This window comes from Rhagoletis pomonella, unplaced genomic scaffold, assembly GCF_013731165.1.
Source record: "Rhagoletis pomonella isolate Grant_MI unplaced genomic scaffold, Rhpom_1.0 Rhpom_scaffold_00008, whole genome shotgun sequence".
NCBI lineage: Eukaryota > Metazoa > Arthropoda > Insecta > Diptera > Tephritidae > Rhagoletis > Rhagoletis pomonella.
The window spans coordinates 39,553,351-39,625,439 of NW_023458562.1; the positions used below are offsets into that span (position 1 = coordinate 39,553,351).

Here is a 72,089-nt window from a genome sequence, read left to right on the forward strand (position 1 = left end):
CACAAGCTTTTATTTATTGGGGTGGGAGTATTGAACATGAACCATTTCCTAAACATAAACTCCCTTGGTTTTAATTAGTTCATGTTGTCGCGAGTGCATTCTATCAGCCCTGTTCTGCATTTCGATTCCGTTCAAATTTTTAGGAATCGAAATGCATTGGTGTTCTTGATTTCGATTCCGACCAAATTTTTTCGATTTGAAAAGTTTGCACTTTGGCTAGTCGGAATGAAAAGTAATTGGCTAAGGAAACCCAAATATATATGCAGTTTGTCCGCCAAATATTTTCTATTGAATTTTCATGATATTGAGAGAATTTATAAGTCGTTATTGCTCTAATCTGTATTCAAATACTTTGATAAATCTGTATCTGAAAATTGCTCTTTAAAAACTACCTAGCCAAATAAAGCGAAAACGATCGTAATGAAACCGACCTGTTCTTGATTCCGCTTTAGCGCATGCGCAGTATTCATCGAAAATTTCCATATTGTGCTAATGGGCACAAAGACGTTGCATATGCCAAGGCGCTTGCATGAGCACAAAGTTCACAAGCGTTTTGTATGGAAGAAAATGCGCTAAAGCTTCGAAAAAAAAACAATCTAAAAAATCCACGTTAATCTTTGGGTACTTGAAACGTGCACTTCGTTATACTAAAATTGAATGGGCTACGAAACTGCATACTCGAAAATTTTTTAAAAACGCTAAATACAAAGTTTGAAGTTTTGATAAAAGTTTCATTAATTTTTCTGAATTTTGTACAAAGTTTGCAAGATTGATTTATATGGCTTTTTTTTATAGAATGAGCTATTTAAAACAAAAATAAACCATGATGGAAAATATTTTGAATATTGTAAAAAAAACTAAATTACGAACATTTCTGTGCGAGTGACTATTTATGTGTTTAAAAAATGCAAAAATTTTTATTTGTAAACTGCGGGGAACTTCATCCCTCATTTCCTCTCCATCTACAATCGCCTGATGATCGTTTTCGCTCTCCTCTGCAGCTCTCCGGCTCCTGTATTACAAAATGCAATGCCTTAGAAAAAGTGCTTCTGCCAATGTTATATCTTGGTCTTTAGCTACTCCCAACTGATAGGAGCCTGTTACTAAAAACCGGAGTGTGGCTGCCAGTTGCGTTTCGGTCAAATAAAACGATGCCTCTCCGTTAACCAATTTTGTTTTTGTTTTTGTCTAACAGCATTTTGAAAACATCTCTATTTATGCGATAAGATCCTATAAACCTAAAAGTTATCTACAGATCGAGTTAGATAAAGAAAATTACATTGAAGGGTAAACTTTCTTGGAGTCCAACTTTTGGAACATGTCCTTAGCTGAATTTTTTCGTTTTGGGCGTGCAATAGCAAGTCTTCTGGTTTGGGCACACCCAAAAATCATTGGCACTGGCATTTTTTCAGTTTTATACAGATTTGAATTAATTTTTACACAAATAACTGACAACAGCTGTTGCAACTTATTACCGAATCGAAATGAAAACGATTCGAAAACGATTTCGAACTTATTCGAACTCAATCGGAATTGAGAACACCACCACAAAAATTAGTCGGGATGTGTGTCGTTTTACTTTTCAAGTCGAGTCGAAATGCAGAACAGGTCTGTATATGTTTATTCACCGGAATACGAACGCAATTGTGAACATGTTTCCATATCTATTCCCCAATACGCTTATAAATAAAAGTATACACACTCGTTGAAATTAATAACTTTTTTACTAAGGAGCCCCATAACGGATAATAATTTTTATACCCGAGCGCAGTTATGCACAAGGGTATATTAACTTTGTTCGCATAACGGGTCAAACAGTCAAAACAAATCAAGATAGATATGGACAAATGTATACATAAATGATCCGAATGAAAAGAGAAGTCGATTGAGCCATGTCTGTATGTCCGTCCGTCTGTCCGTCTGCCCGTGTACACGATAACTCGAGCAAAAATTGAGATATCTCAACGAAATTTGGTATGTAGATTGCTCTTTCGTATCGCATTGCAGAGTAGCCACCTGAAGTATAATACTTTTATTACTCTGTTTAACAAATTCTAATTGACCATAGTTACCTTCTTCCATTTCGCAACACTTTTAGTCCGTGGCCCATCCGACTTGAATTCACTCCCTGTTCATCCTCGAGCGATGGCAACATTGCTTTACACTAAAGTTATTGAAATTTCAATTTGCTGCTTATTTCTTCTTTTTGGGTTAAAAACATATGTAGATTTTAAATTTTTTTTAAATAAAAAGGTGCACATTCTTATATGTTTGCTTAGCGCTCCCATGCTTTGGGAACATTTATTTGAGATTGCCATCACGTTCTCCCTTTTTCCTGCATTCGTGATAGATAAATCTTTCCCAAACAGGGTTTCCCCTTTTAGAATATTGTTCATGATAGGAGGAAAGAGAAGAAGGAAAAAAATCCCCGGAAAATTTTATTCAGAATAAGATGACAGGGAGTGAAGAAAAATTGTATTCAGAATTGGGCTGTTTATAATAGGCGACTTAGGGAAGGTTTCAAGACCAGGGCGAACTCCAGTAAGTACCACCAATTTTGGAGGGCACACTTATAAACCTTACTGAATGGTAGCTGCAATCAAAACAGTGGAGAAAACGAACCCAAACCCAAGTCATTGAGAAAGGACTGACCACCTGAATATGGAGAGGTACGAGTAGCAATTAAGGGGCTGAAAAACCATAAAACTGCTGGAGCTGTCGGCCTGTTAGCCGAGATATTCAAGTACGGCAGCGAAGAGTTGATAAGGTGCATGCATCATCTTTTATGCAGAATATGGTCAGATGAACGCATGCCCGACAACTGGATTCCACTTGCGCCATACGCACAAACTTCCGTGGGATCAGCATTCTAAAGATATGTTGCTGGGTCTTATCGAACGTATTGTATGAAAGACTGATGTACACCGTCAACGAACTGATTGGGCATTGTCTGTGTGAGTCTAGACCCAGAAATTTCACCATAGATTACGTAATCACAATATGCAAAATCTTAGAAAAGGCTCGCAAGAATAGAATCGATATCGATAGCACGTAACGATGTCTGAATTTGGTATACTTGGGAAACTATGACGGCTGTGTAAAATGACTCTGGGAAGGGTCTTTCTGAGCCATATGATGCAAAACGAGGGTTTAGAAAAGGTGACTCTGTCTCTCATGTAGTTTCTTTACGATAACAGTTAAAAGTGTGAAAAAGGATACTACTTGGTTTATTTTGGAACCAGCATTAATGTCAATAATAATCACCCTCCTTGCGAGAGTCGTTTCTCGAGAGTCGAATCGTATCGAAAATTTCGCGTCATTGCCTAAAATTTCCACTCGACTACTACATTAAAACGGAAAAACTTGGCAGCACGGTACAGTTTTCGACGATTTTAATCATTTAATTGTTTCAGCACGACAGTAGACAATGCCAATGTTGTCGAGTCGTAAAATATTACCTAATTTACGACTTGCGAATAACTCTTTCCAACAAGTGCTACTTTGGACTGAGTAGGCGATTGACAAGTAAAGTCCTCCCTCTTCGTACATTTATAAATCACACTCTATAAGTCACTCGTCATGCCAGTGCTGATGTATGTCGCCGGGGCATGGAGGATGAAAATATCTGATGGAAAGACCAGGTGGAGAAGAACTTGGCTTCTTTTCGCATTTCCAATTTGTGCCAGCAGGGGCAGATCAAAATCGGTTAAGCTCATACAGCGCTAATCAAGATGAAGAAGAGCAACCTTTTTTCGATAGACGGAGACGACGAATACCAGTCATTGATTTCATATAGTGATAAAAAAACTTGTGGATGTTGGTTGGATTCCTCCGAAAAGGTGATAAGATTATACATACAAACATTTATAGTTTGGAACTGATCTCTTCTCTGCCTTTTGATTTCGAGACAAACCGTCTCTCTCTCTCTCAACCCAATTCCAAAAGGGATAACTGAAAAATGTTTCAAGATTCGTCCTGCTAACAAAAAATTTAAGCAATCTTTGAAAATAAAAAAGTAGCTGTTATACGGTTTTAGTATTTTATAAAAAAAGTATTTAATAATTTATTTAGTCATCTTCTTAACTTACATTGTGACCTATTGTAACATAAAAAATATTTTCAGTTATCGGAGTATTAGAAAAAGGACATCCGAGTACTAATGGTACATGCATATAAGGTGCCAGTAATAATACATACGTTCAACAAAGCAATAGAGTATTTACTAACATCAAAGCACAAATAAGTCCAACATTAGCACGTCTATGATCTTGACATATTTTTCACCAAACGCAGCACCTATCTGTCCACTTCCACTCTCTGCTTCAGTGTATGTGGTAATTCATTGTAAATGAGACCCGGAACACGCGCTTTAAATGATATTAAAAAAATAATAATAATTTAAAGTGGTTGAAATCTGAGAGAAAATACACTACGTACTGTTGCATTTATATATCAAATCCGACCAAATAATCATCTCTTGTGAGAAACAGAAAACTCCGAGGCGTCCTCCTTTTAACGTGGAATCGTACACATTGTGTGAGTCCAAGACTAAATGTTCGCCTTCGTACATTCTGAAATTTTAATAATGTTTTGAGCTTTGGGAAACCATGGGACAGAGATAACTGTTTACCTCAAGCGAATCAAACCTATAGCCGGTCGATGCACCAGCGACCAGCGATAGGAAGTCTTCTCCTTCCAACCCACATTCAATGGATCCTTCCACAGCAGCTTGACTTGATCCGGTGTATCGCCCGAATGCCAAAGGCTATTACGCAACATTGAGCCAGGTCCAGTGATGCTGTCGACCAACTTGATTTGTATACCAGGTTCTGATGAAGCACGGAAAGGCGTTGATTCCCAATAAGTTTGTGCGGCTTTCTTCCACATCACTACATAGAACTTGCGGTTGCTTTGATAGCTAAATATGAAACCAACATAATCGTCATCTGTGTCATCGTTGACGTAGAATGTGCCTTCAAAATCCACACCACCAAAAGCATCGTGTCCAACCACCAAGCCTGGATCGCTGTTGAGAGTTTGAACAATCTCAGAGCCATTAGCATGCACTTCCCAATTGGGATCGCGCTGCGCATCACCCTCGGGATCGAGTATTACCGAACGGATTGTGCGGAAGTCAGTTGAATATATCATTGAGTTGTTCGGACAGTTATCAATGAAGTTGGGTGTGCCGTCCTCATCCTCATCGTACTCGCAAATGTCACCTTTTCCATTGCCTGGTTGTAAAAGTTAATTATAATACACTTAAAGCGATAAGTCCAGAAACATACGATTTAAATCTGTTTGATCGGGATTCCTGACCAGCGGGCAATTGTCGCGATGATTTGGAACCCCATCTCCATCCATGTCATCATCACAAGCGTCTCCTCTACAAAAAAGTTATTAAAAACAATTAAAAAAGAACTCGTTCGTGCAAAATCTCGGCAAAGACCTACATTCCATCTCCATCCGTATCCAATTGATCTGAATTGCTTATAGAGTTGCAGTTATCTTCGCTGTCCTGTATGCCATCGTCATCTCCATCAATATCCGAGTCACATGCATCTCCTACCAGATCGTTATCTCTGTCCTCCTGCGATGGATTTGGTATTGTCGGACAGTTATCGCAGGCGTCACCGATACCGTCGTTGTCCCCGTCGGACTGATTTGGGTTCGGCATAGTTGGGCAGTTGTCGTACATATTCGCAATATTATCGTTATCGATGTCGTCGTCGCAATCGTTGCCCATGCCATCGCGATCCGAATCCAATTGCTTCCGATTCGGCACAAACGGACAATTGTCGCAGGCATCTCCGACGCCATCATGGTCCGAGTCTGACTGATTGTCATTATAATCAAAAGGGCAGTTGTCTTGGTCATTCTTCTCGCCATCTCCATCAGCATCATCGTCACAACCATCTCCTATACCATCATTGTCTGCATCTTCCTGCCCGGAATTTGGCAAATCGGGACAATTGTCGCGTCTGCACCGTATATCAGCGCAATTTAAGTCAAAATCGACCCATCCGTCCAAATCTCGATCGCGGCCACAGATGAAGCCATTACCAGCCCAACCGACATTGCACTTGCAAGTGTACTTGAAGTTATCTGCGAGATGACAATAGGCATTGTGATCGCAAATAGTACCGTCTGGACACATGTCTGATGTAGGTAAGCAAATGCTGGTGCCATTGGAGAAATACCCATCAACACACTTGCACTGGTATGATCCCTACAAAAAATTATTTTATCAGATAAAGTCGTTAATATTTGCAGAAGAATCTTACAATCGTATTTACGCAAACCGAATACGCATGGCAATTAGCCAATCCTTTCGAACACTCGTCAATATCATTGCAGGTTTGCTTGCGAAAATCGGGTCCAATATATTCGGAGTAGAAGCCTGAAAAATGCGTCGACTAGAGATAAAAGTAGTGCTTAAAATAATTGTGACGGGTCACTCACCTCTACCATGAATTCCGTCGAAGCCTAGTGGGCAAGGTTCACATCGAAACCCAGGATTCAAATTGATACACTCTGTTTTCGGATCGCAAGGATGGTAAAGGTCGCATTCGTTGATGTCTCGACATTTGGTGCCGTTTAGATGAGTACCGGGTAGACAAGGTATGCAATGGAAGTAGGGAGGAAAGTCCATTTCAACGCACTCTACACCTACATACACACATGCGATAATAAAAGTAATGGAAAGCAAAGAGGGATTAAATTTTGTGGATTTCATTTCAATTACTTATTAGTAGGGCCCTGATTTCTATGCATTTACATAATTTTTTTGGTAAGTCGTATCAATCAAGAGTTTTGTGTTAAGGTGACATCGATTTGTTAGTCTATATTCTTACATATTTTGACCTAAATGCATATATGGGCATATTTTGGCAAAAATCATATTTAATTGCATGTTTTTATTAAACGCCGTTTGTCTAGAACGGACGAATCAGTCCACAATCGCAAGAGCATTTGATGATTCCAGGCAACTAAGAGGTACCGATTTCGTCGAAAATTAATTTAGGATTCTTCAATGTTGAAGGCGAAAAGAGCAATAGCTTCGAGTTGGATTGAAGCACGGTTTGCCTATAACAATGCAAACTACAGCTTCTTGTTAGAAGTATTATAATAAATAATAAATAAGGAAAGCTTTAACTTTCAACTATAATTTTAAAGAACTAAGCAAATTAAAAAAATATGGAAAAAATTTTATTTTTATATTATTGTTATTGAATTTTTTACTTTTTACTTTAAGTGCTTAATTTTTGAATCCTTATTTTAAAATTTTGAATATATATTTAATTAAATTTGTGTTTTTCGTGGCATTAAAAGTTAAAAGAACTAAGCAAATTAAAAAAAGTATGGAAAAAAATATGTATTCTTATATTATTATAAAAGAATTTTTTACATTTTACTTTAAGTGCTTAATTTTTTAATGCACATTTTAAAATTTTAGATATATATTTAATTAAATTTGATTATTTCGTGGCATTAGAAGTTAAAAGATGAAGAACAAATGCTAGAAGTCTTTATGCATATTTTGTTTGTTTTTAATGCATAATTAAGATTTTTAGTGCATAAAAATCCGGGCCTTACTTATCAGTAATCTGCTTCTTTAAGGTTTTAGAACACATATCTGGCGTGATCCCTTTTCCGAAACCGTAAAAATGTTTCGTTTTACTTCTCAACCCTAACCTAACCGTGCTCCTAAAATAGTAAATTGCAAAATTTTTTATCTGTTGCTGTGCCATTTTAACGTTGCTGTTTTTTTTCAATCGCAAAAGCCAAAGGTAAAATTATGAACAGTCAAAACGCTGAGTAAACTTCGTCGGAAGCAAAGGAAAAGCTTGTTGACGAAATTCGACGAGAATAAATTTATTTGTAATTTTGCCGGTCACAAGATCAGCTGCCAGCGAAAAATAGAATTAATTGTCTCTTCACTTTATTCGCAGATAGTTTTCAGAAAGAAGCTGAATGGAAAATTTTGGGGATTAATATGTTCGCTTCTTTATCTTCATAATTGTGTATTGAGTTTTTTCGCATAACGGTTGTTTGTAACAGCCCAGACGAATCCAGATAGATATAGACAAATGTAGACATAAACGATCTGAATGAAAACAGGAGTCGATTAAGCCATGTCTGTCTGTCCGTCCGTGTACATGATAACTCGAGCAAAAAATGAGATATCTCAACGAAATTTGGTGTGCAGGTTGCCCTTTATCTATGCTAGGTTGGTATTGAAAATGGGCGAAATCGGTCTGTAACCACGCCCACTTCCCACATAACGATATTTTCGAAAAATGCAAAAACTGCGATATTTCAGTAAAAATTCGATGCAAATTGTTCAAAAAAAATAGTATGTAGAGTAGAATTATGGTAAAAAATAATCTTATTATGAAATTTTTGGAAAATGGGCGTGGCAGCGCCCACTTATGATGAAATTCTGTATCTCAGCAGCGGCTTCACCAATCCCTAACAAACTCGGTACGACGCTTGGGTAGGGTCTAGCTAAGAAGTCTGTTCAAAATCTTTGAAATTAGGTAATAACCATGCCCACCTGCCATATAACGGTAATTTACACAAACACTATAAATCAGAACTACTGGAGCTAATTCACTTAAAATCGATGATTGCAATAATCAGCTAGCATAAAATTAGAATATTATAAATTTTTGAAAAATGGGCGTGGCCCACCCACTTATGACCACAACTGTGTATCTCGGTAACCGATTTATCAATTTCTACCAAACTCGGTGCACTTAATAACCTTGGTACGAAAAAGCAATTTGTTGAAAATTGTTCAAATCGGACTAAAATTACTCTTGCTTCGCGTATAACGGTAAATTTCAGATATACGAAAACTCCGATATTTCAATGAGGACGCTAATTTACTCCAAGTTAATAGTTACAACAATCTCCTAACATTAAATAAGACTGCTATAGACTTTTAGGAATTGGTCGTAGCACCGTCCACTTCATAACTACAAAGGTGTACCTCGGTAACCACTTAATCGATTTGAACCTAACTAGGTTCAATTATATCATTAAGTCTAACTCTGCATATTATCGGAAACGTTTGAAATCGGGTTAACATCCCTACTTATCATGCAACGGTAGTTCAGGGAAAGTTGAAACGACGATATTTGATACTTGCGCCGATACTTATACTTCTTTACTTGTATTTTTTTTTTTTGTTGGTCGGAAACTGGGCTTAAAACTAGGCACACCGCAGGTGGCCGTAAATTACGTCCTCAAATTCGAAGTTGCTTGAGTTGTATGAGGTGTGTTTCATTTAAAGCTGATGTGGCGCTTAGTCAATACTGAGTCGGGCAGGGGTCCCTCCTTCGAGATGAAGATATAAGTCTTGCATGCTTGGCAGACTCGTAAAATAACATCAAAAACGATTGACGATTACTTTACAATAGGGATTGAGATCGCGTTACAGTTTTGGTTTAGTTTTGCAAGAGAAAAAAATTTAATATCAAAAACGTTCCCATATAAGAGCCAAATAGGAAAAAAGCTTTGTGAGCAGTTTCAAAGTGAACAGAAAGGTTCGGGAACGTTTCCGCAAAGAACAAAATGGGAAAAAAGTTCTCGGGAACGTTCTCAGCATGAACAGAACGAGAGCAAAACTTCCGGGAGGTTTCCAATGAGGACAAAATAAGAAAGTATCGAGAACATTTTTAAGGAGGAATAAATAGGAACAAAACTCTGGGGAACGTTCTGCCAGAGAACAAAACGAAAAAAAAATTTGAATAAGAGGGGCGTCTGCGTGTTGGGATGAAAATCGTTTCCGTGTGAGATCGTTTTTCGTTAAGGGGAACGGTCCATTTATGGAACAATATTTCATTTTGTGCAAAAGGAGTTCGTGTTTTAAATCTTTCGTTTACTTTATTTGCAGAATTATTTTTCAGTTCTTTGTTGATTAATTTCAATATTTAAACATTTCAAGCTAGTGGAATGCTATGGGAAAAATTGTGTTCTTGCTTCCTTTCTCGGGAACGTTCTCAGCAATAACAGAATGAGAATAAAACTGCCGGAAGGTTTCCAATGAGAACAAAATAAGAAAGTATCGAGAACATTTTTAAGGAGGAATAAATAAGAACCAAATTATGGGGAACGTTCTGCTAGAGAACAAAAGGAGAAAAAAATTTGAATAAGAGGGGCGTCTTCGTATTGGGATGAAAAATCGTTTCAGTGTGATCATTTCAACTTACAGATCGTTTATCGTCCATTTATGGAACAATGTTTCATTTTTTGTGCAAGATAAGTTCATGTCTAAAATCTTTCGTTTACTTTATTTGCACAATTATCTTTCAGTTCTTTGTTGATTAGTTTTAATATTTAAACATTACAAACTAGTGGAATGCTATGCTTCTTTCCATTTGTTCCCATTTCGCTCTCTGTCTGAAATTTCCTGAGACTTAAGTTCCCAAATTGTTAATTGAAAGAAAGTTCTTAAGACTTTTGTTCCCGTTTTGCTCTTTGCAAAACATTCCAGAAGCTTGTTCTCTTAGAAATGTTCCCGAAAGTATCGTTCGTATTGTGTACTCTTTGGGAATGTTTCATAGCGTTTTATTTTAATATAATTCCCATTTTTCAACACTCAGCAGACATAACATCGATAGTATTTCCTCTATGCAGTAATCTCTAAGTTGTCTCAAAGTATCATTACCGGATTACATTTTTTTAATCTTTTTTTATTGATTCCTTTTACTAACACATAAATGAATAGCGTTCATTTGTAGATATTCTCCTCGAACCAATCAGATCTAACCTATCGTCGGTGATAAAATAATCTGTCACCTGTATCTGATCGTGTTTATAAAATTCTTTAATCAAACAAAAATTAACAAATTAAAAATTTATATGCATTTTTATTACCTTTTTCCTTTTTTTTAAATCATGTTCTAAGTAAATTTTTTAGGTGAGTTTAAAGTAGGTTGTATTGAAAGTGCTGTCAAATATTTTGCGATTCATGATTCAAGTGTTTGGTAGGAAAAATATATGGTAGAGCTCATCTGCTTTTAATACAATTGTGTTATATACTAATTTTGTGAGATCTTTATTTATATTATGAGTTATTATTAAGCAATATTGGTCTAGTTCCTTGGCAAAAAAAGTTATAAGTGGTTATATTTAATTACAGAATTTGAAGTTTTGTTTCGTGTTTGTTGCATAATGTTAGAAATTCATTGCAAATGTTTACCACAATTGAATTTTCGTTTCCACATAGTTAGATAAGAATAATTCAACACCGAAGCATGTCCCACCCGTGTACGTGTGGTACAGTTGACAGAGCTAGGTTTACAGCGCTGGTAAGCTTTATTTGTTTGTTGAGGAGAAGGGGGAAACGCGGACTCGCCCATTACCTATATACCCTTGTGGACAGTTTTTAAGTTAAAAAGTTAAAAGTCTAGCACATTACATACCATATAAATCGTACAAAATTTATAAAAATTCAACAAACTAACAATTACACCCAAAATATTGGAACTTTTTGTTCAAAGTGTTTAGAAAAATTCTAGGTATGTGCCTAGTTTTATAGCCCATTGAATTTATGTAGGTAAAAGTGAACATTTCAAGACGCTAGGAAATCACGTTGATTTTTATAAGCTTTTATTTTTAATATTTTTTTTGGCTGACGGTGCTAGGCATTTTCTTCTATATAAAAGGCACTATCCTAAGTCTAAGTTAAACTGTGACTGAATTGAACTCCTACTTGGCTTTTTATATTTTTTAATAACTAATCTTTAATATGTACCACACTAAAAGCCCCTTTTGATATAAAAATTCGTACGTGTCCTAACCGTGACGAACGTTGTCCCACCCGTGATAGAGGAATTTCATTTTTGTTTTTTATAATAAAGCCATAATTTTTGTTGTAGTTTTTGCTTTGTTTGTATTCGTGGTTCCTTGCGTTAATATAACTCATCAAGTTCACACAGAAAAGTGAAATAAATTCGCAAAGTTTTCGTAAAATATGTGTGCTCCAAAAAGCAGGTTCTTTTTTGTTTGTCCCACCCGTGACAGAAGAAATAACTCCAATTTTTTCCGTATAAAAGTAAGCTGGAATTTTTGTCGTAATTTGTAATAACTCATATAATAGTCAGTTAGGTGTAGCTTAGCTTTATCAAAACATGGAATTGTCGAATACTTTATACTTATATTTAAACAAGAAAGAACATTGTATCTGTACAAATGTCCCACCCGTGACAATGGAATCGCGAAAAAAAATGTTTTGAACTTTTAGATTGTTTTTTTATTTTTTTTTATCGCAGCCTGTTTAATAGTCCAGCTGCCGTGATGAGGATTTGACATACGCCTGCAGTAGTACTTCCAGAATACGATAGCATATATGCTCTTAAGACAATTGTTTCTTAAGTCGACTTAAGCGTTTATTGCTTTTGAACACAGAGTTTATGAGAGTGTAACGATTTGCAGGTGACATACCATTTAAGTTCCACGGGAACTGATTGTCGTAGACCGTTTTGCAGTATCACCGACGATATATATAATAGTCCAAAAATTTACCGAATTAACCTATACAAATAACACTGGTTTACAGCAAAAATGTTCTGTGAATGCCACTATCCAATTGCTTTGCAGAATTGCTCGGTGATTCCGAAAATCGAGTTAATTTTCTTTTTATGGATACGTTTTCCAGATATTTTCAATTCACCGTTATTCAGCTTAAAGCAAAATTGGTTCCTTTTAATCACGTATATTTTACGAACCAATTTAGCAATCTTAATATAAAATACGGCAAATTAAAGCTAATAAAATTCTCCATAAACCGTATATGCATCACATTCCGATAGGACTTATAATTTCTGACAAATTAATTAATCACTCCAGTTTTTTTTTTATTTTTTCGTTTCTGACAATATAATTATCATTCCATTTTTTTTTTATTTTTTTATGAAAAAATTACAAAATAAATAAAACTTTAACAGAATAAAAATTTAAAAAGTAACAGGTTCTGTGCCAAATTTTTGCATTTGTGCTAAAGCCTGTTCTTTTACAACAAAAAAATCAAGTTGCTAATGAAGGAAAGCGAGGGATAAATGAAGATGTAATGAGTGGTGAAATGAAAATACGAAAAGATTTTTGTAAAAAATTAACAGGAAAGAAAGTCACTCATACGCCACGTACACCTGAGTAACACGCTTTACTGCTCATATTTCATACAAAAAGTGTTTACGCATTTTAATTTGACCACTCTTACTTCTTTATTTATCCATCGATTTTCTTCATTAGTAATTTTTTTTTAACAGAACAGGCTTTAGCACAAATGCAAAAATTTGGCACAGAACCTGTTACTTTTTAAATTTTTCTTCTGTTAAAGCTTGATTTTTTTTTTTAATCTTTTCATTCAAAAATATACAAAAAATCATGATAAAAAAATAGGAAGGTAGAACCGCTGAGAGGTATTTTTCAAATTCTTGACGTTTGCAAGCAATTTAATTTTAAAATTTTACACACAAACTCACACACACATTCTCATTTTCAATCTCAAACAACAACAACTTTGAACAATTTTTCTTTTTTTACTCTCAAGTTTATATGATTTTAAAATTTTGGCAAACTTCAAAAAAAAAATCATGGCCGACGAGTTGAGCGAACGGTTTTACCTTACTATGTTTTTATTATGCAAAAAATGTAATGAATAATTATATTGTCAGAAACTATCATCAGTCCTATCGGAAAGTGATGTAATATAGTTTATGGAGAATTTTATTAGCAAGATATACGTGAAGAAGTGCAACCACTTTTTGTTTTGAGCTTAATAACGGTAGATTCAAAATATCTCAAACATATCAATAGAAAAAAAAAATTAACCCGATTTTCGGAATTAACGAGCAATTCTACACAGAAATTGGATAAGGGCGTCTTGAGAACAAAAACCAAACTAAAATTTGTGATGCAGTGTAATTTGAGTATTCAAGCAAATAGTGTTGAATTGCATGAGCCACTTTCCCGGCTTTAGTGTCAGTTCCCTGAAAATTGTATATCCCTTCAGGCGCACTCCCATTCTAACCAAACGTAAATTAGCAGTCTAAGCCATTTGATGTGAGGTGATTTAAAAAAAAAAAATTGTTTTCCGCATACCAAATCAATCCAGAAAATGGAAAATATAAAGATAGAGCAAATTGAATTAAAACACACAGCCTTTTTAATAAAAATGTAATGTAAAAATTTTATTAGCTTTATATAAATTATAACTTTAAATACTATTTTTAGAAACATTAAATGTTTAATATTATACTTTTTCAATACATAATTTCCATTTTCTGTGTTAATTTGGTGCAACATTTTCTGCATGTGTACAGAGCAAATTTTGTTCCACATTCCCAATGTTATTGAGTTAGAATTTGACCATCGACTTAAGTGGCCTGGGCTGAGTACTTTCGCGTGTATTTAGTTTCGCGCTGATATTGTTGAACACTTTGGACTGGCACTACAAAGTTTCCTGTATGACAACAACAAAAGAAGAGAAAACATAAATTAGTTTTAAGTCGGAAATGTCAGCCTACTAAAAAGTGAATCTGCCTCAACCCATGGGCATGGGCACTAGTTATATTAGCAGTTAGCCCCATAAAAAGCTGAGTATGTGGTAATTTTGAGAAAATAAAAAATCAATTAACACCCGTGTCGAAAAACTTCTCGCCTCAGGTGAAAAGTGAATGAGAGAATACTTGCTGACCCGCCACTTGAATGGCAATTCAAATTGTCCATTTTAAAGACTTTCGAGTATGAAATTTGCCAATACAATAAATCATAAATTGACAGTTGGTACAAGTAACGATGAGCAACAACAACCATGCGCAACAACAACAAGCTTGTGAATACCTTCATTATTTAACGCGTTGAAGTTTACTTACCAGAGGGACAAGGTCCATCCACACAGGGATTGTGTTTGGTGCAGCTACGTCCATCACCTTCATAGCCAATGGGACAGGCATCACACTGAGCTCCATTCAACGTATCGTGACACTGAACGCCTCTGCAATAATAAAAGAACAACGGAAAAAAAACATTAAAACTACAAAAATAAAAAGGAGAAGAGTTTTAATGAAATGTTGTGGTAGTGGACCATTTGGTTTTGCTACGCGACGTGCGTTATGGCTTAGCACGCTTGACAGCGAAAGCAGCAACAGTGTGTATGTTGGCGCAAGCAAATATAAATTATCTTGGCAGCAGCTCCGATCAGTTCGTTGTATAGTTTCGCGCCATTTGACAGACCAAATAAGCTGAAAGACGATTTTCACATGAACTTCGGATATTTCACACACCATGTGTGAATATGAGGTGGATGCGGCAAAGACAAAAAACAAGTGAAATATGGCAAGCAGGAAAAGAAATCAAGCATCGTAAATAGAAGAAAACCAGATCTTGGTTTCTATTGAAAACGCGATAATTTTTATAGAAGGTATCTTCGATTTAATTCTACAATAAATATTTTAATAGGCACTAAGCTCTTAAAGGCCGTTTCCTCAATGCCCTGTTAGCTCTCATCTGACCTTACGTTTAGGTGCTAACCCATGAATGAGAAGTTCTGGTACTAAAAATTCGGAACACAGAATTCTGCTTTTCAAAATACTGAATTACAAAATTCTGTTTTAAATATAATGTAAATAATGTAGAGTAGGACATGTCATTACTTTGAAAAGTGCGCAGATTTATTTCAATTGTAATTTTTATTAAATTTTACCCCAAGCAAATTAAACGTTTAAAATTTGGCGTGCACAAATACAAATGCCGAGGATCAACAAAAGGAGAAAAAGCAATAGATGTTCCGGGCCCCGGCGAAGTCGATCAGTCTCATCGTTATCGGACGTTTCGTCGTGGTTAAATTTTCTGACAGTGGGAGCAAATATCCCCTACTTGCCCACTCTGCCATTGAAATCGCCAAAAACAGTTTCTATATTGTAACGGTGGCAGGGCTCGTATGTGCGCTCCAGCACTCATAAAAGAGATCTTTGAATGTTTCGTTCTTATTTTCCGTCGCGACGTAGATGCAAAGAGAGCAAAAACAAAAAAACGAACAAATTCTTCTCAGCTTCAAACATACTATAGACTTTTTAGAATAAAATTGTATGAGCAATATACATACATAATTAATAAGAATAATAAGAAATTGGCGCTTACAAATATGTTAATGTTTGGCCGAGCTTCTCCTCCTATAATGTTGTCACACCACACAAAGTGGAGGGGCCTACAGTTTTACGCCGACTCCGAATGGTGATTGTATTTTTATGAGAAGCTGTTTTGCCAAGAGGCGACCGCTGTTAACAAAAAGCCTTTTTTCTACATTTTTTGCGATGTTGCTTTGACCACGGCTTGAGCCCAGGTGCTACGGAGTGGAAGCGCGCACTGCTTACCACTACACCGCAATTGATTTGCATACCCAAAAATATTGTAAAAATTCAATTCAAAAAGTCTGAAATTGGACGAACATTTTTTGAAACTTCCTACACTTTGCAGGATGTTTGAAACATTCATTAATATGGTTGTGTTTATACATAGCATGAACAATATTTTCTTAAAAAGATAACACAAAAATTTTCGCTTGAAAAGTATTGTGAAAATTAAAAAAAATACCAGTCTCTAGGTTTTGATCGCTAGTATACATATGTACGTATGAATGTAAATAAAAATTGTCTACTATTCCTATATTTCGTAATCTTCTATTCGAAAGTCTCTATTTGAAATTTTGCTTTGATTTTTTGGGTTTTATTTGAAAGCAAACTAAGGCTACGATTACTATGAATGCCATCTGACGAACTTTTGTTCAGAAGGTTGCGTACTGCTGCCATTGACGAATATTGTGCTTTATCTACCAATGATAATACGTAATTAATGTAACATCTATGTATGTATGTAACACCTTAGTTGGTGCTCAATAGTTTTTCTTCTGAGAATGATTTTTGGCGATAGTTTGTATCATTCGTACCCCAAAAAACTCGTGTTATCAAATTCAAGGGTAGGAATTGGTATCCATGAGACAAAGCCTAAGCAGCTTTAAATTCATCGACAGGACGCAAGAAAAAATCTAACTCATTTGAATGTTTAATTATTTTGACAGCATTTTGAGTGTTCTGACGAACAATTCGGATCCAAAGAAACCACTCACATTACAAGTATTTTTTTTTCGACGAACTCGTCAGAATAAAATTTGTCAGAATAGGCATCCATAGTAACCTTTGCAGCCTAACGGAATATGTTAAATATAAATTTTTAAAAAAGTGTCAGTCTTTACCCTGCAGGAAAAAATTATAAATTGATAAAAAGAAACCAACTTGTAGTTATAAAATAACTCAGCATTAAATTTTATTAAATGTATTGAAATGTAATACATAGACTCTCCGGCATCTAATAAGAAATATAGAATTTTGAATATTCACAAAGATTTTCGTGCTAAATATTTTTCGTAAATTTTCTAATTAAGGATGGCTCATAAGTATTATGACATAAGCAAGTAAATTAACGTTCTAACTTTGTTGGAAATTAAGTAGAATTCTAGAAACTGTTACAAAAACTTCAATATTTTAAATCAGAGTTTAAAAGTATGCGGTTCTATAGCCCATTACATTTTAGTATAATTAATCGCGCTGATTTTTTGTAACTCTTTTTACGCACGCTCTTGAAGGTATTCTCCTATTTAAATATTTTCGTTGAAGATGCAAGATTACACTTTACTGTACTAAAATTTGATGGGACACAAAGCAGAATACTCGAAATATTTATAAAAAATATCTCTGATTAAAAATTTTGAAATTTTGAAGACAGTTTTTAGAGTTCTACCAAGTTAGCAGCACAGTTAGGAATTCGAGTTTAAATGGTTCTTAAATAAAAACTTAAGGAAAAATATTTAAAATTAAAAACATTGGAAATTAAAAAAAAAAATCACTGCATAACTACACATTTCGGGTGCTCAGTGATATATTTACGTGTGTCCAGTATCGTTCATATTAATAGCACTCCCATTTCAAAGGGAGATTGTTTACCACTTTTGTTTATTGTTTTTTTTTTTTATCTGATTAAAAGGTCAAACATTTTGATGGAAAATCGTTAAATTTAACTTTGTTTTGTATAAAGTTTTAAAACACGGTTTATATGATTTTATTTTAAGCATGATCATTTAAATAATAAAAATTTTTAACTCTCAATATATTGTGAATATTTTCAAAAGAAATGGTGTACGTAGACCTTTGCATTAAAGTGTAGCTTAAATAAATTTTATATTTTGCATTCAATTTTATGCGTACGTAGATATGTATAAAAATAACAATAAGTTTACCAATAACGACTTTTTTGGAAATATTGTAGCAGTTGCCCATAAACTATGTAGAGAGTTACATATTAAATAAACGAAAATAGTTCGTTATTAGGTTTAGGGTCTAAGAAAAACAAAAAAATATATTATATTACATTTCTGCATCTTTTGTCAGCTTCCACATGACCAGTAATGAGTAACATTGATGACAGCGCAACTAGCAACATATGAGTTTTAAACGTCCAACTCCGCATCCCTTTTTCAGTAGTTCAGAGACAGTTCTGAAATTTGTAGGGCAGAACTAGTGCTTTGCCAGACTGTCCCTAAATTTTGTGCAGACTAGTTACAAGTTAGTTGACATCTAATGCAGAAGTAACCACCCTTGACTATTTCGGCCATCATCGTAGAAAATATAGTTAGCTTTACTCAAAGAAAATATATAGATCACAGTGACCTTTGGTTCCTTCCTAATCAACTTCAAGTTAACTTATAGTTAGAAACTTTTCCTGCAGGGTAGGGTATGTGGAATTGTTCATACTACTAACATTTTTATTTTAGAGCATGATCAATTTTGAAAATTACATAAATTCTTTTAAGATTGTATAAAATAAAATTTTGTAAATTTTACATGTTTATATTTTTCGCTCAATAAATAAAACTCACAGAATAATTTTAACAGTTGACTTTTTCAATATAACTTAAACAAAAAGTAGTTCGTCTAACTGGAATTATGTTGGTGTACTCCTAATGCTTGCTGAACTTTTTGGAGGATCAGCTTCTTGGGGGAATTGTTAAAAATAATGATTATTTGCGGAGCTTAATTTTTCACATATGTATCTATCTATGGATACATACATATATGTACATAATTCTTCCAGCATCAAACCTCTGCAATATCTGCCCGCAACTCAACGGTACGCGCGAAGTAGCGACTGCACAAACGGCTAAGTGCACAGCGTGCTGATTAAAAATGCAAGTGGGATGTGTGGAACCAAAACGCCTTGGGGCATACCAGAGATTTAAGGTTAAAAAGAGGACTATCTCAAACATATGTATGTATGTACATAAATATGCAAAAAATCTAAAAAGTGTTTGTATTAAGGATTTGAATATGCTACAAAGTGCATAGGTATCATGAGCCCAGTACATAGAAGACAATAATGCGTGGGTTGCAGGCGTTAGCGATAACCGCTTTTGATTTGCCGCAAAAACCAAGCAATAAGCCCAATGCCAAGTAGAAACATACAAAGCAAGGCAACGTGGGAAAATGTGTAAGAAAGTAAAATAAATAACTTGCATATTAAAAAATGCACATGAAGGCACTTGCGGCCATTAAAAGTCGAAGTTACTCTTTTGACCTTGAACAGATTTATACGTACTTACATAAGTTTATATATACATATGAACATAAAAACTAATGTTCAAGTTTTTAAAAATTCTGAAAATATTTTACAAGTGTTATCATACTAACAATAGAGTCATATTTTATTTTAAAGAAACTATTTGACTATGCATACATATCCATTGGGCAAGCAAACTACATACAGATTCATCAAACAGTGATAACAGTCAGCTGCAGAATTTTACAGGTCTTAATTAAGCAATTGAGCGGGTTGTACAAGCATACAAATGCTTATGAGTATAAATACATTCATATGTACATACATATCGCACGCCGTCTTCAAAAGAGTCACAACTCAAAATAATAAGTTTGTCAGAAATTGCGAAAAACTATTTCGTATCATATGGGCAAGGGCGACTTTACCTTAGGTTGGTTTTAACAAATTATAACAAAAATTTGCTCCAGCTTTTGCTCAAAGTTAAATAAAATATCTGTGTACATTTTTAGCGCATAATCTCAAAAATTCCGAATTTTGAGTTGTGACTCTTTTGAAGACGGTGTGCGATATGTTACCAGCTGGCGGGGAGATCACATAATATAAAACAGAAAATCAGTTTATGGCGTCCAGTGTTGGTGTTTTTGCTGATCAATATCAACTTTGCCTGTCTGTAAACAAGTTCACCTACGTAATGTTCGTAGTAATTTTATGTGCATGTTGAGCGATACAACAACAATAACGAAAACGTGAAGTGCGGAAAGAGAAAGATAATTGAAGATTAATCACTAATTATGAACCAACAAGCCTAGCCTTTTTAAATACGCATCGTTATGTGCAACGAAGCGAAGATCGCTTGTCGCTAAACAAAGTAAGGCTTGAAGAGATAATTTCAATAGTGATAGTGTATGTATGGAAAACTTGGGGGGGGTTTGCAATGAACAATGAAATGCAATGAAATAGTTTAAATACGATGTATGTATGTACATTGTACTTTTATAAATATAAAGATTCATTAAAGAAATACGTTCTGATTTCGCAGGCTTTTTGTGTCATTCAGATGTTCCTCTAATTTATTGAAAAAATAGAGTACACTCGATTCGTATATTGTACTTTCGATTTAAATGTCCTCGGTTCATCTTTCCTTGATTACAAATATTCATATTTAATTTCTCTCGAAAAAATTTTATATTAAAAATAAAAGCCTATAAAATAGTGGTGAGAAAAATTATTAAAATAGCAATGTAAGTAAGTTTAATTACTTTGGATATAATTCGAAAGCAGCAGGGCCTTTTATAAACCGATACACATAAGGACAAGGTGACTAATACGACAACAAAATATAAAAAACAATTATCTAAACCTTATCACACAGAACTTTAAAATAAATACTTTTTATAAATCAGTCTACAATTTAACATAGAAATTTTGACTTTCAACGCAACGCAGTAGCTTTAGCACCAGAGCAAAGTTGGCTCTTCTTTCGTTCGTCGAATTAAATAATTTTTTTTTACGTCGTGATTAAATATTGTCGCTTGTCATTTAATTCTTATTAGTAAGTAACAGTTTTGTCAGCGTGGATGGTGAGGCGTCAGGGAAACACTTTAAATACTTTTAACTTTGTAAATACTTTTGGGATTGTTTTTGATAATATCTGCGTTCGTATGGAATAGTAGCTTATGTCGAAAGACTGGCGTTAGTATAATGCAGCATTCGCAGATACGATTGCGAATGACTCACTGGCACCAAGCGGTTGAAGAACTTTTAGCAAATAGTAAACGTGCAAGAAAGAAATCCGATCCGACTAGTCTTATTAAGTCTCACCAAAAAGTTCCTTGTCGTCCAAAGAATAAAGGGAATGCCGCATTATATTAAAGCCAGCTTTTCGACATAAGCTACTATTCCATACGAACACAGATACACTTATTAATTTGTAGAATGGTTATAATAGGTATATATTTTTTAAATGCCTTTAAATTGAAAAAGTGTAGATTTTTTTTTAATTAGTTAGAATTATAACAAAAGCTCCAACGAGTAAAGAAATTTCTCTTCAATAGTTCGAAAATCCAGAAAAATATCCAACGTAAAAGTATCAAGAACTCGTCCCCCGGTTTCCCCTTCATTAAAAATAGCATTTTTGTCTTGAGCCGCATATTGGGAAGAATCATGTGTATTTGACTGATTGAAATGAAACTTTGTATGTAAGGGTTTTTTAAACGATTGACTACGAATATGATATTAAATTTTTAAAATTCAAAATGGCGCATTCAATTATAGAATGTTATGTTATAAAACTCGGTTTCCAGGTGTTTTCGAAGTCAGTGATTACGATATGGATGCAGTATGGCAGAGGATTTTTTTTTCGAATAACTGATTTCAATAAAAATTAATATCCAGAGGTTTTCGGTGTCACAAACTGAATAATTACGATGACAAAAATAGAAAAAACAAAATTCTTTAAACCACACATACCTTTAAAATATTCTTGACAAACCAGTCCAGAATGTAACATAGTAGTTTTGACTCTTAGCACAATACATTACCTTTAGCGCAGACGCAATGTGGGCTTTGCTTTCGTGCGTCGAAATAAATTATAATTTTTATTTTAAGTGGTGATTAAATAATTTCGCTTGCCATTTTATTCCTATCAAAAAATTAAATAGAAGTTGGGTCAATATGGATAGTAAGGTGACAAGTAAATACTTGTTTAATAAAATTTAAAAAGTGGTGACATTTGTATGTTAGCTTGAGTTCTGCAAAGTAAACCGAAATTTGAGTTCTGAAAATTTAATATCAATATCGAAATTCAGTGACGACGAGAACCCTTGGATAAAAATTTCATACCAATTTAATATCTTCTACCATATTGAATCGGCCGTTTTTGAATTTTTTAAAATTTAAATTTAAAAAATTTAATATCACATTCGTTATCAGTCACCCCGAGAATTGCTGGATACCAAGCTTCATTACAATCTATATTTTTTTAAGTCGTTCGCCATGTTAAAGCCGACTTTTCAAATTTTGGAAATTTAGTATCTATTTCGAAATCAGTGATAACGAAAACCTCTGGATACCAAGTTTCATAACAATCCATAACTTTTGTAAAAAAGTCGCCATTTTGAATTGTGGAAATATAATATTCGCAAGCGGTGATGAAGGAACACAAAATTTCATTGAAATCTGTCGAATACATATGGAGTAAACATTTTTGTCGTCCTATATTCTCGATTCGTCCCTATGTGCGGTGTTGGAAAATTTCAAAGCCGTGTTTTCACCCAGCGAAGCTTTGAGGCCTATAAGGGCGTTGATAAAGCAGCCAAGGGCGAGTACAATACCCTTATTCCTGAAGCTTTTAAAGTTTCCAACGTTTCGTATATAAATCGGGTCCCTCTTGTACGAGCTCAGGAGTGGGTAAAAATCTCGAATGGAGAATATACTAAGTAAAAGGTTCTATCAAAGAGCAAATTTTTCAAATGACGAAACCATTCCATTACTTCTAACAAAAAATATTACAAACGGCTTTTACTGTTTTTTCTATTCTGCTATTTTCTATTTTGTTCTTTTTATAGGTTTTAAGGCCTAAAAATCAGTTCACTGGTATAAGTGTTAGATATATTGCAATGTGATTGATTGAGTTTATAAAAATACTGTCTTTTTCGTTTGCCCAACGGTTAAAGTTAAATTCGATTTAATATATAAGGCTTTAAGGTGTTTTGTTATTCAGAAAAGGAAAGGTCAACAGAACACTATTACACCTATTAATCTCACCCTAGCATTTTAATAGATGAGCAATGAGGAGGACTGTCCGCCTATTTTTAGAGAGTGACTTTTTATTTAAAAGTGCCCCTTGTCTTCATTACAAATATATTTAGCAAATTTTCTGTTTTGTTTTCAAAATAGCTAGTAATAACAAATAGAAATTTACGCATAACTATAAATCCCATGTACAACGCCCTAATTTTATGTGGGTGCGGGAGTGTGTGCGTACTAGCGCAATTTTAGTGCCACTTTTTTGTGCTCATCATTTAACGATCAGTTCCAGAATGTATGCATGCCGCTTCGTTAACTAGTTGACCGGTTGTTTGGAAATCACAGATGGCAAATAAACTCAAGCAGGCATCAAATGCGAACTTTACACACTCTGTAATTTCCATTAGTGACCGCTACAGCACTTGGAAGCTTGAGACATTGACCAAAAGTCCAAACACCTACGCAACGCCGCAAATGCCACAGGGCAAACATAAATGCACATATGCGAACACAACCGTACATACAGGTAAAGGTGGTAATGCACAATGAGCCAGCGATACCCTGTGGGAAAAATCTCTAGTTCTGAACTGGTGCGCTTCTAGTAGATTTAAACCCAGTACTGGTTCGCGATAAGTCTTCTTTGCATGCAAACAACTGGCGCATTTAACATGACGATGTTCTATGAAGTGTCAATAGCCCCCCTCTGCATCCCTTCTTCGATAGTTCCGAACTAGTCATAAATTCTATAGTTCCGAACCAGTTCGCAAATCGATAGACGAAGGAAAAAAGTATCATGATTTTTCAATCTTTTCGGCTCTTCCGTGTGTTTGCGATTTTAGATTATTTTCAAAGAAATGTGTTTTAAATTTGACATTAAATTTATTTGAATGATAAATTTGCAGAAGTGCTTGCTGTTATTGGTCCAGAAGGTCGCAAGATATTAAAATGTTAACACCAATTTTTTTTTTTGTATTTCCAAACTATGAAAAAGCATCTGGGAAGTGCATAATGGAAGCATATTTGAAGGAAAAAGCCACCAAACATATATCTACATATGTAAAGTAAACAAGCCCCCCGTTGCATCTCTTTTACGATAGTTCCGAATCAGTGCTAAATTCGTCACCATAGATATAGATTTCTAATGAAAAAGTGAAATAAAATAGTTTTTTAAAAGTATCACATATCGCTAATTTTGAACTGATGGGGATCTACATAGTTACTATCGGACTGGTTCGTTTTTGGCGATAAAGATCTAGTACGGAACTAAAAATTGTATTCATTAGTTCGCGGTTTCCCTGCAGGGTATGTATACGAAGTGTACATATGCAACTACATACACATGAGTCAACAAATAAACACAATTGGATAAATACATATGTACATTAGACTGCATCACCAAAAAAAGTTGCGGTTTTTCCGCCGGGATTACAAATTTATTATATTTTAAGACGTCCACCAAAATGTTTCGGAAAAATATTGAGATTTAAGCAAGCTGAACCGATTTGAAAATACCTCTAAAAATTAAGTTTTTTATGAATAAAAATAGTTTCTTAAAGGACTTTTTGAAAAAAGTCCACTCAGATGACAAACTAGATTAAGCTTAAAAGATCTGCATACAAATATTTAAAAATCTTTTCAACGGAAACGTAAGAATAAGATTTTTGATGCTGTTTTTTTACTTTTTCAAAGATTAATTTACGAAAAACTTGAATAAATGTTCTGATTTTAACTTATGGGATCTCAGTATAAAAGTATTTTCACACTGTTTTTATTTCTGTCCAAAAAAACGTCATTCGTGTCCCATCTTTTTTCTTCGCGTACCAACACATCTTAATTCAACCTTGAATGACGTTCGTTCTTCCTATCATTCTCTTCCATCCTTTGAATGAGTTTATTAGCCAAGAAATAAAAAGGGTGAGAAAATACCTTTCCAATGACACCTCTCAAGTCTTAATCGGAAGAGTTTAGGTTCAGTTATGCAAGTTTTTCTTATACCAATCTTTGAAAAATGTTACAAAAACAGCATCAAAAATCTCATCATTACGATTCCGTTCAATTTTTTTTTAATATTTTTATGTTAATATTTTAAGCTTGAACCGTTTTGTGATTTGAGGGGATTTTTTCGAAAAAAAGTCTTTAAGAAAATATTTTTATTCATAAAAAACTCCATTTTTGGAGATATTTTCAAATCGGTCCAGCTCATTTAGATCTTAATATTTTTCCGAAATATTTTGGTGGACGTCTAAAAACATAATAGATTTTATAATTTCAGTGGAAAAATAGTACCGATTTTTTTTTTTTTTGTATGGGGAGTGATGCAGTCTAATATACATGCATAAGTGCTGCGGCCAATGTGGACGTACAACTGCGCAGAGTCATTCAGTCACTTAACACATTTGGCCATTTAGGACCATTTTCAGCCATGGGTCGACTGAACAGGGCAGTTGGTTAGAGCCGCAGTAGAAGTGGCAAATTGAAGAAGTTAAATCGGCGAAAAAAATGTTTCATCACTTAATGCCTTAAGATCTACGATACACATAGATATTTTTTTTATTAAAGTGAACTCCATTGTACAAAGAAATTATTTGTCTTAAAGAGACAAAGGTATCTGCAGTGCACTAAGCATACGCTAATATATTTAAAGTAACTAGTAGAAGTGGAATTCGCTCTTCCGTGTATTCGGATCACACAATTTGTACATTTTTACATTTGGCAATCACAGAGTGGCGTTGCTTAGAAATTTGTTTCGGAATTGAGTTCAGCTCCATAACACCTTTCCAAACAATACCACTCTGTAACGGTGAAAATGGACAAATCTGTACAAATGTACAAATAACGTGGTATATGCTTAATTGTATCTGAATGAGCGTGAGATTTGTTGTTGCTAGTGGTGCTATAAATACACCTGCAAAAACAATTCCACTAATAAAACATAATCGTGGTACAAAGCTCAGTAACAATATTGAAAGAAGTATTAATAAGCCACAATAATATTAACAAATAAATAGTTTTGTTAGAGAGTCGTTTCATATGAAATCGTCAAATAGATATCGGGGACCCATTTTAGATTTTGCTGTACATTTGAGGGACTCTTCTTTAGGGTCCCAAAGAACAAGATTTACGAAAAAATTAAATTCTTAGAAACGCTCGTTTCCGCCTGTCCGGATTAAAAGTTTTAAAAATCGCGATTTTTATGCTTTCACAAATTTAGCTCTAAAATGTTTCCTTTTTAAGATATCTACCCAATTGAGGCGGCATTTTGAAGGGAAACGATAATAGTTTTAATGTAAGCAAAGGAATTCGTATAAGTCAGTACCTCCGAATAATGGCGGCGTGATGAACGTGTTGCCTGCTAGTTATAAATACGAAACTTACGGATTCTATAGCTCATATCTTTAGCTTCAAGCGGCTGCACCGCTCGTTTTGTTATTTTTATGTTTAATACATATGCAAGTGGTTTTTGTGTATCCAAAATTAGCCTACTTTTTCTATTTTGTTGTCTTACAAATTTTCGAAAATTCTCATAGCCACGGCGTTCGATACATCAATTGTATGTAGAATTTTCCGCTATATCCAAATACGATTGTCTCAAATTTCTTAGCTAGACCCTACCCAAGCATCGTACCGAGTTTGGTAAGGATTGGTGAAGCGGCTACTGAGATACAGCATTTCATCAAAAGTGGGCGGGGTCACGCCCATTTTCCAAAAATTTCATAATAATATTAAATATATATAGTTTTTGCAACTTTCGAAAATACCGTTATATGGGAAGTGGGCCTTGGATAAAGAGCACCCTACATACCGTTGAGATATCTCAATTTTTGCTCGAGTTATCGTGTACATGGACAGACGGACGGACAGACAGACATGGCTTAATCCACTTCTCTTTTCATTCTGATCATTTATTTACATATTTGTCCATGTCTATCTCGATTCGTTTTGGCTGTTACAAACCCGTTATGCGAACAAAGTTAATATACCCTTGTGCACAAGTGCGCTCGGGTATAAAAATGTTCTTTATTAAATGTTATTTTTAATTAAGTACATATTGCACATTTTCGTCATGATCTTTTGACATTTTTCGGATAGCTCAAAAATACCATCGATGTAGACTTCTGTGGTTTATGGGAGAAAAACTTGGTCAAGTGATTTTCAGCGGCTCTTCGGTCGGACAATTTTTTACTAGCAATAGAGTTTTATAAGCTATACCTTGGATGTATTAAAACTCCCCAATATAGCTTCGCCAATTTGTTCCGAGTCATATGTGTAGCCTGGCATTCTCATTTTCCAACACAACTTCTTTTCTGTTGGGTAGAGAGCCGAATTGATCGCTTTGCCACGTTGTAGCAGTTCATAATGGACAATTCCCTTCATATCCCACCAAACACTCAACTTAGCCCTGTTTGCCGCCAGTTCAGACTTTGAAGTCTTTTACGGAGTGTCATCGCCCTTGAGCGTGATCGCTTCGGTTGCCTTTTCCCGCAATAAATCAATTAACGATTCGCTTAAAAATGGTTCGCTTTGGTTGCGTTTCAGTGGTGTTTCACTGCTGCTCAATCAAATTTCTGTGCGCTAACTTTAATGGCACCCAAGCGTCGAGGTTTTTTAACCGATTTCCAAAAAAGAAGGAGGTTATCAGTTGGTGGGAATACTTTTTTTTTATGTATGTTACCGCATAACTTGGGACCACGTCAACCGATTTCGATAATTCTTACATCGAAAAGATTGTGTCTCAGAGGTGATCCCATACTAATCTAGTTTAGATCCGATCAGTGGATCATGAAATATATATATAGTATACATATATATATATATACTTTTGTAAAGTCTTTTTTTTGCTAAAAATTACTTGTTTGAGTAGCCTGTTCTTTTAGATGATTCGGGTCTTTCTCAACCATTTTCATTATTTCATCGACTTTTTCAGTATCTGAGCGTCCACAGCGAGGTTTACCTTTTACATCAAAATTTCTGTACGGAATTGAGCAAACCACTCCTGACTCCAACACACACATAGCATTCTCTCCGTATACTTCACAAATACTTCGTCATGGTTTTTATCTTTTTTATATTAAAAAAGCATCACATGGGGATTTCTTTAGATATTTCACTCATACTCAAATCAACAAATCGTTACCCAAATTCGCAGAGTCCCTAACCAACAAATTTTTAATTTAAAAAAATGGAATGTAACTCCGTTGGTTTTGGTTCTAAAGCATACAATTTTTTATTTGAGGGAATACACCTACATATATAGTATATCCTACCAAAATCTGTAAACACGCAGTTTCGAAAGAAGTGTGGTTAGGGCCTTTGTGAATAAAGATATGTAATATTTTGCAATAGCGACGAATCATTGAACTGTCGTCACTAGAAACGTGGCATTAAATGTCACTTATCACACGCACGACGCAATCGTATTAGTGTTGCCAAATATACAAACATAAACTCCAAATAGTGACAAAAATCCGCAGAGACTTTTCATGTGCTCCAATATCTATACAAATTTTTTTTGTTCAGGATAAAAGATCTGCACCGTTCGCTCGATTTTCCAAAATTAAAAGGCTTGGACTGTATGTGCGTTTTAAAAATATTTGCCACGTTTTACAAAACGGGTATCAACCAAAATGATTCTGAAAAGCTTTGTTTCTTAGCTGAAAAATCATATTAGGTAAGAAATATATGTATCACCATATGGGTACCAAATGAAAGGGGTTTCAGAAAGTAGTAGTTTGAAAATATTTTGAAGAGGGTTGCCACCTGCTAAAAATGTCGAATTTAATTTACTTATACACAAGTTATACGAAATATCAAAATATGGATGTCAAACAAAGGAGTGATAAGAAATTTTTAGTTTGAATGCTAAACATATTTCTGAGGTATTGGAAGAGGGTTGCCACCTGTTCAAAATGTTAAATTGAAACTATTATATTAGTTAAGTTAATTAGTATCAATCGAAGGGGCGTTGAAAATTTTTTATTTCTGAACGGTATTTAGCGGGGTTGCCACATGTTTGAAAAATCAAATTCCACTAATTCATCAGTTAATAAAAATATGTATCGCGATGTCAGTCGAAAAAGAGTTAGTAAGGATTAAGCTTGAAAATACTTTTGAAGAGGGCTGCAACCTATTTGAAAGGTCTAACTCAATTAACTAATACAAGAAGTATATGGAATATAAAAATACCGCATTCAAACGAAAGAATATTAAGAAATCTTTACTTTGATCACTGGAAGGTTTGAAGAGGGTTGTCACGTGTTTAAAAAGATACATTCAAACTATTCATTTACTTAGGAGGGCCGCCATTTGTTCGAAAAATTAAATTGAAATTAATTCATCAGTTTATTGAAGTACATGTGTATCATAACGTCAGACGAAAGAGATTTAAGAAGATTTTAGTTTGGTAATACTTCTGAAAGGAAATTTCAAAAATGAGAGGTCAAATTTAAAACCTTACCTGTATTATTTTTTTAAGTAAGAACTTTTTTCATCGGTATAGGATGATTTGAAATTTGATGAAATCAAAAACATGCACTTAGCCAGACCGCTCTTCACTGGCACTCGAATCTCTTATAATTCTGACTAACATTTGGAATATTTTTTTTTAAGTTTTTGAAATTAAGTTTTGGGCGTTTTAACGGCAAGAGTGTCATTATTAATCTAATCTATGTACAAATTTTATATTTAAGCAACTTTGTATGGTTGTCTGATAGAGCCCTTTGCCTTTATATTGATACTGAGAGATATTGAGAGATTTATGGCACAAGGAAAATTATCTCAAGAGATTACGAATATTGCTTCCTTGTTAAGTGGATATCGCGCGAAACCATTTGTTATATGTAGATACCAAAGTCTATAAGATACGAAAAATTTAAAAACAAGATCTATATAAATTAGGATTGTTGTTTGAATTGTCAAAAAAAACATATATGTAGAAATCAATTGACCTTTTGGCACTACATACTTTGTCGGATTGGGACGTGCTAAGCAACTAGTGCATTTCCTATATTTATGTAGTACACCGAGTAAAAAGTGCATTTTTTAGCAATATTCAAATATTTTCTCTCTGAACTTATTCAAGTAATAAGTTGATGGCATTGTTTTTGTCCGACACCACCATGTACTCGATGCCTGCACTTATTAAAACTAGTGAAGAGAACTCTGCTGCTGAAAGTACAGCTGGAGACTACTGGAATCTGCTTGTACTCAAAAGTAAGTTTTAGTTCAATGACAATTTTCAATAGAGCGCCCGTATGGTCGCCGGGAACCAACAGTACGCAGTGGACGAAGCTACAGAATTACCAAATCACGGAAGTCCAGGCAGCCACCGTATGCTTTCTGCTGTCGCCACAACACCATCTACATGAGAGGCTCAAATGCTCCCCCGGGAGATTAACACAATGCCTCTTAAGCAATTTCTAGAAGAGTGTTAAAGACATGGGCACGCGAACAACACTTGCTTGCAGCAGAAGGAATTTAAAAGGTATATATTCGAACTGACGAAGTGTAGAGGTTCAAAAAACAACTTCTGGACCCGACAACCCTAACACCCTTGTCCATGTGGACTAATCTAGTTGGAGTTGCACACTTCCTTGGTCTCCCGTTAGTTGAACTTGACAACAACGACTGAGGGTCAAGCCGATCTAGGCTGGGCTGAGTAGCCGCTATAACAACAATAACAGAAAAGCTTTGTGTTGGCAATTTATATGTTTATATTAAGAACATAGTACTATTTTAAGCAGGGATCACACGATTTGTACATTTGCACATTTGGCAGACACATAGTGGTGTTGTCTAGAAACTTTTGCCAAGAATGAGTTCTGCTCAATAGCAACAAATAGTACAAATCGTGTGATCCAGTGCCAGTTTGCTTGTATGAGTGTATGCTAACAATAAGTTTTTTTAATTAAAATTTGGTTTTTAGAGGTATTTTCAACTAGTATAAATCTGATTACTTGTACCGAAATTCTCAAATTTACACCAAGTAATACACCAGTGTGCTACTTTAGCCGGTTCAGTTAACGGAAAACATAGACCCAAGACAAAATATTTTTTTCGTGAATCGGTTTATTTTTCCATATTACCAACTATTCCCAGCTTAGAGGATTTTGCTTTCTAAAATCTTTAATTTTGAAAAGTTTGTTACATATTCAGGTCGACCCAATGACATCGTTTTCTAAGTTGCAATGGCAGTTCCTCCTCCAGCTGTAAGCCAAACCCAGAAGGAAATCAGCAGGCATCACCCGGCAACACTTTTCTATTGTAATTTTACGATGCCACAGTTTGAAAATTTGAGGGCGTTTTGGCTGTACAGTTAGTTGCAAGATTTATAAGCCACTTGGATACTACGGGGCTAAGTAACAGCACTGCCTTCGTTTCGTATTTACGCATAAATTACGTGGAGCGCAATAAAAGTCAACAAATTCGTAGGCACTCAGTCAGCCAAGCAGTTGAACTTTAAGAATTGTATCTTTGTGGTACTTTTTTTTTCTGGTCGCGTACGTTGAAGTTGCAGGGAAATGTAATCTGAAACCCTAACCGAAGGCGTGAACCGGAAAAAATTTCATCAATTCATAGCAAATGCATACAATTTTAAGTGACGTGTGGAATGTGGCCTAACGCCGGTTGTGAGAGAAAGAAGGCGAGTTGGAAGAAGTAAAAGATGCACAGTAACGAAACTGCTTTCTGGTTAGTGAAAAAGCATCGTACCATTTGCCGGCGAAACGCGCTAGCAACAAGTGCATCAAGTGGCATGCCGCGTTACACACACACACGCACGCATAAATTTGAAGTTAAGTGTTATCAGTTAGCTGCGGCCGACAGTGTTGGTACTTAATGAAGATGCAACCAATTGATATCGCCTACTAGAAAACAACAACAAAAACACACAGAGCAATTTCCAATTCCTCTAAAAGCGCACTTCAGTTCAAGACTGACCGCCACAGTGTAGCAGCAATAGCGGCTTGTAGGTGTTCAGGTGCGCCCGTTTGATCGTTAACTGGCCGGCTCTTTAGTTGGCTGATGGGTGTAAGTGTGTATGTGGAAGTCGATCGCTAAGATCGTGTCCAAGTTGAGTCAGCTGTGTGCATAGCGGCTGGAGCAAACGCTTCATATCGCTTACCCAACCTCAATTGATTTGCATAAAAAGTTGGCTTGTTGTTGTAAGTGACCACCAACAATTTATTTCAGCCGCTGCACTGTTTATTGTATGTACGCGAAGATGCAGATAACGCTTTTGGCTGTTGGAAATGCACTGTTGGCCCAACAAAGTCGTAAATGTCAACAAGCATTAACGGTGATATGTGACCGGACGCCACCAACCAACCGACCAGTCAACGCCAACAAGCCGCTGATCATTTCGTTTGTAAACAAAAGCAAAACAAAAAATACAATAAAATTAAATAAATAAATATAATAAAAGCTTTTGGGCGTCACACTGCCTTCGATCAGCGCTGTAAATCACTTAAATGAGTCGCGTGCACACAAGCCATATAAAACAACAAGAACTACGAGAGGTAAACAACCAAAACCGCCGCGACGTTATCTCGACCGCAGTGTGGCTCAAATAAGTTGTTGCATCTTATATGGCAAGTGCATTCAGTATGCAAATTCTCTCATCGTGTACTCTCTCATTCTCACTGATTGCTCAATTCAAGGCAATTGAATACAAGCGCAAGCGCAAAAAGGTTGTTTGGTTTGCTGTTGCTCTGCCTTGTTGGGCGATTGCCTGTTTGTGTGCAGACATCAAAAACACCTTCACCTGGAAAGTAAATTAATTTCGTGGCAATTTACAACCTGCTTACAGCGTCGTTCACCAGTCAACACTCTCGGGGCTTATCGGACCTTTTCATTAGGGATGCATTAAGCTGGTAAGAGCATTTCGCACATACTCGTGCATACATATATACATACGCAAGTACAAATGTGTAGCTCTGTAATCCGCTAAAGCGAATTGAAGGCTCCGCTGATGCCATCCCAGTGATTCATTTGAAGGCTGGCGATAAAAAGTTTTATACGCGTGAAAAGTTGATCGGCAAAAACAATTAAAACTGGTTTTTGGTAGCACTTTGATACGAATCATTTCCTCAGGTAAATCCAAGAAGAGAAGAGCAAATAAAGTTATTACCTGTGCATTAACCAGTGAATGGCCCAAAGGCCATTTCTTACAGAATTAAGAAGCTTGTTTGATATCTTTTGTCATTATGAGTTTACATTGTTAAGTTTGTTTTTCTGCAATTTGATGTTAGTTTAACTTTTTATCCGCCAAATCTCTTATGATCTCTTCTGTGTTTACTTTCTAGAATCAAGGTGGGGAAGCTTTCATGTCAAACATTAAAGTGACAGTTGTTCCCAATAAAATTATTATTATAACCGGGGATGGTTTTTGCCAACAATGTTTGGTTAAAGAAAAGAACTTTTCAAAAATCGAAGGTGAAAGGTTAGTCGAATAGTTGCTTGTGAGCAGCTAGTTGGAAAAGTCATAAGGAAACAATTATTCGATCAATTGAAGTCGACTATGCCTTTTTAATAACTTTTGTTAACCTATATGTTAAGCTATAACTTGGAAGTCCAACACATTATTAAAACAAAACCACATAGAAACAGAAGCAATAAAAAGCATTTTTTATATAGAAACTCTAAAAGTACTACGACTATATTCAAGACTTATTTGCCAAACAAAATCATAGTTAAAATTACACAATTGCAATCTTCGTAACACACAAATATCTTTAAATATATACACAATTTAGACATATAGTTTAGCTTTAGGGGATGTGTAGCGCTCAAAACATTTCAAAATGGCGTCTTTCCAAACTGTTTGCTGACCTCTGAAACGTAGCCGTTTTCGGATTAGGTATTTGTTTTGAAAACACATTAAAATGAGGTGTTAAAAGCCGCATGGTCCAAGAAAAGATTACAAACACTTTGGGAGCTAAATACAAAATCTCTATATATGTAAAACAATTTTGGTTTTAGGGCATATTAGGAACACATTTCCGAGCCCTATAGAGCCTTTTATTGTAAAATCTTTTATCAAATTAGTCAGGAAATTAGCTTTATATAACCATATGGTCCAGAAAAGTTGCTGGGAAGCTAGCAAAATTTTACTACTGTTTTTGATCATCTATTTCACAGCTGGGCAGCGTCTGCCCCGTCGGCGACTGCGCGCCGTATTCGCGTATACATACATACACGCTCTGCTTGGGAAGACAGCGAAAGCTTCATTTGACCGCACGACTTGTTCCCACGCACTCAGTGACATCAATTGCAAAAATGCTCTGCCGAAGCTGCCCACCTCTGATCTATTTAGTAAACTGCGACTGCAAAGTGAAATGCGAAAACTACTACTAATGAAGTATCATACACCACATAGTGCACTGGATTTACGCTGCACTGGTACGTCCTATGATATTCTACGGCGTTGCAGTCTGCTGGACATCACTGGATAAGTCGCTCACTAATTCTAAGGTGCCATCCACATCCAACAAATCCGTGGCAACACTCCTAAACTTTCTGCTCGTAGAGGTTTTTGGTAAGCTACAGGCGAGCTGGAATGCAGTAGGAATGAATGAACTGTTAAAATGGAAAGACACCAGATTCGGTCACATCAATATTCTACCCAACTACTCCGATACGTATAGATCCCCAGATTACACAACAATATCGCTAGAGCACGAAAACAAGTTCTCCACTCGTATCCCTTCGGTCTGGGTCCTCCAGGATAACTCCACAGCCATCTACACAGATGGCGCTAAATATCAGAGCAGGGAATGGAATTCATTCGACGAATGCAGTGTCTGCCCTCAGTAACTATATACTTCGACAGCCAAGCAGCTATCAAGTCAATTGGTTGCTGTGAGACCTACTACTGAGTCTACTGCTCACACATGGGTGCCAGGCCACAGAGATATTCGAGGTAAGAGCTTGCGAACAAGGTAACCAACCTGTCTGACCTCAACTCTTCTCATGAGGCGGGAATATCGCTATCTACAGCAAGATATGGCTCAACACATACTTCGTCGAGAAGGAAAATAAAACATGATCGGAAAAACCCACGTGTGGTACGACTCGACAAATCTGGCACAACATCAACAGGAACAGATCCGATGCACTCATTCGGCTAGAACGCCCTCTACTTAGGCTGATGACAGGTATTATTACGGTTTTACTTCTAGGTAAAACGGACAGGTTCGAAATTGAGCTCTCAGTTTGAGTTAGCCTCTCTCCTACGTTGGATGAAGGCAGCCGCTTCAATTAAACCTGACATAACCTACCCCCCTACTTCTGTAGCTTGTAAAAAAATTTGTTTTAATACGCATTTGCAATAATTTCAAAAAATACTTTCTTTTCCTACAAAAAAAAGTTTCCCAACAAGCATTGTTAGTGAATAAACAATCTTTTAAAATCCACAGTTAAATCACATTTTTTTAATTTTGTTGCTGAAATTGGCATGACCATTTCTAAAAATGCTTCCATTAGAAAAAAAAAAAATATGGAAAATGCGTTGTTAACGAAGAGATATTTTGGCGAAATCCTCTTAAAATATCTCAGAAAATCTTTTCGAATTGGACTATTTTCGTCAGAGGCTGGTTCACCACGCTCAATTGCAAATCAGCATTACACCAGATAATTGTAATTAAAAGTAAAAAAAGTCTAAGTTCGTGTGGAGCTGTATTATCTAAATATAGCTTTTTTCACCTTTCCGAAAACTAGCGCTACGTGGTAAGCAGGGGTAGTTTTATCCCTATTTCATACATCTTCTTTAAACTATATAGTTACATGTGGGCGATATTTCGCCCATTTTCTGAAAGTTTATAATAATGTTATTTCCTTTCAAGGGATTATTGTCAGTATAAATTTTGAGTACATTATCGTCCTGAAATTTCGAAATATCGAAGTTTCAAGACTTTCTGAAATTTACCGTTATATGAAAAGTGGGAGTATTTTTAGTCCGTTCTCAATAATTTTTAAAGTTTTGCTATTATGTGCTAAGCGAAATAATCGTACCCAGTTTGGTACAAATTAATCGAACGGATACCGAGATATACATACATATCTACTTGGTCATAAGCGGGTTATTTTCCAAAATTTTATCATAAACGTGTTTTTTGCTAAAGAATTATTGCAAACATCAATTTTGTATTTATCTAAATTACCGTTATATGGGATGTGGGCGTGGTTATTGTCCGATTTTAAAAACTGTCAGCCGTTTGATATGTAAGTTTGGGAGAAATTGGTGTAGCGGTTACCAAGATATACACATGTAATCATAAGTGGGCTAATCATCTGTTAAGAGTCTTTCTTCGCTGAAGTTTCTTTATGCCCCTTTTATCGCAGTCAACTTTTGAGGTAGCGCCTTAATTTGGGTCCAGTGACGATATGTATGTAGATAAATAACTAATATATAAAATTAAAAAAAAAATATTAAACCAATTCTAAGCTCTTTGTAACTATTTTTTGAATGAATGTGACTGGTGGGACGCTGAAAACCTCTCTATTATACGTTTGTTCACACAACGACGAAGTTTAGCGAAAAACAGTTAATTTTTTAGCAAGATTTTTTTGTGTTGTAAAATATATACCTACTATGTATATGCTTTCGGTTTCATTTTGAAAATTAGGACTGATATAATTTTCACAGAATTAATATAAAATTGAAAGGCTCGGCCTGTAAATGGGCAGCAACGTTTTATTTTTTTGACAAGATTTGACGCCTGATAAATAATTAATCTCATATTGTTTAGTGAGTTAAATCAATTATTACATTGTGGATATCGTAGAAGGGTGACCACTTGTTTCAAATCAATCAAGCTAGGCAATTAGAAAATTGAAATAAATATGTGTCCCGATGTGGGTGGCAGACGAATGAGTTTGTAGTTTGTAGTGTGGAAAGGGTTGCCATCTCTTACTATAATATGGATATTAATCAAAATGGATATGCAAAAGTTTTGTGTCTAAACTACATGTGGAAGGAGGGTTGCCAACATTTTATAAGATATTTATAGTACTTTAAGTCACTTGAAATATATATAGTATTTTATTTGAAAGAAAAAGTAAAAACGCTTTTTAAGTATATATATTTTTACTTTCTTATGCATTTCCTCTATAAAAAAATAGATTTATTTTATGGTATCACATGCTTTATCGCAATAAATATTTAAATTAATTTAAATCAAAAGTTAATTTTTTATTAGTGAGGTAGTCGCTTTATTTCTCTAATCTCGCCATTTCACATTCCTAACAGAAAAAACTCTTTCTGAGTATGCCGAAGTTGCAGGAATAGAGAGCAGAAATGAAATAATTTTAAGTAAATTTGGTAATTCATTGTAAGTGTTTCTAAAAATTTTGCCATTTTTGATCTGTGGTTCTATTAGCGAATATTTCTTTTAGTATTGTTTTTTCAGTATAAAGTCTATCAATTTTAATACACATTTTTTCTTGCAAATTACTGAAATATATTTATATTTATAAACGAAGAAATATAGTATTTTCACATACAACAATAATGTGAACAGGGTAGTCACCTCTTTTAAAAATCTAATTTATTTAAAGTATACATAATTTATATGAAATATTAAAAAATGGGCGTCAAACAAAGGAATGTTAAGAAGTATTTAGTTTTACCATTAAGAATATTTAAGAGGGTTGCCACCTGTGTAAAAAGTTAAACTCAAATTATGTAATAAGTCAATTTAAATTTTAAAATGTGGATATCAATTGGCATGGGTTTTAAAATGTTTTGTTTCTGAACTATATATCTCCTATCATGTCATGTATTTAAAAAGTCAAACTGAACTTAATTCATCAACTAATTGAAATAAGTATCGCAATATCTAACGCAAAAGATTTGTTTATTTCTTAACTACATTTAAGAGGGTTGCCACTAACTTATGCACAAATCCGAATGCGAAGCCGATTGCGACACAGCCCACAGGCCAAGACGAAGACTTACTCTTTTTTAATATTTTTCAGCAGACTAATGAATTTTAGTAATTTAACAAGAGGTTACTGCTGAAATAGACATAACTAAGGCATTTTAAAATTCATGCCGGTTATTGCGTTTTAGAATTATGGTGAAATTTTCGCCTGGTAATGGGAAATTAATTTAAGTCTGATCCGCTCTCTTATACCATAATAAAGTTCGTTTCAACTCTTTACATTTTATGCCTTCACACCTTTCGGTGAAATCTTGCCCTACTCTTTCATATTATGTAAATTTAAAAATTGTTTATCCTGTCCTTCGCAATATTTTTGCTATCTCAACACTTTGGAGCTTATGCGCCAGCAACCAGAATATTTCCAGTTCTAGATATAAAAATGTTTTCCTATTCATTAAATTTTTAGTACTACTTATAGCACATCTTTTAATTGACTGTCTTCAAAATTAGGCCTCAAAAGGTGCGAAAGAATTGCACATGCGCACATCAAAATATTTTCGCTTTTGTGCGTACGGGAAATCCAGAAGAGTAGTAAATTTAAAAGAAAAAATATAGTAATAGGAATAGGGCAATAAAAAAGCTCATAAAACAGCGAGCACATTGGTGACACTTACACATAGCAGGGACGCTCCGCACACGTAACGCCTGGCTTACAGATCTTGCCGTCACCGACCATGCCAGCTGGACAGCGGCCGCACCTCAGGCCCGCCATGGTCTCAAAGCAGTCAACACCTGCGATGCAAGAAAAAAGAAAAGCGGAAAATAAAGTTAGATAAAGAATTGAACTAAAAGCAACAAAAAACCGTACAATAATAAAAAGAAATAATGCGATTAAAATAGCCGGAGCACAAAACAACCTTCACGTGCAGTAAAACATGAACAAGTATGTATGTATGATTCAAATGCGCATGGATACATATGTACATACATACATGCACGTATACTTAGGTAAGTTAATGAAGGCACGCAGCTGCGTATCAATCGTCTAAGTGTTTGGCTAAGCCACAAGTGTGGCACTTAAGTGTGGTGAATCCAGGTGGTTACAACAAATGTAGCGGTTTGAAAGCAACACAATCAGTGAAATTAAATTTGACATTTGCCTATCTACTACTCACCAGGATAACAGGGATTCGATGTGCGACAAGTCGGTTCGATGCGTAAATTGTTGTTGGTCGAGGGTTCCTTGCAACCAACACAGTTCTCCAGCAGTTTGCGCAAGTAGGCGATCTCTTCACGTTGGTGGGCGATATCTTCGCGCAGCAGCTTCACCAGTGCCATTAAGTCGCTGATGGATTTTGCGAGGGCGTCTAAAGGCGGTAAAAAGAACAATAAGCGTTAAAATGATGATTCGAACAATGCAAAAGCGTATGGTACAAGAACTGTTGTACAACTAAAGCGCAGTTAAAATGAGTCAGAAATACACTGAAGACAGATGCGGCACAAAAGCTGCTCAATAAGCGCTTTTATAATATGCGGGGCCGACGGGAGCTCAGAAAAGGAACGTGCGTTAAGAGGGGACGGGCAACCTGCCAGGAGGGTGTGTGCGCTAAAAATTACAAGTTTGCAGTGCCGCCAATGAAGTTAATGTTGGTGCCGACATTGAAGGCGTTTATTGCTGTAGGAATACTGGTATTCACGGTTGTGAGCCGCTGCACATGCGCAAATGCATGTGGGCCGAAGCAGGCAGCAGACACCAAGATAGCACATAGTGTGTAGCAGCATAGCATAAATAAACAACAAAAAAAACAAAGCTAATAACAGCAAAATGCACATCACACGTTTTGCACCATTTTGTACACTGCAATTGCTTTCGCGCAACATTTTAGCTTTGTTTCAAGTATTTCATAAGCATATTTAAATAAAATAGTACATACATGCATACACATATAAGTAATATATAAATACATATCGATGGTCCTCTACAATAACGACCCAACTCAAAATTCCATGTTTTTCAGCAGTTTCAGTTTCTGTACAAAGAATTGGTTAGCTTTAAAATTAAGACCACTTTATGAAGATTTGTTGAGGATTATACTGAAAAAAGACGAAATGAGCATATAAAAGTATCACTAACGTATCGACAGTTTTTGACCAATGTTTACGATAAATGTGAGACTAGTGCCACTATTCAGTAGTAAGGTTTTACCTGCTTCGATTTTCTGACAAACGACACAACTACCGCAGGCTGTCGGTTTGGCAACAAGTAAGCACATGTCGATTTTCCACAGAAAAATATGGTTAGTTATCAACTAAACCGGCTATATAACTCAAAAACATGATATTTGGAGTTGTGTAGTTATTGCAGAGAACAATCGATATGTAAGTAGATATGCATATAATTATAAATGCTTATACTGAATGACACTGGCAGCTACACCCAAGCGCTCGTCACAACAGTTGACTGCATTGGGAATCGGAGTGCAGAAACATGTTGCCACCAGTTTTGGTAACCCGAGCAAACTGTGGGAGGTCGCCATGGGCAAATTCAAGCGCAGCTGTGCATATATGTGAAGGCTATTTTGTAAGATATCAAAAATAAAAGGAACTGTCCTCAAATATTTCTAAAAAGAGTAAGCAACAGAAGATTTTGAACAGATTTCCAGGTTCGTACCGAGTTTGGTAAGGGTTGCTGAAGCGGCTACTGACATTCGGCATTTCATCACAAGTCGGCAGAGTCACGCCCATTTTCCAAAAATTTCATATTAATGTTATTGTGTACCAAAATTCTATTTCACATACTAATTTCAACAATTTGGACCCAATGAAATAGACTGAAATAGATTAGTTTTTGCATTTTTCGCAAAAAGCGTTATATGGGAAGTGGGCGTAGTTACAGTCCGACTTCGCCGTACTTCTTCTCGGAAATAACGCTTTCGCAATGTGATTTAAGGCGGCAAAGGAGGATATGCCTTCTGGGGACCAAAAAACCAAACTTGAACGTGAATTGTTGGTGAAATCGTTGGACCAAATGTTTCAATAAAAAAAAAAAATTAACACTGGAACATAAATATAAAGTATGTTAGCCATAAGGTTACCATGGTAAGGAAAGGATTAATTTAGCATATACACCAGAAAATCATGGTCTGGTCAGATGAAGCCATTTAGCACTCCTAAATTAATATCAGGGGCCGTTTTCTAGTGGAGATTTCAAAATTCATTTTCTCTTAAAAGTTTAGACACAAATTTTGCTCTGAACAAATGCACTTCAAGCATAAAAAGTTAGCATTAGCTCCGAGCGATTTTCAGTACAAATCTCTGAGTTGGAGCTCATTTCATCAGTGCAAAAATGGTGCTCACTTTTCATGCATGAAGCCCGATTTGTTTGATCACACCAGCATCCAAGACTACTTGTGTATCGCTTAGTATGTATACTATTCAGTGTTATGTTATGCTTTGTTACTTTATGATGCCAAAGTTCCCACCGCCTGAAAGCTTTTTAGAATTTTAGATTATCGATTGGCGGTCCACAAAATTCGACGACGGTTTCATGGATTTGTTCATGAGAGGCTCGAACCCCTAATCAGATGTACAAACTTGCATCTTGACTTGCAAATCGTTTGCATTTCAATGAAAGTTCATTTATTTGGAATTGAATTTGTTTATGTCGCCGGGGTTAGAATTCACCAAAAGGAATACAAAATTACTATAATGTGATCAGTAAGGTGAAATCAAAATTATTTTCGCTTGAGTAAGGGCCCAAACGGTAAGAAATGTTTATGTAGAATTAAATTCCTTACCCACATTTCCGGTTCCGGGATTTCTTAAAGCACATACTTATGTTTCACGTAAAGAAACAAGGCCGGTGCCGGATACATTATGATGGGTTTCACTGCTATTTTAACTGATTGCGTATGTATAATTTTTTTCAGTGTACGCCAAAAGCGAGTGTGGGCTTTGTCTTTAAAATGAATTGACAGTTTCAAAGAAGAATGCGAGCTGCACTCCAGATATGCAAATGAGTTGAGACAAATTGATGGAGAGGTAGAAAGCGAAAATACAGGAAGTGAACCACACTGACAAAGAAAAACCAGAAAGACACTAGTAATTAAGCCTAGCTTTGCTTTGAACTTCTCAGTATGAACGCAGTACATATGTACAAGTATAATCATGAACTGGTTAATGTAAATTAAAATAAAGCTTAATAAATCAGGAAAGCGATAGAAGATAAAACAAAAGCTGGGTGATATGTAATAAAGTATTTTATTTTATAGTGTGTACACTTCAATATCAATAAAAATTGTAAACACTTACCTTCACAATCGCCATGCATCATTGGTATATCGCCACGTTGTTCGAAATCCAGCGGCAGTTGTCGTTGTGTATAGCGTTCATAGCTATCTGAATTGTAAAAGTTGCGTACGTCGCGTTTCTTATTTTTCTCTAAAACACAAATAATTTGGAACTTCTATAAAGGTCATGCAATTATTTTCCCTAAAATATACCTCGTTCAGTGGTGACTTTAGTCTTCAAGATGCGTCTGTTGCCTCGCCGATTCAGGCCCTTTTGACAGTTGGCACGTTGCAGTGCGCTCTCTACATTGCCATCAAAGTGCAACGGGTATTTGCGCTCGCGGAACTTAAAAAATTAGGTGAGCGTATTTATTACATTACTTTTATGTAAACAAAGATTTTGTCATACACATACGTATTTTTTGTCCATCTTAATCGACTCACCAATTTAATCACTGGATCATCCATTTGTATGTACAATTTCGCCAAATTCATATCCAGCTCATGTGCTGCGCTCTCCTTACAGTCCACCAGCAGAGCAATGCGATTTTTGTGGAAGTGCAACGCCAGCGAGCGTATCGTACTCGTTTCATTAATATTGGGAATTGCGAATTGCAGCGACTCGGTGATGCCACTGGCGCTAATATCCAATGTCACTCGCTGCTCACGTCGATCCAGGAAAAACGAGAATTTATGCTTCAGCGTAGGAAAATCAATCATGAAGAGCGCTTCTATGGAAATGTGTAATTTGCGGCGAGGGCTACGGATTCAAGAGAAGAATTGCAGAATTCAATATACGAGGGGCCACTTTCTAGTGAAAATATATTCACCATTATAAATGAATTATTAGTATCTAAGAACTGTTATACTTTAATAAGAAAAACAGTAGAATGAAGTTTACTTAAATGTATCAAAGTATTTAATTGTGAGAAAATTTTGTGTTCCTTTCTTAAAATGTCACATTCTTGAATGTTATTTTAAAATTTTACCCTTGAAATTTCGCAATATTTGTTTTTGAAAAAATTATATGTTAAGGACTTATATAAACTGGATAACATCCTCGAATTTGGTCGTTCTAACTTTATCAACTTAAAAATTACCTATTCGTCCTTGTGAATCCAACAAATTAAAATTTTATATTCTAAAGAAATTTCCTATTGCATTTGTTACCCATATTTTTATCCTACATTGCATTGAAATTTTTAACAATTTTTGGAATTAATCACATCTTTGAAATAACAAAGCCCTTCAAAATAAATCCTGCGGTCAGAGAGCAAAATTAAAAAAGCCACTTTAAATAAAAAGGTAGGTTTCAAACTCATTTATTTATTATTTATTTTATGGTAGAAGAGCTCAAGCAATCAATATTAAATATTCAATACTTCAATATTACATATCTTCACTATACACGAATAAATGCACGCTAGTGTTTTGACGGCGAAAAAGGATGCGAAAAAAAAAGTTGACGAAAAAAGACGCTTAAGAAAAACGGGAAACTTAATTGGCGGCGAAGAAAGATGCGTAAACATAGACTTATACCTGGCCAAGGAATGCCACTTAAGCATTATTTCCCAATTTGGGAATTGGCATACTGTTATACCCGCAAACATAGTTGACGGCGAAAATAATTGTACGCGTCCTTCTTCACAGGCACAACCATGCCAATCGAGAGATCCGAGTTCGACATTTTTTTATTTACTTTTTCTGATTTTTATTAAAAAAAGAGGTATATGTATATAATTTTTAATTCAATTTAATTTATATTACCTACTAAATTTAATTTCTTTTTTATTCAATTTTCTTTTAATGGTTCGGTTATTGTTTTAAAATTTTTTTTTAATTTCGTTTAATTTTTAGGAACTTTTTTTTATTGTTTTTTTCTTTTTTAAACTAGTTTCTTCAGTTTTTCAGTTAAATTTTTGTTATAATTTTTTAGATTTTATTGTGTAAAATTTTTTTTTTAAATATCATTTACTTTTTAGAAATTTATTTTATTGTTTTTTTCTTATTTTTAAATTTAATTTGTTATTTTTTGATAATTCCATTTTCTTTTAATTTTTATTGTTTAAAAAGAAAAATATATCTATATTCTAGTATTACATTTAATTTTTATGACCACGTTATTTTTTTTGCATTTTTAAATAAAAATACTCTTAATCTAATTTAAATTTAAAGTACTATTTCTTTATTATTTTATTTATTTTTTTCTTTTCTAATTAAATTTTCTTTTATTCATTCATTTTTATTGTTTTAAAATGAAAAATATTTGTACAACATTTTTAATTTGATTGAATTTTTTTAAGAACATGTTGCTAAAAGGTGAACAGTATAACGCTAAGACTTCCCCCTAAGCAGATATTCCACTTAGTCTTTCGAAATGCAGTAAAGAGCTTTCAAGATATTTGCCAGAATTGATAATTGTTTTTCGAAGGACTGTGGTGAGTAGAAGTGGCGAGAATTGCCCTGTTAGTTGATTTTTATTTTTCCATCACAAATAATGATTATTTTATGATTTTTATTTTTTCGCTCAGAGATATAATTATTATCGAGATTTGTTTTTCTGATAAACAAAAAATTTTCAGGTAAAAGTGTTACCGTTTTTGAAATATTTAAATTTTTTTAATTTAAAAGAAAAATTGGACTTTTTCATGTATTTTCTTTAACTGCATCTACAAAACAGGCTATACTTAGTAAATTTTTTATGTAAAATATTTTCAGAGAGTTGCTTCTCCATACTCAAATGTAATGTAGTTAAAATATATTAAGGAACCATCATAAAATTATGACTATTTTGGGATTTTTAACTTTTTGATATTTTCTTTCTCAACTTTGACTATCTCTGGTGAAAAAAATGCACTGAGCTATAACTTTACAATACATAAAAAAGTGTTCATTTAATAAAGATTTCAGAAAGGTGCCACTCTTACTGTTTCGAATAGAAAAAAAAGTTATAGCCGCTTTTGTGGGCAAGGGCTGAGACACGCTAGAAAGTATTTAATAGATTTAAATTTAAGTTGCTCTTGTTACCAACCAATGCCCTAAAGTTTGGCAGGTTACTTCTGGGTCACCCTGTATATGCATTCGAATTTTTTTCTGTCTAGAGAGCCGAGAGACACTAAAAAATACAACTCGTGGGACTTGCATGTACTAGTTATGTGGCACACTCGGCGGAATATATTCAGAACCGGCTTTAACGTTATCTAGTGGAAAAAGGAATACACCGTATACTACCCCTGGTGTGGCTACTTCCAAAAAAAAACAATCATTCGGTTAAGAGATTTAGAAAACAATAACTTTAGACAGAATCTTCATCGACGTTTTCTACTTCTGTACATATCTGTATTTATAAAAGAGTTTATTTTGCCCTCTTGTAATATATTACAAACAGATTTTTGTTTACTTAAATGCTTGGTAAATACATATGTATGAAACTCACCGAATGTGTCGCATTGAAATAACACAATCTCCCTTTTTGATGTATTGTTCCAGCTCAGCCGAGGCCACTGCAGAAAAAAATTTAAATTATTTATAATTGAGCATTCGATAGGAATTAAATATGTCAATATTCCCCAACATGGGAAAATTTATGCATATGTTTTCTTAAATAATACTGTTAAAATTATAAAAAATGGTTGTGTGTACTCACCTGGATCGAGTGATAGCGATGAAACATCGCCAATCCACAAAAACGACGCGACCAAACCAAACAAATGCAGCCAATTCATCGTGGTAGTCTCGATTAAGATGAAATGTCGTTGGTTTTATAAGAAGATAGCTCTTGAAAGCTCTACTCAGACCTCATATAACTTTATCTGATTTACCGCGGTAATGTCGTAATTTTCGAGTGTTTGTATTAGTACACATGCGTACTCGTAAGTGTGTTGTCGTGAGTCCACTACAATTTTTATCAGCAGCTTATCGTATATTCGTTCGCTGCAAAAATTTACAAACCAAACAGAAACCAAATGAAATGAGCGTAACGAATTGCGAAAAATGTCAATAGGAGATATTGTACAGATGAGGTTGAACAAATTTACGAAGTTATTAGGCTTTATTTGCAGACACGCTTACATACAACACACTTTAGCAAAAACAAATACCCATATGCAAATCTATTTACATACATAATTTTTGTTTTGTTTTTATCAATATTGTTTTTTATCCGTGGCTAGTTGCCCCAGCGATTTGTTGTTCGGCTACAAGTAAGTGTCGACGCAGATAATTATACAGTAGCCAATTGCAAAGACAGGCACTCAAATTTATTATCATTTATGCGTTGACAGCTGCGTCGATGAAAAACGCCTTGCAAAGTCAACTACAACAAATTCGTGAACATTCGACATAATTGTGTTGGCGAGGATTGTATGGGTGGAGGAGGTGAATTTGTACGCAACACCGCATTAAAAACTGTGTCCATAGAGACACTGACGCAGAAATGTCAAAGTGTGGAATGTGGCAAACCGACAAACCGGCAAATGCAACCAAATTCAGGCAACAAATGTTGCTGTTGCCATAATTGAGTTGTGCACGATGTAGCAAACATAGCAAGAAGATGGTAACAACAACAACAAATATGTATATATAATATCAGCAAGTCACATGCAGTTAACCTGCTGAAAAATAATAACAAACAACAATAGGAAAATGTGCGAGAAGTAAACAAAAATGAATGATAGAAATTTATGTGCGTTTTGATTGGCATTAGGTGATTCCAACAAATGTGGCATATTGCTATTTGAGCTATATATTATAAGTTGGAAGCAACACTTAAATGTGGCAAAGTGTTAGGCAAACTATAAAAACAAAAATAGAACCTAAGATATATTGAAAATACATGGATAATATCATTTTGTAAACATTGAAAATGCAATTTGCTGTAGAAGATTGAATGTTAAAACTCGAACCAAACAGAGCAAGTATATATCAGACTAATTAACAATCTTTTTGGAATGTCTTTTATACAGTCAATACAGTCAGTATTGAAAATCCATTTTCGTGTAAATTCACTGAAAACTTGCACCTAAGCACAGATTACAACATGACAGATTAGGGACACGATATCGAACCGAAAGTATCGATATGGTACTCATTTAAAGTATCGCCGGAAAAATATCGGGTACCCATTAATATCGAAATAAAGAGACTCGATATCGCAAATATCGATACCAAACTCAAACCAAAAATAAATATCTGAAAAAGTGGTTAGAAACCTCCGAGCGTATTTCGGCCATGAAAAACACCTTCTCATAAAAACGCCCTTTGTGGCACAACATCAAGGCGCACGCAACAAATTGGAGGAGAAGCTCGGCCAAACGCTAACATATTTTGTAAGCGCCCATCTATTATTTTTACACGTAGAGATTGAGGTGTTGACTTAAAACACCGAGACCGCGTGTTCAAATCCCGCCACATGCAATCCTAACGATAGTAAAAAATTTCTCTTCTTTAAAGCCCAATTTATATCGGGAAGAGTTGATAATCGGATAAGTCTTGAAAGCAATTTTTTCGCATTCTCTTTTGTGTTTTCTATTTGCTTCCAGACGAGTCAACTTTTATTAAATTCAAGTTCGTGGTTCTTTAAATGGGAGGTATCTGCACTCTTCCCTTTCTTCTCACCTCCTTCGCCTTGGAACGAGCAGACTTGGAAGCAAGACTTGACGTGTCTGAAAGCTGGCTAATTTGAGTTTATGACATTCGATACGATACTAGGATTCTGGTACTCGATTCCAAAAAATATCGTTTTAAAACTGTCGAGTAAAAAATATCGGTATCGAATGCCAAAAGTATCGATATGGTATCGTATCTTATCGAAATTCGTGTCCGTATGACAGATCAACTCAAATAAAAATCACCCATATCCAATTAAAAGATGGAATAACTTTTGTCCATGCCGTCGAACGTCAGTTCATTTATGAAAATCATGGAAAGGCCGCAGTTCATAACACTGTACGGCATTTTCAGTTTTTTTCTGGGGAATTGATGAAACCAGGTTTCCCAGGTTACGAGATTAAGCGCTTTTTTCGGTTGATGTTGGTGGTCGCAGAAAAGATTGTACAACAATTAAAATTAATTAAAATTAAAATATTTATTGCACCAAGAGGCCTTTCTATTGATTTTGGGGTCCGAGGAATCTGAAGTTTCAATTTATTTTTGCCAAAAACGGCTACTGCCGAACAGTGTAATGATAGCTAAGCCTGTGGAACACAGCGTATTGGAAAAGTATTGTTATCAAAGATACATATTTTTAGGCTTCGTTTTCTGCATAAACATTCGCAGCCTAGTGGTTTGGCACAGCGTCAATTTCGTCGTATTTTTTTAATCTAGTCAAACAAATGACGTGCGACAAAATTGGCACTTTCACGGTCATCTCTGCAGCGCATTTTGAATAACAATTGGAACATTTTCTTCTATAAAATCTAAACTATCCTTTAGCTTTTGCTACTAGACCGTCAGACTTATTTGACATATCCAGTGTTGCCGCGGATCATTTTAGTGGTAGCCAAATTCCTTAAAAAAAAGGGCTAAAAAAAGTCGTTGTGGCTAAAAATGGTAGCTAAAATTTTTTACTTAAATTTAAATTAAAGAAAAAAATAAGATAAAATTAAGCATATACAACTTTTTCACGCCAAGTATGAATAAATTCTCCAAAGGGCTAAAAAAAAGGGCTAGAGACAATTTTAAATTTATGTAGCCAAAAACGTACTTATGTGGCAGCTAAATCTAGCCACCAAAGGGCTTAAACGGCAACACTGGACATATAATCGTTTAAAGTACAAAACCGCGTATCGTGGTTCTGTAAAACCTCGTAACTGACATTTATGTCAAAAAAGATATTTGCTCAACGGAAGCTCCTGGCATTAAGGCATTATACATTCATTATAAAATATCGATACTTAGCTATAAAGAGAAGAGATTATTGCGGATAAAACAAAGAACCGTTTTGAAATAGGACAAGTTGTACTCTCTCCTATTGAATTTAGGCAACCTCACATACGAGGCTTTGCAATTTCTGGATACGCGGTTTTGTACTTTAAACGACGATATGTATGTCCGTGCCATTCTGAGTCTTAACAATAAAGCTCCAACATTTTTGTCTAAACTTATCATTAGTAACGAGACCCAGTTCCATTTTTCCATCCTTGCACATTTTATTTTATTGGAATCTTTGAAATGCCAATGAGTTGTACGCTGTGAATTAACCAGTAGAGGCTCGGGTAATTGCAATGTTTGCAGAAGAGAATGGGGTGTATGTGTAAGCCATATAATGACTATGAACTTAGTTAAGTGCATAAAAATATAGTGACTGCGCTGGCCATGGAACGAGGTCGGAAAGCAGGGCGACCACCAATGGAAGGACCAAGTGCAGAAAACCTGTCTGCCCTTTGTGCGAATAATTGGCATAGCTTCGAGATTTTTGGTCTCAGCCCGAAGTATTTCCATACCTAGTTTTTCCATTTCCAAGCAAGAATTTCCTTTCTTTTATAGATCACAAAATTTGTTTACTCATGCGGGCATTATGCCAAAACACATCAATTTGTTGCGCGATCTTGCAATGTGTGATCGGCACGTTAAATAAATACATAATAGTTAATCTAGGATTGAAGCGAGCATTAGCATTAATGTAAGAATTATTAATAAATATTGAAGCAAGTTTTAGGTGTATAAAAAATGTGTCAGTGTATATAAATTGCAGTGTATAAAACTTGGCTAATGGTTTATGGGCCCGAAACAAAGCAAAAACCGTCGCATGTCGACTTTCGATGAATTTTGGATTTATGGACCATGCGGAAAGAAGAGTACGTCAAAGCGACAACTGCTGCTGGACTTCTACTGGGCTAGCTCTGCTAAGTTAAACACCCTCCTTTTTCGCGTGTTTCTTAAAGTTGCGTTTTAAGAGTGCAGAACAGTGCAAGGCAGAACTGCAAATATCTGACAGTTGTCAGAGCAGTTTAGTGCAAAGATTTCAAAAAATGAAAGCCGTGCAACCTAGGGAGGCTAAATTATTAAAACATTTATTTACGGGAAAATGACAAAATTGATGCATTTATACTTATGGTTTAGGAATTAGTTTCATCTCAATTTAAAAATTAATATAGTTTTCCATTTTTGATGAAAACTAAATATTTTAAGTTTTCTGTTACTTTTGTATGGCTTCTTCTCTGAATAGTCGAATTGTTTTATGTGCTGCGCAAACTTGCACTTGACAAGAAGTTAGTCTCATTTAGTGCTTTCTCAAAAGCACTGTTCAGAACAGTTTATTATAAGAAATAGCATAATCAAAAGCTTTCCTAAAGTGAAATACTATAGTACATTCATCGAACTGACCTTAGGCTTCTACTAGAGAGCTTGATGAATATAGTAGAGTATACAGAATTAAGAAAAGTAAACGAGTATACAGAATTAAGAAAAGTTAATCTTTGTTGGACAGTCCGTTTCTTTTTTGTTTTTCGTTATTGCAGATGACCATTTATATATGTATTTTAAGTTGCAATAAAACATATTTGCTAATAAACTTCCAAAAAACACTTTGAAGGAGTGCAATTTTTATTACTTCAATAGGGAATTTTAGAAAAGCTTCTCCTAATCGTCCTACAAAAGCCCTTCTATAAGTGCCGAAATTAGAAGCCCATTTGTGTCACTTCATACAAAAAGGAATGGAAAAAGCAATGCAGAATGGAAAACCTCCGGAATCTTAGGAAGGCCTTTCAAAAGGGCTTCTAGATTTTAAAATTGCTGTGATCCTGGTCTCTCCTTCACCTATTAACTTTCATTATGATAGCTTTCTGAACATCTAAGAATATTACAAACAGTGTACCGTAAACATATTTTACTCTATTCTACTGCCCAAATATGCGTATCTCAAAAACTACTTGACCGAAATCGATCAAATTTTATATACATATTGAGCTTGTCCTCCTTAAGCACCGTGTGGATTTTTTCCACATATAAATTCAAGACCGTATTTTTGCTTAAATTGCTTAACTTCGACAAAATTTATTCGAAAATAAATTTAATTTTAATTAATACCACATATTTGGCAACTTTCATAGAAATTTTTTAAATTAGCGATGATCAAATTTCAAAAAATTAGGAAAAACAGGGGCTCATTAAAATTTAACCGATGAACAAGCAAATTCTAACCATATATTATTATACGTCGTTTTAAAGGTCTATAACCCTCTTTTCAAAACTTTTCGTTTTTTAAAAATGGATTGAAAATAGTGAAGCTATTAATAGTAGATAAGTGCATCAAGTACGAAAATAACGGTTTCTTTGGTATGAACAAATAGAGGGTTCAGGAACTATACGGGACCTATTTCCATGTTGTACTTGACCATACCTACAGCCTACACTAGGTTTTGTTGCTGGTGTATTTCATGACTTTTTTTGTAGCACCGTGTAATTTTTTCCGTACAAATGCTTATATAGTATATACCACAGTTCGTGGCTTAAGTCTTTTGTTTTGTTCAACAAACGGTATTACTCTTTATTACTAAATTTCATGACACATCAATAGCCAAATGTACAATTTAGGTTCGTCTGTTTAATCTACGTGGCTCATTACTAATTTGTTCATTTAGTGTACTGCGATATTATACGCTATATATTAGTATACATACATATGTGTATTGACTGCCAGACCGAGCGTTTAGAAATTTGTAGATGAATAGCAATATAAATATGCATTTACATGTAATATGCATTAAACAGTTGGTTTGAAAATAGCTGCTAATTGCCAAAACGACCAAGACGACACTACTTTTCTTCCAAAATAATGGGCCTTTACAGGTTTTTCTCGATTATCTACACTGAGGGAAATGATGCATAGTAAAAATGAATACTTTATATTTGATTATCGTTTAAAAATATTCGTATTTAAAAATAATATTTTCATACAAAATTATTACGCACGTATTTGACGGTTCACATCTAGTATGTATATGTAAGTGTACATACGCACCCCAAGCATCCAGAGAGCCGCTCTGAGAGCGGTGATAACAAACACATACATACATAGTACATACATGTTTATCCGTACAAATCGCGTGCTGTGGTGTTGATGGATATTCAACATTTGAAAGCAAATTTATATGGCTGGGTGTAGCTGAATGCGCAGAGATGCTTGCCACAAGTTGTTGATATTCGCAGATGGTCGGGTTCGAATTCAACTGCAGGCAACATACAAATTAAATTTTTTTTTTAGTTTTTGTCTTGATTATTCACTTTACGGATGCTTTTTCAGTACGAACGCGGTCATTTTAATATGCGCGTAATTGAATTGAATATTTACCAATATACAGTACTTTCGTTGACGTTTATAGTAAGATCAATTACGTTTCTATTTGATTTTAATATTTTTTTCCCTCAGTGTATATCATACTGAGCTACTTCAACTAAAATTAGTAGACTATTTATTTCTTATCACAAATAATTAATAATAACTTACTAATTTCCTAGTGATAATTTATTTAATCAACTGACTGGTTAGGATATTTGCAAGTGTTAACGTGATGCGTTTCGCATATGGGTATTTCCATACGTCTACCGTTTCAATGCGATACAAACAAGGAAAAACATTTGTTTTCTTTTACTTTTTTAGACCCTTGTATATAACTTAATTAGCTCTATATTAAGCTGAAAAATGGAAACAATTAAAGAGAGTGTCGTTACGTGACAAAAAATGGAAGTTGATTTTTTCTTTTCTTACAAAATCGCAAAACTCTGCGAAATGGGGGTGGCTCTTTTCATGAAACTTGTTTTAATATGATTTGGAGTAATTCTAGTTGTTTTGTAGTTTTCTGAATTCAGAGTCAAGTTTTTAGAAATCTATGCTTTATTATGTTTCAACTACATACGCCAAATTCGAACCAAATCGGACCTTAAATACGGTTTTTCAAAATATCTCGACCTAAGCGCCACCTAGCAAGAACATTTTACGCAAGAATTTTTCTACTTACATAGCCAGTGCATATTTAAAAAAGTAGACCAATTGGCCCATAAATACGCTAGATATATGACTTTTACTTTTTTTGTTTTTACTTTTGGAAACACCCATATGTTATTCTATTTCAAGGGACTTGTTAATCGCATGGGGAAAGGAAATTTCATCGCCATTTTTGCTTACCACAAATTGTTGCTTCAAGTTTTTGCGGAAGGTAAATACAATTAATACCCTCCAACTGTCATCGATGATGTTAATTCTGTTAATCCGTTAAAATTAGACTTTTTTCCAAAAAAAAAAAAATGTAACAGCGATTTTTCGATGCAGTTTACTTCTATTTAACACGTAGATCATGAATCCATAGTCCTGCCCCTAAATTTCATATGGCAACATTCCGCCATCTTGGATTTTAGATTTGTTGTTTTTTTCGATTGCTAGCTTGTTTTGTATTTTTCATCAAAACGGTTAGATACAAATGTGTAGAGAATTTAATTTCCCACATTTCTTATATAGAAGGTTTTTTTTTAATTAATTAGCAAACACTGCGAAAAAAATTTTACATTGTCATGGTTTTCTCCGTTTTTCGACAATTTGTGTTGAAAACACGTAGCATATTGAAATTTTAAAATTGTAGAAAATTTCATTCTCCACAACTTTTAATTAAAATTTTTTTTCTTAGATCACGACTGGGAACGTGCCAAACATAGCGATGTAAGGGAAGCGGAATGTTGTCATATGAAATTTAGGGGCTAGGCTGTGGATCCATGATCTACCCGTCAAATACAAGTAAACTGCTTAAAAAAATCGCTGTTACATTTTTTTTCTTCGTACCAATTTGATCAAATTTTACTGGGCTATGACTTGTATACCACTTTTTGAAGAATTAGCCATTGAATTGCAAAAATAAAGTTAAAATTAAAATCCGCAATTAGTTAAGTTCCAGATCGGTTATAACATCAGAAAGTACTTTTTGTGAAAATTTATGATGGAGGGTATTGAATATCGACGGTACTTTGGCAAAACCTCGTATCGCAGGAATCACTACTACTTCGTATCTCGTAAAATTAATTCAAAATAGACTGTGAAATACTACGATTTATTATATACTTATCCTAATTAACTAAAAAGTTCTTAATCCTTAATATTTAGTAAAAAAGTGTATAAAAATTGTTTTCTGTTATTAATAGAGAGTTTTTCGTTAGATAGTGTTGTTTGAGAGTATTTTAAGATGCGAGGGTTTGCCAAAGTACCGTCGATATAGGCCCTCGTTATGTTAATGTGCAGTGAAATTTGTTGGTGTAAATATAATATCAAAAATTTAAAATTAATACTTTTTCGAGGTACATTTGCTGCATATGAAATTTTTTAAACAGTTTTCATATGCTTTACACTATTTTATTAAGCTTGTACAATCATATATATTTATACATTCCTTTGATAGAAAAGACAAGTAATATTTCACTCCTTAATTCCGATAGCCCCTTTACCCAGAAGAGCATTTGTTCATCAGCCTTCCGGCCAACAATTGCCATAAGCGCGAGACAACTCTAAGCCGCTTATCGGGCCGCCACAAAGTGAGTTCAGTAGCTCGCAGCTGGATAAATGACAACCAAGCATCAGCTACAAAGAATACTGATCCGACAGTGGCACAGATTATACGCACAAGATTTGAAGATCGCCGCCAAATCGAGAAAAGCTGAGAAACGCATTGATTGTACAATAAACTGCGTAATGCTGCTGTATTCATATTTGTGTGTGTGTAGTTATTCACGTCAACGCACAGCAAAATTTGATAAATCAACGATGTTTCAATTGCCATTGATAGGCCACATTGATCACTTGAAGCTTTCTTTCAATGCAATCAATTCTTTCAAAATATTTTCATAGACCAATTGTATACAGATTAAGAGTGTAAAATTTGATAGAAAAGAATCAGAAAAGCCTTTAGAAACTGTTTTCATTCTCTATTTTAGTGCGAGTTCTTATAGCATGATATATACATATGTATGTGTGAATGTACATATGTATGTCTGTATGTATTTAGGTACTTTTTATGCGTGGGTAGCAAAGAATTCAATGCTATGCATTCCTAAGAAATCAAACAAGCAATTAGAAGAAAGTGAAACTCGACAACTTTTTGTTGTAAATGAACAAAAAAAAACAGAATATAAAATGTGAATGTACATATGTATGTATGTATATGCAAGATTAGCAGTGTGCAGTTAGATATATAAGTTATTGAAGTAATCTCCATACAAAATTAACTTACTTGCCATTTAAGTCTGTTTGCCTTTTACCACAAAGTTGTCTGGCGACACATAACACCTTTTCAATGGCAGAAATTGCTTAACCTTTAAAGTGATTGAATGAGATTTACTTGATTGGCTTCTGACCAAAATGGGAGATTTATTATTGTTGCCAGTTTAATTCTTCAAGGAATGTTTGGCTGACTGGTTTAGACAATTCTTGTGCTTAGTTATATAAATTGACGTTTATGTTATATTAACACATTCGAAAGTTCTGGTTAGAAAAATAACTTGCAATTAAGCACACACCAGCAAAGGCATGCATTATAAGAATTATATCATCATTGCACATTTATTTGCCTGAGACCTTGGAGACTATTTGTATTGTTTATGGGAAAAGGTATGTACATTAGGGCGGTAGAGCGCACTGCTAAACAATACACCACATTTGGAATATCTGCCCTAAAATACGATTCGGTGGCATTATTGTGATTATTTTCAAGAAAACTGCTCTTAAGGTGCGGTTAAACGTGGCAATGCAAACGCTTTTTCTACGCATTTTGCTGTCAAAATGCGAAATCGAAAGTCTACTTTCCCGTGTAAACAGTCAGAAAGTCCTTTTTGCAGATTTAAAAGGTGCACTTGCAACTTAAATTACGCAAATCGCTTTGGAGAAATAATTTCAACTTGCTCGTGCTGCACTGGCAATTTTCATTTTTGCTGCAAGTGCAAGATAAAAAAATACGTGCAATTAATTTATTCTACTGATATGGAGGATTTAAGTATTAATATGTTAGGCATTTTGTGCACATTTTAGCAAGTTTAGTAAAATTTTCAGGTAACTAATTTATAAACATAAAAATATGTAGTAACATAGTTGAAAGTGGACTTGTCTGCGTTAACCGTGTAAACGGACCAAAACTATTATTAGAAAGTTTGATTTTTATAAACAACAAGTAATTTTTAGCAAAAAAAAACCGACTTTAAAAAAAATATATATATTTCATAACACAATGATCAGATCTGAACCAGACTGTACGGGACTACCTCTGAGACACTACCTTTCCGACGCAAAAGGAATTATCGAAATCGGTTGACGTGGTCCAAAGTTATGTTACCGCACATAACAAAAAAAAAAAATTTCCGACGAACTGATAACCTCCTCCTTTTTTGGAAGTCGGTTAAATATTAACTATTCGGCCAAATTACTCGGGCAATTATGGCCGAACCCGAACCAGAACGCTCAGTCGGACAATATTATTATTATTATTATTTTATTTCGGGTTTCATTTATACACGGTTATGTATATGTAGTTTGATCAACTTAATTATTTTTTTTTTCATTTCAAAATCTAGGCAAGCATTTAACGACTCTTTTATTTTTATTCTAGATCATGACATCACTTCCTGTGGAGTTCTTTCGCAGTCACTGCACTTCTACTAACTGCAACAAAAAAATGCTCCCGCTGACAGTGCTGGCTTTTAATACCGCAACAAAATATTTTAATCCGTATTAATGTCATAAAATGGAATGTACGAAGGTGGATGCAGACTCCTACTACATCATTCACCTACAACAACAGCGTTTGTAAGTTAAATAAGTTACACATATAAATATATTGCTCTTTGTCATTTATCTTGCCTTTGCATTAGCACTCAATAATACTGAATGACTGACATGACATTTTAATGCAACGATGCACTTATTTCGATTTACAGCAAAAAAGTTCCCAGAAAAGTTAGATCGATGGGAATGAAATGAGTGCTTTCATGCAGAATCGAAATGCATCATGCACTTATCTACGCCACTGAAGAAAATATTCATCATCATTGTGGTTGTTCACGCTTGCCTGGTTATAAGGTTATCTGGTTAAAAATAATTTTTCTGCAGTGCATTTTGTTGTCGTACAACGGATAAGCTGATAACCAGGCAAGCGTGAACAACCAAATTATTTGTATAAGCTTTTTTGTTTTTGTAATTTATTAACCATTTGCACAATTATTTGGAATAAAAAAATTTGATGTACACCTTTCGGCCTCGGATATTTAACACCAACTCAAATTAAATGTAGGGATACTTAGGCGTTGCAACATTTACTCCGCTTTTTCCACACAAATTTCAAAGCGATCACTCCACAAACACACAAATCAAAAATAGATCAGCCAAAGATCATACACATCGTACAATGCTCGCCACAGCATTTAATGCCGCCCACTTACAATCAGCCACAGCGCGCGACTTCCAGCAGCTTGCAATTCGGCCGCGAAAAAAGTTTACTGCGTAAATTTATTTTTGACTCACCGCGTGAACCGCCGCGTATGTCGTTCGGCAAAGGAATGATTAGCGCGATCAACGCGATCGCAGTATTGAATGCTAGTGTGCAACCAATGTCGCTGTCAAACGTCAACAACAAATGTTGCTGCTGCTGCTGCTGCTGCTGCTGGTGTTGCTGTCGCTGCTGCCACCAGTTGACAAAAGTGCTCACGGCGATTTTTTATGGCGATTGACGAGCGCGCCAGGCAGCCGCCAAGCCAGCGCATGAACGACAAATACCAAATTCGAGTTGTGCACGCAGCGTGGCGTGTGAGCAAAGTGTAGCGGCACAGCACGATGGCGCATATGCGCATGCGCGTAGGCAGACGAGTTTTTCCGCAACTCAAACGGCAGCAACAGCAACTCACCCGACGTGAGACGCCGTTAGCGACAGCAACCGCTACAGCTAATGCCCCGGCAGCAGGCGAGACAGCTGTTGTTGGACGTCGCTTGTTTTGGTCGAAAGAAAAATTCAAAATATTGCCGCGCTCTCCTTGGGATTTGTTTTGGCCAATACTTATTCGATTTTTTTTTTGAGGTTTGCTTTGTGAGCGCTAATGCATCGAACTTGTTTGAATCGCGGCAACGAACAAGCCAACAAGTGGTTGCACCAATTTCAAGAAGACCTATTTATGTGCGCTTGTATGTACATAGGTATGTAAATCTACAGTGGGACTCATGGCGAAGGAAACTTCGGCTAAAATTTAAATGCAGTTATCAACGCCATTTTATAAAGATAAATCCAATTCAATTCACACATAGTGGATAAGTAAACTCTGTTGATAAAATAACGCATACATAAATACCCAAATAAACGCATTCAATTTTTAAGGGTTTATCAATTCCTCACGTATTTATTCTTGTTTTCTCTTTCTCACCAACTTCAATACGTTACGCTGCATTATTGCGCAATGCTTCACAAAAATTTATGGGCAAAGCATTTCTGACAGCTCCTTGGCCATTGGCGCGCAATTTTAGGTATAGCTAATATAATATGAGCTTCCTCTTATCTGATTACTGTGTTGTGTTTCAGGCAGAGCTGTTCCGTATTTGATTGATACAAATCTTGAGCTGTATGCGAGATGGTCTGGCCGCTTTAAAAATTTGTATATAAAATAGCTGGGGACATCTGGCCAAGGTTGAATGGGAAGAGCAGGGTGCTTCAGCTCTTGGAATGTCCTGACTTAGACTGGTTATGAGGGATAATCATAGGCCACCGCCTTATAGGAGTACACGCACTATCGATCGTTTTATTTTTGGAAAAACATCGATTGCTTTCGGGCGACAGTTGATAGTTCCGATAGCGCCAGTGCATTTAAATTTTTTGATCTTTGCTTAAATAGGTGACGCTGTGAATTAAAGTAAGGTGTATTGGCGGTTCTGCGTATGGAGGAGATTTATGAAAGTAGTATCAAAAACATGTGGGGTATTTAAAAAAGCGGCATATAACTGCGTTGTTGTTGGTACTAGCACTTTAAAATTTTTACTGAAGATTTATTTTCATACACCCTATCAAAATCTGTAAAAATCGCTGTTTCGAAAAAAGTGATGGTTAGGTACATGATTAGCATTCACGTATGCGTTTGCTGTTTTTTTATTGTATGCAAACATGTATGTATATCTGCAGATACCGGCAAGGAAAATATAATTGGCAACAGTGAAATTTTGGGTGAATGAATAAAGTGTAGCAATATGAAGTTGCTGTCTGTAGAATAAAAATCACAACAAATGATCTCAAAAAAATCATTTATTTTTAAGTATTTTCGCAAAGTGAAGTTTTGTAATAACTTTGTTGTTTTGTAAGAGTTTATGTCTTCTGTTTGTTTAATTGATTCTTCTTAAAGTTAAAACTTCTCAAACAAAAGCACATTCTTCTTTAAAATTTTTATTTTTCTTTTATTAGTTATTATTGGTACGCCTCGTAACGGCGTTAACCTCGTAAATAAACCGTTGTTCCATACAAAATTAAGTAAGTTTACGAGGTTTACATGGTTGCGAGGTATATAAGCGTTTAGATTAATTGTAATTGTATTTACATACATATGTATGTAAACTATTTATACATGTATATTATACACATTTTGTTCGGAGTTGAAGTTCGCCTAAAAACAATACGATAATATTATAATAAGTTTACATAGATTATCTTCATTTTCGAGCTTAAATTCCTAATCTGTAATTAGAAAAAGAGAATAGTCATACAAAATTCGTTCCTTGTTAATCTGTAATTATAAAACAATCGCAGATCTAACCGATAACTTTTCGGTGTCCAACCTAGTTTTATAGATTATTTTTGCGAAAAAGAGGAGAAATGCCAAATCTAAAAGTAAAAAAAGTAGACGCTAGCAAGGAAAAGAGGTTTGTTTGCTGTGCATCCTTCAAACGATTTTATATCCCTCGAGCAACAAGCCAGTTTTAGTGATATTCAATACCTTTAATTTAGGCCGAGGTAGAAGTTTCTAGGCCCTTTGAGAACTAAATTATTACGATTCTGAAGTTGAACTTCGAAATTTCGTTTGACATTTTACACAATTTTTTTCTAATTTCGGGGTAAAAAATAGTACAGCAGTTTCGAAGTTTGGTTTAAAATTGTTAAATTATAACTTGACTCTCAGAGGGCTCAAATTAATTAATTAATTAATTGGCTCAAAGTAAAGGTATTGAATTGCACTTATTTTTCGAGGGATATAAAATTGAGTGAAGGATGCACATCTGCATGCAAATAGGAAAAACAATGAATTTTTGAAATTAAGGTGTTCAATTTTTTTCGAATTTTTAACAATTTTTTGTTTTGGAATGAATCCCGTGGATTTTGCATGTTTTTTTCGAAGAACACTACTTTTGACCAATTTTTTTATGTTCAAGCGGTAATTGTGGCTCAATGGCCACAATTGAAAAGGATTAACTTTAGCTTTCAAAACCATTTTGTTCCATTTAAAAATGCTGCTTCTGTCTAAGCCAAGCCCCTTCTCCACTTGGTCTTTCCTTCGAAAGGGAGGCCTTTCTCCTCCTAGGTTACCAACATCGCGACCCGCGTGAATACTTTCAGAGCTGGAGCTCTATGACGTGACCAAGCCAGGGCAGCCGCTGTAAAATCCGCTACCCTATGGCTATATCGTTATACATCTCACGCAACTCATAGTTCTGTTGTCTGTGGTATTCGCCATCGCCAAAGACGAGGCATTTGCGTCCCGTTCAAGCAGATCATAACTTTCTGTGTTTACACCAAGTATCCGTTTGAAATCGGGCTATTTGTGAGAAGGCGAAACCTATCCAGTAACGGGGGGTTATCAAATTTGCTGCAATATCGAAACAAAAAAGTTAGCTGAAAAGCCAAAACAAAAAGCAGAACTTTGAAAATGTAATAACATTAACAAAAAATCAAGCTTTGGACCCATCCAAGAGTTTAACATTCATCACTATCTTTTCAACACAGCATCACTAACCCCGAAATATGAGTGGAGTTTGATAATTTTTTTTTTCAATTTGAGAATTCACGAGTAAGAATAACCCACTGTTCATACAACAGAGCGGACATTTCAAACGTGTTAGTCAGCTTGCCAGTGAACCATGCCGATGGTTGCCGTTCAGGTGCGATTGCTTGTTTGTGTTTACGTCTTTGTGAATGTAAATTTGTATGTGCGATTGCATGTTGCGGCAACAATTTTGGCGCCTACGCATTGCACACAAACAATCCAAACTACCAATCGAAAAATGCGGCAAAAAAAATCAGAGAGGAAAATTAATACCTTTCCCATAAATAAAGCTAAACCAAATGTAAAAAAAGCAAATCTGTGGAAAACATTAAACGAAAAATTTATTAAAAAACTAAATCGATGATTGCGTGCTTGACCAGTTAACGGCGTTTATGTTTTTTAACCGCAAAATCGATTACCTTGCGAAAGTGGAACATTACTTGTGAGCATATGTTTTGTTGTTGGAGGTTACTGAGGGAATGTGGTGTGACAATTAACATGACACCAAATCAAATTTTAAATAATTCCAAATTGACCGTATACAGGGACTTGATAAAGACGACAAAAAAAGACTACGCTTCAATTTTAAAAAGAGCTGATTTACATCAAAGGTAAATCGACGAAATCTGCTTTAAATGAAGTGGTGCGATTAATAGAAAAGTCTCTGCAATTCAATATACTTTACAGCAGCTTTACAGTATAAAAAGGCGCTTACACAACAGTGTTGTTGATGCCAAAGTTTATTGGGCATGCTGTATGAAAAATAGAATTATTCAGGCGAAGAGTGGATATATCCTAGCAAACAGACCCAGAGATGGCTGTAGTGCTTGTGGGCTGGCCATGTGCTGCCTATTTCGAACAACTTCACGAAGTGAGAAAGGGAAAATTTAAAGAATACAAACCTCCTAAATGAAACAACGGCAATTTCATAAGCACAACATACATAGTCTTGTTTATCGCAAAGGCTATGTACTCCAAAACATCCTAGGCCATTAGAAGTACCTTAACATTTTCTCGTATTAGGAGAATAAAGCGATATATGAGCGATTTTGACCACAGTTTTATAAACTAGTACGATTCCTCGAACTTCCATAAACATTTTTTAACGGAAAATATTAAACCTGGACGCAGAGTAGAATAAAATTGAGTGGATAAATACGAAATGCCCAAGATAGGGACATCTTGTTTCTACAATTTCTGAGAGGAAATACAAAGATCTTCTTAAAGTAGACACTACATTGGATTTTAAATGGTACCTTACTGAACATACCAACGTAATAAAGCAGTGTACAAATTACAGCAGAGCAAGTAATGTATATTGAGAAGTGTTTATTATTCTGATTCGCTAAATTCGACTCTATATTTGTGTACTTCACACTGGGCTTATTTTCAGCGGTTCATTTCTTGGCGACTCATTCCTGATTTCGATGAAAATTAGACTGAACTTTCCTTCCTTATTCAGAGTGTTTGAAGAACCATTGCTGTCTCTGCATATACTGTTATGATATAAACAACACTTCGCTGCCCTATTCTGTACTACTGCTATTTCTGTAGTCAAAAGCTATGTGCGCTAAGATCGAAAAACCTGACCGTGAGAAAAAACGCGGAGATACAAATATATGTTCGTCTATAACTTTTTTAAATATTCTAGCGGGCGAGATGGAAATTTGACATACGCATTCAATATACTATTTTTTTTTTTCGTCGGAACCAAGCACAAAACAACACTCAGACTACATGCCGTCCATTGTATTGCTTTCATGACCCCTTTAATCTGTTTTAAATCATCACGATTTACGAACAAACCTAAGCAGATCGTTGGGTGTCAAAGAGCTCAGGTGTTTGTCTCTCAACACATCGAGACCAAACGTCTCATACCTAATTCTTGCAAAGGAGGGGCAGAAGCTCAAAAACTGTTCCACCGTCTCATCCTCTTCAAAGAAGAATGGGCAAATGGAGTTGTCATGTACGCCTATCACAGTAAGGTATTGGTGCCAAGTGAAGTGACCAGTAAGCAGTCCAAATGTTGTCTGCAGTCCCGTCTGCTCAGTGAGAGCGAGAAACTAGCTAGACCTTCTGAGATTGAAGGCCCACCTGCAGCCCCTCGATGCCTCGCAGTCATTGCCGAGCGAAGTATTCACCTAGTTTCTGATCGTGGCTTCGATGATCGAAGGTGGGAGGGCTAATAACTGGTTGCGGACCGAGGAATGCCTGGTCTGAGCCAATTCTGGCCAAAGAGTCAGATGTCTCATTACCACGTACGCCCGAGTGACCTGCCACCCAGAGTAAATCTCGTTACGTTTGCCAACATAATTTAGTCGAGACTTTCATTACCTAGAGTCAGTTTTGGAGGCATCAGTGAAGATTCGAGAATGTGTGAGTTCGGACTTTATGCCAGTATTTAACCAACATTCATCCTCAGGTTAGGGATGGGTAGTGAAGGGTTGAAATTCGATTTTTTCCGAATTTCGAACATTGCCCAACCATTCGATTATTCGATTCGAAATTTGGTGGTGCAAATTCGATTTAATTCGAATTTTTTCGAATTTTCCAAAAAAATTTTTTATTTCAACTTCTGAATCGAGTTCGGGGATGTTTGCGTTAAATATTTAACACGAAGTCATAAAATCTGTATCGTTCCTTCAATTTAAAAAAAATGAAGTGTCAAGTTCAAATAATCGCTTCCGCAGATGTTTACGTTAAATATTTAACACCAAGTCATAAAATCTGTATCGTTCGTTCGATTTTCAAAAAGGATGGAGGTGTCAAATGAAAGGGCTTGCCCTGTACATGTGTCATATGGTTTTAGTTTTGTGCCATATGTATGTAAGAAAATCAAAATCAAATTATTTAATAAGTTAAATAAATTACCCCAATATGGGTATCAATCGAAATGGTTTTGAATAAACTTTATTTTTTAATTACATTTAGGAGGGGTTCCACCTGTTTGAAAAGTCGAATATAGTTAAAAAGTGTTGTGCTTACAATACTATGCAACAATTAAAATATTTTTGAGGTGCTTGAAGAGAGTGGCCACCTGTCTAAAAAGTTAAACTCAAACTACACTATGGCTCAGCCGAAACCAGCCCAGACTTTGTTAACATTCTCTGAAAGTATACCCAGCCAGTAATAAAACACTCGGTGCATTTGCGAAAATTAGCTCGTAGTTTTATTTCATGGCCTACTAAAGTTTTCATGTCTCGGCCTAAGTAGTATTCAAAAAAGTCGAAAAAATAGTTAAAATAAATGTCTGAGCGAAATCAAAGTTTAAGACATATATAATAAAATTTCATGGGAAATATTTTTGTAGGACATTTTAACCCATTAGCTCGCGCCTAAAAGGCTTATTTTGACCTTTACTTCAAGAAATCCCGCCAAAAGCAAATTTGGAAGGTCGTTAGAGGATTGATATATTCTAGAAAATTATTCTCCTGGAAATTTTACTAGGGGTATTCTCAGGTGAAAGCTTCATGCCACCAACGTAAAAGCCTCTACACATTTAAAATAAAAAATCAACAAAAAAACTAGTTTTGTACAAAAAAAAAATTTAAATTTGAGTTTGGAATAACAGTTCCTTCTAGGCGCAGATTTTTTTCCCCGATGCAGCAGTTCGAAAAACATGTATTTTTTTTTTACTTGAATCCCTAAGACAAATGGAGTGCCACACACAGTGATGACCAGGGAACGGATTTTTAGGACCTAAAAACCTATAAAAAAGGCAAAATAAAGTAACGAAATAGGCTGGAAAAGGCCAAATAAAATAGCGAAAAAGGCAGGAAAAGGCACTAGGTGTTGCGAAAAAGGCAAAAAAAGGCAAAACAATATAGCGAAAAAGGCAAAAAAAGGTATTGCAAAAAATGCAAGTGTAAAAAGAGAAAAACTATGAACTCGTTTCATTATATGAAGAATATGTACTTTGAATCTTTGACTATTTTATCCTTTCGAGTTTCTAACTCATAAAACTTTAATCTGTATAGTTGTGGTAACATTGAAGCATAAGATGCATTTTGAAGTTTTCTGGCAGCATTTTCATTCGATTTTCGCGAAGAAAAGCCTTGAATGTACGAAATGTGCGCTCGACGTAAGTTGATACAAGTGGAGCCCAATTTAAATATGAAACGTTTGAAACGTTCATATTATCAGAAATAAGGGCGTTTTCCTCGCCCTTTACAATTTTATCCACACCCCTTATTGTCTTCAAGCCTACGTTAGCTGAGAAAACGGCTTTGAATTTTTTCAACATCAATTTGGCAAGAGGTCCCTGTGCTTCTATAAGCCACATGGGCATGTGTATATTTTTTAATCTTAAAAAAAAAATTGCAAACGCTATAATCACTTTTTTAAAGGTGGAAAAGGCAAAAAAAGGCAAATATCTTAAAAAAGGCAAAAAAAAAGGCAAATATCTTAAAAAAGGCAAAATAAGGCAACATCAAATGTGTATATAAGGAATCAGGGAAAGCTAAATCGTGGACATTGTTAATCGAATATACTCTATCTCTTTAGCAGAAAAAAAGGCAATTTCCATAAAATCCGTTCCCTGGTGATGACAAATTTAGTCAGAAAGAATAAAGTTGAAGATTTGATTTTTTTGGAAATAATGATGAAATTCGATTTTTTTCTAGAAAAATTCGATTTTATCCGAATTTTAGCAACACAAAGTTCGATTTCGAAAATTCGCCATTTTGGAGCTAAAATTCGATTAAAATTCGAATATCGAAGCTTCGAATATCGAATTTACCCATCCCTACCTCAGGTAATTCAACATTACAGAATCTTTTCAACAAAGGTAATGGTACTGTACTATCCTGTGGCATTAAAAGTGCTTTGATCTCAGTGAATTTGACAGAATCAGCTGTTTTGCTGACATCACAGTCGAGATGACAGCAGTAGTGATGTGCTGAGTCAATACTTTTAAGTATCCAATACTCTCGATACTCGGTACCGAAACATTTAGGTTTCAAATAAAAGCGCACATAGGCCAAAAATATGTATGATATGATGATGATATGAAATATTTTTGCGTCAACAAGTGCGATATCGATTCGAAACTTGTCGCTAACTGCTTACAGAATCTCCACCCCCCCTCCCCCATTCCCCGCTCCCCCCTGAAAGTCTTCTTCATCCGTCAAAGTATTTGTCGTGAACCTTGGATCGACTAGGGTTAAAACTGATAAAATAATTAGGGAGTTCACAAGGTGTTGTATACTGTCGTACTGTTGTATGTCATAACCTTTAAACGGCTAAAACTATATTTAAGGAATTCGCAAGCTAACATACACGTTTTATTATGAAATTTCAAACAATTAAAAAATAGTTGGTGGTGATCAAGTCCTCTAAACATTTATTTAGCCGTTAAATTATTTACAGCATACAACAATACGACAAGTACGACACCTTGTGAACCACCCAAATATTTCTCTGTTGCGATAACTTCAAGTGTTTTAGCCGATATCATATAAATTAGTAATGCAAGTTTTTTCTAAACTTGAAATGCATATAATGGCGAAGGATTAATGTAAAGAATCAGTATCGGGTACCGATACGGAAGTATTGGGTACCGAAACCTATTTTAGGTATTGGGTACCGACAATTCAGCACATCACTAGACAGCAGTTTTAGTTGCCGCTCTCAGTTGTCAACTCTACGCTGACGTCACGCCAAAATTACTCTCACGAATTCTGCTGCAATCGGCGCAATCTTGTATTCTATCATTCTTGGGAGTCGAGTCGAGGAATATTTTCTCCCGAGCGTTCATGTGTACCCTCCACGGCACCCATGAAACTTACGATAGATCTTAACAATAATAATAATAATAACATTTTGGCACAATTTGTGGTATGCGACTTGTGGTATGCGCGGCAACTGAACAACCCATGAGAAGAGGTAATAACATCTTGGGCTTACTCTGTGCCTCTCTGCAATGGGTCGTGCGCTGGACATGAGACTTTTTCTTCTTCTTAAATGGCGCTGAAAACGCCGATGGGATTTCGGACGTGTCCAATAAAGCGCATTAGTCGCGTTAAGACTTGTTTCATAAAATAAAAAAGCCAATGTACATAAAGACTAAACAAGCCCAAGTTTTTGTATCTAAATATTTCTGTGATTGACACACCTCTTTGAACTCTTTCATATTTCTTTGGAAACACTCAAATAGCGAAAATCATCTTTCAATTTTTTTCGAAGAGAAAGCTATTTCCCTCGTGGTCAGTTATCAAGAAAGGTAAAAAACAAAAATTAAAACATAAATTATGTACAGCACTGCAAAGTACATGAATATTCATACAAAGTACTCATTTCAAAACCGTCTCAAGTTTCCTGGCACACCGTAAGGCAAACCTTATTAAAAACACATTTTTTCCCCCTTTATGGTAGTTTATTATCCGTTTAATTGCAATAAAATCTTGCAGATAAAGGAAAGTCAAAGCGTACAATCTCTAGTAAATCAAAGCATCTAATGACACAATGCCAAATTAGTCCCATAAAAATGTTACCAAAAAGCTGAGGTATTAAAACGCAGCCGTATAAAGGCAAATGAAACGAGACGCAGCCATTCGACTTCATCAGTGAACGCCCACCTTTGGTTTAGCTGTATTTTTAAACGAATGTATTCATTTAGGCTTTTGCATGACCAAAAACGTAAGCTCGCCTATAAGGCAGTTAACAATCATTGCGATGGGCTTTCAAAGACTTGAAATGAAAAAATAATTTAATTGTAAAAAAATACCGCATGCAGAGCGTTAATTAGATAATATTCAAAATTATAAAAATCAACTTCAAATCAAATCAAACTTTGTCACTACATATTAGCATTATTGCTATTGTGATGCATACCTGTGAATGTATGTACATATGTATGTATGTATGTATATGAGTACAAATATATTTTCTGAATAGTTCAATAAAGGGTTTCTTCATAAGTCAGATTAATGAGGTGCCGACGTGAGGCAACATAGCGACATTTATTGCATTTATATTAAGAAAATAAATTTTTACAGTAAATGGGCTATTTTTATTTTGGAAGCATAATAAATAATAGATGAGCCTATAGAAAACTTGTCGCTGAGGTATTGAAATCGCAACGAAAAGGCCAATAAATTTGTCAACTGTTGCAAAGTTTTTCAAATATTTATTTACGATTTACGTGTGTATTTTTCGTTTCGCTCAAACGCTTAAAAATATTTTTATTTAGTCTACTAAAAAAATTGACATATTTATTAGGCCAAACGTGGAGCATGGTAGTGTTATGTTATTTATGTAGACAACACGTGGGTTGACATGGGAAATGGAAAGTGATACATTTAACTTTTTCACCAATTATTGGTGGTAAATTGAACGAGGAAATGAGGAATCAAAAGAAAAGTGTTTCTCATTTACATAAATATCATTTGATATAAAATAATGTACACAAATTTTGTAAGACAAACTTTTATTTAACATGTGCGCTATAACAAATAAAGTAAGTAAAATAAGTGAAAGCTTTTGTTAAGGCCACTAACAACCTTAACAAAAGCTTTGCCTTAATTTATTTACAATACTACATTTCACGCAGATAAAAAAAATGCAATAGATTTTAATTTATGTAGGTAATACATAGAGCATTTTTCTACTGACTACAAGACTTTTAGATTACATTCTCTTTAATTTTATGACGAAACAGACCTAAAATTTGGGATCTAACTCGAACGCCTTAGCCATTTTTACCTTGTCTAACTTCGAAGGTGTGTCTAAAAAAGACAATTTTTTTATGTAGAAATCTCTTGCTTACGAAAATATGGTCATCCGAAAGCCAATAAAACTATCTACTAGATAACGTTCAAAATTGTGTTTAGTACTTTTATCTTAAACTTATATCTTTTATCTTAAGTAAACGACCTGGAAAATTAAGCAATTTTTTGTGGATTGGAAAAAATTAAACTATTAACGAGCAACTATTTTGAAATTTACAGGCAGTCGGTTATCTGACCTTAAGAAGTAATAATAATATTTTGGCGCTTATACTTTCTGTCTCTACTTTTTCTTTGTCTTGCCTACATCTCTGTCTTTATTCTTGTTTTTCTCTTCGTCTTTGTAATTTTCTTTGTCCTTGTTTTTGTCTTTGCGTTTGTTTTACTCCTAATCTCACTCTTTATCTTAACTTTAATCTAAAAGTGATTTTTCATCTTCTCTTCATCGCCTCTTCCTCTTGAGCTTAATTTTCAATCTTCATCGTCGTATTCATCTTCATTTTACTGTTCACTTTCCTCGTTCTTTTGATCTTCGCCTTTCACTTTATCTTTATCTTCGTCTTTCTCTTTATCTCTCGTTTCATCATCATCTCCGTCTTCACATAACTTTTCCTACAAATCGCCTTGTTTATTAAAACTATTTTGTAGGGTAAATTTTATTTTAATGTTGAATCTTGAGCCAAAAGTACAATGTTTTTTTTCACCCAAGTTATTGTTTGATTTTTTCGCGGTACATACAGCGATTTTAAGAAATTCAAAATTGATTCAAGTCGAACATTTGAAAATTTGGCTGTAGCTAAAGGTGCAGAGATGTTCGCTTTTTGTTGGCTTCCAGCAGGCCCGAGCTCGAATTCCGGCAGAGGCGGCATGTAATTTTGTATTTTTTCAGAGTAAAAGTGTTAAAATGATAATACAAATTTTTGTTTTGTATTTTGTATCATCTGTGAAGTGCAGAAAAGAAGGGTTTTCAATGGAAGAAGTTGGCAACCAAACATTTTTTTATGTAAACAAAAGTGTGGTTAATATTACCAAAGAATTCTTAAATTTATTTGATTCTTTTTCAAGTTTAAATTTGGTAATATTAATAAACTTTTGGTTGATTTTTTCTCAATGTACAAATTTCTGCATATGAAAAACAGAAAAGTTGCCAACTTAAAAAAAGTGCAAGGGAAATGCCCTTCTTTTTACTTCTTAGGATTTTTTAATAACTTTCGAGAAATTTACGGGATTTTCAGAACATCTTCAGGACTCTTCGTGATTCTTTTTGTATTACTTTTATGGATATTTCTGGGGCTTTCCGGGACTTTTTGGGATTAATTTGGGAATTCGGCAATTTTTTCAAACATTGAAAATAGGGTATTCGTCTGGATGCGTAAATACCTCGTAACCAAGTAAACCTCGTAAGCTTACTTAATTTTGTATGGCAAAACAGTTATTTATGAGGTTTACGAGTTTACGAGGCATTTAAGCGTTTAGATAAATTTTCAGGATCTTACAAAACTTTTCGAGATTTTCTCTGGATATTTTTTCTGGATTCTTCTTTTTTTAATTGTTGGGATTTTTTAAGAACTTTCGAGAAATTACCGCGACTTTCCTAAATTCTTTCAGGACTTATCGCGATCCTTTGTGTTTTATTTCCGGGACTTTTTTCGATTATTTTGGTGCTTTTTTTTTGGCTACTTCTGAATTCGGTGTTTAGTGAAGGATTATTTTGGGATTTTTCGGGACTTCTCGGGATTACATTTGTATCCAGTATATAGTAAAGCTAAGTTCGCGGTATTGCTTTACGTAAAAGTAACTAAGAATACTCAGTATTTATTGCTGGGAATTTAATAACTTGAATACACAATATACATTTTATTATTTTTTCCTTAATTAATCTCAACGGTTTTTACCCTCCATTCCCGTCCAACCGGCACGAGGGACGCAGTCCGCATGACGTACGGAACCTTTTTTTTGACGTAGAATACGTCTTACCTTAAGGTATGGGGGCTATGTTCAAATGTTGTAGTTGTAATTTTTAGAGCTTCACAAAAACGCTTATTGCACGAGAACTAATAAAGCGATTTCAAAGAAAAGTGTGGCGTTTCAAAGATAAAATTCCAAACCTGTCGACAGATTCATTTTTGTAAATAACCAATTCGGTTTCTGTCGTAAAAACAACGGTAAACATTGCCTTATTTTGGGGTCAATTTTGAGCCTTTAAAGTGCTCTAGCAACTTATTGTTGGCATATATAACTTTCATTTTCGGGATATAGGTTCTTTGGAGCAGTAGAAATATTATCGGGTACAAATTTTATATAAATTTAACAAATATTGAGCACTTTAAGGCAAAAAATTGTTGAAAAAATTTGCAAATTTTTTTCATTACCAAAATGCTCGAAAACCGCTCGAATGATTTTGTTTTTGTTTTCTTTAATCAAAAATTCAAGAGTTTTCCTTTCGTTTGGTATATGGGAAGTATTGGTTGATATCTTCTATATATGTTTATTTTATTCAAATATATGGGCATAAATGATTTTCCATACAAAATCACCTCGTCATCATTTTGCAAACACGTGCATATGTTGGAAGTGTGGGAAGGAGACAAAAAGTATGTATGCGTATGTAATGCGGCTTTTGATCGCAGCGTATGTACATATGTAAATGCATATATACGTACATATGAAAGTTTCAGTTAATGTGGATCTGTTTGGTTTTGTTATCGATATTTTTATCGATTTTGTTGCCGATATTTTAATCGATTTTGCCATCGATATTTTTATCGGTTTTGTTACCGATATTATCACCGATTTTGTTATCGAAATTTGTACCGATGTTGTTATTGATTTTGCTATCGATATTTTCGGAACTT

General features: G+C 34.9%; 1 protein-coding gene across 2 annotated transcripts; it reads right to left on the reverse strand.

The window, feature by feature from the left end:
- Window positions 1-4,033: 4,033 nt before the first annotated feature.
- On the reverse strand, window positions 4,034-58,137 carry LOC118744852 (cartilage oligomeric matrix protein-like). 2 transcript variants are annotated; one of them, XM_036478227.1, is made up of 16 exons: window positions 57,941-58,137; window positions 46,179-46,465; window positions 45,969-46,035; window positions 42,977-43,292; window positions 42,746-42,878; window positions 42,555-42,683; window positions 39,419-39,610; window positions 38,918-39,035; window positions 14,886-15,007; window positions 6,463-6,669; window positions 6,285-6,400; window positions 5,454-6,229; window positions 5,289-5,386; window positions 4,631-5,234; window positions 4,438-4,571; window positions 4,034-4,367 (listed from the first exon to the last, which is right to left on the reverse strand). In XM_036478227.1, exons 2-16 carry the CDS (start codon window positions 46,255-46,257, stop codon window positions 4,297-4,299), a joined length of 3,162 nt encoding a protein of 1,053 aa, XP_036334120.1. In that variant the 5' UTR covers window positions 46,258-46,465; window positions 57,941-58,137; the 3' UTR covers window positions 4,034-4,296. The 2 variants fall into 2 exon arrangements, with proteins under 2 accessions (XP_036334120.1, XP_036334121.1); XM_036478228.1 differs by lacking the exons at window positions 4,034-4,367; window positions 4,438-4,571; window positions 4,631-5,234; ... (2 more) ...; window positions 6,285-6,400; window positions 6,463-6,669 and adding an exon at window positions 14,258-14,473 and having other exon boundaries at window positions 57,941-58,133.
- Window positions 58,138-72,089: the final 13,952 nt, after the last annotated feature.

What these genes read in the sequence shown, in the direction of transcription:
- LOC118744852 (XM_036478227.1), bottom strand. Translation starts at nt 46,257, where the DNA reads ATGAATTGGCTGCATTTGTTTGGTTTGGTCGCGTCGTTTTTGTGGATT. An exon ending in CGACGGAATTCATGGTAGAG is followed by an intron (nt 6,401 to 6,462) that starts GTGAGTGACCCG and finishes CGCATTTTTCAG; the next exon opens with GCTTCTACTCCGAATATATT. An exon ending in GATACGGATGGAGATGGAAT is followed by an intron (nt 5,387 to 5,453) that starts GTAGGTCTTTGC and finishes ACTTTTTTGTAG; the next exon opens with AGGAGACGCTTGTGATGATG.